The following is a 72,089-nucleotide window of genomic DNA, read 5'->3' as shown; positions in this document are numbered from 1 at the left end:
ACAGTTTTATAGAAAGGTTACATAGCTTATACAAACAAGTAAGGATACTTCTTTTCATCTCTTCCTCGGCCTCCCAAGTAGCCTCTTCAACCTGCTGGTTTTGCCATAGCACTTTCACGGAGGTAATTTCTGTATTTCTCAACTTTCGTACTTGCCGATCAATAATAGAAACTGAAATCTCTCCATACGTCAATTCCTCATTAACCTCAATAGTCTCAACTGAAACAATGAGTGTCGAATCTCCAACTACTTTCTTCAACATAGACACATGAAACACCGGGTGCACTAATGACATATCAGGTAGTAGCTCAAGCTTGAACGCCACCTCACCGATCCTTTGAATGATTTTGTACGACCCGAAGTACCTCGAACTCAATTTCCCTTTCCTTCCAAACCGCATTATACCCTTCATGGTGGAAACCTTTAAGAATACCCAATCATCTTCTTTGAACTCTAAGTCTCTGCGACGAATATCCGAATAGATTTTTGATGACTCTGAGCAGTTTTCAACCGCTCCTTAATGATCTTAATTTTATCCATAGCCTGATGCACGAGGTCTGGCCCTATCAACTCAGCTTCCTCAATTTCAAATCACCCAATGGGAGATCTATACCTCCTACCATATAATGCCTCAAATGGTGCCATCTGAATACTAGCATGAAAGATGTTGTTATAACCAAACTCTATGAGTGGCAAATGATCATCCCAGCTACCCTTGAAGGTAAGAACATAAGCACGCAGCATGTCCTCAAGTGTCTGAATAGTTCGCTCTGCCTGCCCGTCAGTCTGTGGATGGAAGCTGTACTAAGATTCACCTGAGTACCCAAACCTTGCTGAAATTGCTTCCTAAAATTTGCCGTGAACTGAGCCCCTCGATCGGAAATGATTGAAACTGGAGTGCCATGTAGCCTGACTATTTCCTTGATATATAATTAAGCATACTATTCCGCTGTGTCAGTAGCCTTAACTGGCAAAAAGTGTGCTGATTTCGTGAGCCGATACACAATCACCCAAATTGAATCAAACTTGCACGGAGTGCATGGTAATCCTACCACAAAGTCCACTAATCATTTCCCACTTCCACATTGTAATTTCTATGTTCTGTGCCAACCCACCAGGTCGTTGGTGTTCGGCCTTCACTTGCTGACAATTCGGACATCTTGCCACAAAGTTCGCTACATTTCTTTTCATATCATTCTACCAATAGACTTCCTTAAGATCATGATACATTTTCGTAGAGCTCGGGTGCACGGAATACCTAGAAGTGTGAGCCTCGGTCGCGATTCTCTCCTGGAGACCATCTACATTTGGAACATATAGTCGCCCTTGGTTCCTTAGTGTACCATCATCCATGCAAAGAGAAAAAGCCATGGTCTTATATTTATGAATCCCCTCTTTTAGTTGTGCCAACAATGGACCGTTGTACTGTTTCTCCTTGACTTCCACAACAAGTGATGATTCAGTCCTATTTTATACAATCACCCCTCCTTCACTAGAGTCCACTAGACGAACTCCCAAACTAGCCAATCGATGAACTTCCTTGGCCAATGGCCTTTGATATGCCTCCAAGTGAGCCAAACTACCCATGGATTTCCGGCTAAGAGCATTCGCCACAATATTGGCTTTCCCCGGGTAATACAGAATATCGATGTCGTAATCCTTGAGTAACTCAAGCAATCTTTTCTGCCTCAGATTCAGCTCCTTTTGTTTGAAAATATTTTGAAGACACTTGTGGTTTGTGAATACATCCAGATGGACCCCATACAAATAATGATGCCAAATTTTCATGCAAAAACCACCGCCACAAATTCCAAGTCATGTGTTGGATAGTTCTTCTCATGATTCTTGAGTTGCCTAGAAGCGTAAGCTATAACCTTGCCATGCTGCATTAATACACACCCAAGCCCGATCCTTGAAACATCACAATATACCACAAACTCATTTGTACTCTCTGGCAGGGTCAACACCGGTGCCATATTCAATCTTGATTTCAACTCCTGGAAGCTCCTTTCATAAGAATCAGACCATTGGAACTTAACCGCTTTCTGAGTCAATTTAGTCAAAGGAGAGGCAAGAGTAGAGAACCCCTCCACAGACTTCCTGTAATACCCTGCTAAGCCCAAGAAACTGTGAATCTTGGTTGGCATTGTAGGTCTATGCCAATTCTTCACCGCTATAATCTTTTGAGGGTCAACCTTAATTCCTTCTCTCGAGACAACATGACTCAAGAATGTGACAGACCCGAGCCAAAATTCACATTTTGAAAATTTTGCGTACAATTGGTGCTGATGAAGAGTCTACAAAACTGCCTGAGATAATCGGCATGGTCCTCTCGACCTCGTGAATACACAAGGATATCGTCAATGAATATTATCACAATGGAATCAAGAAAAGGCATGAAAACCCGATTCATAAGATCCATGAAAGCCGTCGGGCATTTGTTATCTCAAAAGGCATTACCAGAAATTCAAAGTGCCCATACCGGGTCCTAAAAGCTATTTTCAGAATATCTTGATCCCTGATCTTCAATTGGTAGTACCCAGACCGTAAATCAATTTTGGAGAAGTATCTAGCGCCCTGTAACTGATCAAACAAATCATCTATTCTTGGTAATGGGTATTTGTTTTTGATTGTGGCTTTGTTGAGTTGCCGGTAGTCAATACACATCCTCAGTGATCCATATTTCTTCCTCACAAAGAGAACTGGTGTGCCCCATTGGTGACACACTCGGTCGGACGAAACCCTTCTCTAACAAATCCTTCAATTATTTCTTTAGCTCCTTCAATTCTGCTGGTGCCATCATGTAGGGCGGAATAGATATAGATTGCGTGCCTGGCATCACATCAATTCCAAAATCAATCTCCCTATCTGGCGAATCCCAGGGATCTTATCAGGAAAAAACTCTAGAAATTCATTCACAACTGGCATAGACTCGAGTGTAGGCGCCTCAGCATCGGTGTTCGTAACCCGGACCAAATGAGAGATACACCCCTTATTAATTATCTTCGTGTCCTTATGGTAAGAAATAAACCTACCTTTTGGTATTATATTAACATCCTTCCACTCAACAACTGGCTCATTTGGAAATTCAAACCTCATAGTCCTAGTTCAGCAATCGAGCTTGGATAAACATGAATAAAGCCAATCCATTCCCATAATTACATTAAAATTGACCATCCCCAATTCAATGAGATCAGGCACGGTGTCCCGACCACGCACCGTGATAACACAACCCCTATAAAACCCGTGCGACCATAATAGACTCGCTAACCAGAGTAGATACAGAGAACGGCTCAGGAAGCTGTTCCGGTTCTATCCCAAATTCCATAGTAGCATAAGGGGTAACATAGGACAAGGTTGAACCAGGATCAATAAGATCATATACATCATGAGATTGGACAGTCAATATACCCATGACAACATCTGGAGAAGTCTCTGCACTCTGGAGATAACTCATAGCATAGAAACAGTTGGGTTCTCCTGAACTCTGTGCACCACCCCTAGCTGCACCACGCACTGCTGGCGCTGGAGTGCCTCGAGCTAGAGGGATGCTGAAGATGTAGCGGCTGCAGAACTGGATGGTTGTGCTATGCCCCTGCCCGCACCCTGGCGGGATGAACGACACTCCCTCTGAATATGGCTCCTCAATCCGCACCCATAACATATAGATAGGTCCATGTAGCAGATACCCAAGTTCATCTTCCCACACTTGGGATGGGGGCCTCCGCTGCTGCTGGAGTCTCCCTCTTGGTCGGCCCTGCTGGTGGGGTCCCCTGTTGTCCTGATTGGGCCTGAAATGACTCCCCTGTTGCTGACTGGGCCCTGCTGGTGGTGCACTGGCTGAAGACTGAGCATAAGAATAGGATGGCCCTGATGACCTTCCCCTAAAAGCTAATCTTCCCTTGCCAAATAACTACCCAAAGTTGCCCGCAGACCGGGCCTTGCTGCTACCCTCTCGCTCCATTCTGTTCTTTAACTTACGGTTCTCTGTAGCTTGAGAAAATGCGACCATCTTCCCATAGTTCATATCTAAATTCAAGGCATCTGTAGCAGCCTCATTGATAACCAAGGGGCTAAGGCCCTGCATAAACCGGCGCACTCTAGCCTCATAGTAGGTAACATGCGAATGACATATTTAGACAGGCGCACGAACTCCATGTGATACTCCCACACACTCTTTCTACCTTGCTTAAGGTTCTCAAACTCTGCGGGACGGGCTTCCCTAGTCTCGGCAGGTAATAAAAGGTCCATGAAAGCGTCAACAAACTCACTCCACCTCGCTGGAGGGCTCCCCTCCTCCCGAGAGTCCTCCCGTAGCTCAAACCAAGAATAGGCCACTCTTTCAGACGGTAGGCATCCAACTCCACTCCATCCGTCTCAGTAGCGCGCATAACCTGGAGTGTCTTATGCATCTCATCAATGAAGCTTTGTCGGTCCTCCTCAGTATTAGCACCTGTGAACACCGGAGGATCCAACTGAAGAAACATGTTCTCCCTGGAACCACTAGAATATCATTGTTGGCTAGAAGAAGTGGGTGAAACATTTGATCTCTCTGCTTGAGAAGCCACTATCTATGTTAGCATCTGGATAGCTCCCCTAAGATCCCCGTCAGAAATACCAGAACCGGAAGCTGGGGCTGGAGATGGAACCGTAATATCAGTTGGAGGAACCGGTGCACCCTCAGTAGGTGCAGGAATTGGTGTGGCCTGGTCAGGTGTAGTGGAATTAGGTAGTGTAGCAGTTGGGGGATTATCCTCACCCCTCGGGTATTCACTCGTATCACCAAATAAAGGTTCAACTGCCACACCTGAGGCGGCATTGGCTCCTTGGCCAGTTCTTGCTCTCTTCTTAGGTGCCATGTATAGAAAGTTAAAGAAATGCACGAGTTAAAGGAGGAACAGTTTCTCAATCAGTGTCATTGCATGATCCAGAATATCAAAGAAGGTAATTATTCCTAAATGTCCAAGTACCCTCTAACTTATAGATGTGGTCGACAACACACCGATAAGGAGGAATATACTAGACACGGCTCCGAGAGATCCTAGGACACTTTAAAACCTTAGGCTCTAATACTAAGTTTGTCATGCCCTAACCTCGGGAAGCGCGATCGACGCTCAACCAAGTGAATCCAGTCGAGCAAGCCTATTAAATACTTTCTACCCAACTCACCCATGATCAAGAGAAGACATGATTTCATTAATTAGACAGTAGAAAGATCATATATACAATACTAAATCGTCTCATTGGTTACATTATTTTTTTAGTTTCAAGATACACACATTCTTATGATGCGAGTGGGATAAGAGATCAAAACACAACATAATCTGTTTGACTTTTCTATCACCCATGTACAACCCACATAGTGTCTACGGAGTCTCTAAAAAGATACAAAAGAGTGTTATGATAGTGCCGGCAACAAGGCACCAGCTATACCTCGAGACGTGATAATAATATGAACAAAAGATACAATACGTGACCCCAGGATGAAGTGGGGCTCACCAAGTCTACTGGGAAGAGGATGTACCACTATCGCTGATCAATACTGCCTGCTATGGAACCACCTGTATCCATTTAAAGGTGCAGCGCCCCCGAAAAAAGGGACGTTAGTACTGTCGAATAGTACTAGTATGTAAAACTAAACACCATATTAATAGAATGAATAAAAATACACGGGGGAACAGTCAAAAATTCAATAAGAGCTTCAAATAATACTAAAACATCAAGTTAAGGATCACATAAGTTTTTAAGTCAATTTCCATGTTATTAGGTTGGGTGATCTTTAGTGCCGATATACCATAATTCACAATACCATCGTATTCTTACACGGAGTCCGATCATGACCCGATTGGCTAGGTCGTCTCATTTGAGACATCAACCATAACCACAATTTCATTATAATTTCCAGCACAGTCACCACCATGTGTGCGGCATGGCGTCCGATCACGGCCCGATCGGCTAGGCCGTCTCACCCAAGACATTACCTTTTTCAGTCAATCATCTCACATCATACTTCTTTCATATCCTTTCGATTCATTGGCACTAGTGGCCACAATTATAAAGTCATTCTTGGCACTTGGCCGCATTTCATAATTCCAATTCCCTTTTCCATATTCAAACATCATTATCATTATCAATAACAATAAGGCTTTCCATTCAAGACATTAAATTCACATATGAGCAATTTGGGAATCTTAGGCACATAGAGGCTTTTCATACAATTTGGCATAACAACTTTTATTTCGATCTTGACTTGAAGTCTTAACATTTTTAACACATATTCCATATTTTGAACACATCATCAATGATAAGGTGATATGATGAAGAATTTACAATACATATTAAGCATATATCCTCCAAAACAAGCACATTCGGAATAGTCAATTCTATTATGATCAATTTGGGACTTACACCAATTACATGAACACCGTGGGATTCGATTCTAAGAAGAAGGGGGTTTAGCCAACATACCTCAATTGAGCTTCCTTAAACTCTAAAATGATCCAGAATTCTTAGCAACTTAAGTCTATTTTAGAAATATAACAAACTAAACCAAAAATTAGGAGGATGATCATGGTTTTAGCTCATTAGAGCATTTTATCAAACACTAGGTGTGCATTAAGGTTTCAAGATCCTTTTATGGAGGATTCCATCATCCCACAGCCCACTCTTTACCATTTTTAGCTCACAACCTTCCCACATTCTTTGATAACACATGCATGCAATATAACAACCCCCCACACCCAATAATTGTCTTTCTAATTATCCCCATTTTTCGTAGATTTTCGAAATTAAGAGCTAGGGCATAGATTCTTACCTTTAGGAGGAAGACTTTCTCTGTTAATCCTCAATAATTGAGCAAGAATTGATGGATAATAGGTTGAAGGTTACTCCCCCACTCTAAGAACTCTTTCTCACTCTAAAAATATCAGAAATATGCTAAAAACTGGACTATGGTATATATTTTAACGAAATAAGATTGGATTTTAAAACCCCCAAAATGAAGCTCCGGAATAGGGTATGCGGTCGCATATACAACCGCATAATTCTTATGTGGTCCGCAGAATAGGTCGCATAATTGCCCTCCAGAACCGGGCAAATCTGACTCGGTTTGCGGTCATTATGCGGCCCGCAGACCTGTTCTACGGTCGCATAATGCGCCACAGAACCTCCCTCCAAAAAATCTCAAAGCTTGATATGCGATCAGAGTGCGGCCCGCGAAATGGTTTTGCGGTCGCATAATGGGCCGTGAAAATGACATCAAAAACGGCCCAAAAGACTGTCTCACTCTGCGACCATTATGCGGTCCGTAGAGTGATTTTGCGGCCGCAGAGTGGGCCGCAGAAGTGCATTTCTTCTGTCCCAAGTTTTTCTTTACTTTTCAGTGCATTGTTCAACATAAAACGTCCGAGCCACATACAATCCTCAAACACGTAAGCCCAGTTCAGCACCACGAAATATTATTTTTCCTTTGTGAAATCTTACGGGGCCTTACATGACTCTTGATTGGTTCTGTCGTTTCATTATTCGTGCTAATCATGGCCTGCATATTCGATTGAGGTGCCCTCAAGCCTTATAAATAGGGGTGCTTTGTTGATTTTTAAACCTTTTCCACATTCTTTCTACTTCATAAGTAGAGCTTCTTCTTTACCTTGGTAGAACCCTTTCACCTCTCTGTTGCTTTTTATACTTCTCTATCTATTTCCACAACAATGTCATACCTCTCATCAAATTTCTACATAGAAGATCATTCTATCCCTCTAGATGTTATTTCCCTGACAGGGGGAAGACGGTGAAGCTGCCGTTGAGGAAGAAACCCTTCCTAATGTAGAGGAGATCGTACATAAATAACCCGATGCTAAACCTGACTTCCACAAGGTTTCGGAAGTGGTGACGGAGAGGTTTAAATCTATGATGACGGTTGAGTGATTAGCCAAATTCAAGGCTAGGATCGGCCTGCCTGGTCACATGGATTTGGTCCCTGCAGGCGACGACGAAGTATGGGTTCATCATCCCGGCTTATGCGCCCTTTATGAATGTCCGTTCATAATTGGCTATTCATTCCCTTTGCCACCATTGATAGAAGAGTTATGCCTCTACTACAACGTATGTCTGACGTATCTTGCCTCTTATATCTTTAAGGTGGTCAAAATGTTGATGAAATTCGTTGAGTTGGTCGGCGTCGTCATAACAGTACGCCACCTGATTCATCTCTTCGCCCCTCATTTCTATCGAGGGATGTTGCTGAATCTTTGCTACCACAAGGGGAGAAAATTTTGGTAGTGAGGATGGACGATAAGGCTAGTCGGCATTTCTAGCTTGACTATTTCTTTGTCAGGACCTATGCCTAGTGTCTGCCGCCGCCGGATTCCCTGAGGCTTGGTACCCTACTCGTAAGTGCTCGTATTCATTTATATATCATTTTTTGTTTTTAGCATTTTCCTTACTATGGGTTGGTCAACCAGTTTTTGCTCTTCTGCAACTACTGTTCGACCTCTCCATATGGTGACCGACATTGCTGATTAGCGGGGATACGTGATTGGTCATGTTTTTCTTAGAGATTTAATCCATCTCTTCCCTCGGTAGGTAACCTCTTCCCTACCGTCAATGTCGTGGTTCTTTCGCCTATGTCTATTCCTTTTGTTGATTTCTTCCTTTCTCATTTTTCTTTAGGTTTGGTTAGAGGGTCAACGAATAGGTTGAGAGCCCCCATGCCCTTGTTCCGGAAGAGGATGACCACTATGCCTTCATTATCCACTCCTGCCTCGGCTACGACCGCTTCTACCTTTGTCACAATTCCACCCGTTGCCGCTTTCGGATCCATTTCTGCTCTGGCTGTTGAGACTTCTGCTCCTTTATATTTACTCATTGGCGAGGATGATGAGCATTCGTTCAGTGACAGGGATCTTCAACCTCAAAAAAGGAGGTCTGTGGATGTGGGTGACGGAGTCCCTCTGGCCATTGATGTGGCGGAAGGGGACTTCTCGTTGCATGAGACAGCGATAATATTTGTAAGTGATGATGTTGAACTGAGTCTCGAGGCTCCGAGGCCGGTGGAAGACGATATAGGCATGTCTTTGCATTCCGAGGGGATGGAGACTGAGGGGGCGACTGCTGGCAGCTATGAACTTTTGCTACAAAATGAGGCTTCAACCTCTCAGACAGCCGCAAATTCTTCTTTGCCTACTGACGATAGGGGAAAAGTGTTGCTGAAGAGGGAGACGAGTCAGGTTCTGATATCGTCATGGACGACCTGAGAATGATCGACGAGGGGCTTACCCAACTCGAGGTGAGGTTAAAGGGGGGTTCGAGGATTATCACGGTCCCAATAGATCGTGACTTATTGGTGGACACTAAGGAGGTAGTCCCTGCCCTTGGTCCTCTGTGTTTTGATGTTGAGGGTAAGACCCTTAAGGAGATAAATGATAGTGCCTTGTCAAGGAGCATTGATGTCCTCACTCTTAGAGTAAGTATTTGTTATATGAACTTTTCCTAACTTTTTAGAGCATTATAAGTTCTAACCCCAACTTTTGTTTGGTTGGCAGATTGTGATTCTAGAAACTGAGAGCGCCCGGAGGGAGAAAAGGCACAAAGAGATCTTTGTGAAGCTGAAAAATAAATACACTGAGTACCGCAACAAGTATTTGGATCTCCGATGTGAGATTCATGAGGGCGGCGATGTGCGGGCCCTGAGGGGAGATTTGAAGAAGAGGGACGAGGAGCTGGTGCAGGACACAGAGAAGTGCATCATCCTTGAGGGGACATTGAGAAGTAGGGAGGAGGAACTTGAGATTAGAAGGGGCGTAGAGGCCCAATGCATTGATATTCAAGCCCAAGTGGTTGAATTTCTAGGGCAACTTGAAGAGTGTCAGTTTTAGTTGGAAGATCTCAACGGCGAGATTGTTGAGAAACAGGAGGAACTTGAGAAGGCAGAGTCCCTCGTTTGGACACTCGGAAGAAAGAGGAGATCTTCGAGTTGGCAAATAAGACTCTTTAGACGAGCAGGAAAATGATCAATCATAGCGAGAGCTAAGGAGGACCAGCTCGATGAGAGGATCGGGAGCTGGAAAAAGAGAACTCCGGCCTTCATGACTGAGTGACCGCCCTATAGGCCGAGAATGCTCAATTACTTGCACAATCATCTTCTTCCAATGCTTTAGATTTTCCTAGTGTACCTCGGGAGTTACACGACAAGTGGATCCATGTTGAGGCCCGGTTAGATGTGTTTCAGGACTTGCTTGCAGCGGGCTCTGTTTCTGAGGCTGCCTTTGAGGATGCCCAGGTTAAGGCTCGTAAAGCTCGAGTCACTTGTGGATATGATCCCTCCATGCCTCAACCTAACGAGAAGGAAGGGGAAGAGGGCGTAGACCTGCTTCAGGAGGACGCCTGGTATGACACCGTTTATCCTTAGGGCAAAGATGGCGAGGATGCCGGGGACCGAGATGATGAGGTCGCAGGGGGCCGTGATGGCTAGGGCCAGTAGTCTTTCTTTTATACTTTTTTGTGTATTTTTGCCGGTGTCTTTAAGAGCCTTTGTAATGAACTCTTCATTCATATATGAATGTTTAATTTGTTTTCTGCGCCTTCTTCCGTACGTGTCACTTGTTTCTGCACATGTATACTTTCCTTTTGTTGTTTGCTTGTTATGATTTTTGCTCTTTTTATTGCCGTTGTATTCTAGTTGGTCGTGGCCTTGGGGGAGAATATTTATGGGTTGTATTTGCCCTTTATTTATATAGGTCGAGTGTGCCTCTTCATTTAGATTTGGCTGACAGGCGTTGTTTGAACTTGGTTGATTTTGAATTTTTGCCAAGTTGTGGCCGAGAGCCGGTAGGTGTTTGTTCGAAGTAGGTCAAACATAACATTTCCTTAAATCGTAGGCCAAGGGATGATAGGTTCTACAAGTGGGGCCGAGGGCCGACAAGTGTTGTTCGAGCTGGGTCAAACTTAACCTTTTGTTAATGTGAGGTCGATGGCCGATAGGTGTTATTGGAGCTCGGTCGAACTTAAATTTGTGTTAATATGAGGTCGAGGGACGATAGGTTTTGTCGGAGCTGGGTCGAATTTAACCTTGTGTTAATGTGAGGCCGAGGGACGATAGGTGTTGTTTGAGTTGGTTCGAACTTAACCTTATGTTAATGTGAGACCGAGGGCCGATAGGTATTGTTCGAGCTTGGTCGAACTTAACCTTGTGTTAATGTGAGGCCAAGGGCTGATAGGTGTTGTTCGAGCTGGGTCGAACTTAATCTTTTATTAAGGTGTTTTGATAAACGTAAGTTTTTTATTACTTTGACATTGTTGCTCTGATTACATGATTGGAGAAAGTTACAAACTTCGGGCATTGGCTGGTGTTCCAGTCCCACTCCCAGTCTATCTAGTCCTTTCATTGTTCGACTTGGAGAATATTGAGGAGTCAGGCACTGAAAGAGAAAAAGGTCCCTCTTTCGCATACTTCGACTCAAAGTGTCCCTTTCGTTGCCTTATTAAAAACCTCCTTGAAAACCCTAATGGGACAAAACTCAAGTGAGGGAAAAAGAGTACGACTTGGAGGCGCTTCTTCCTTTTAGAAGTTGAAGTATTTGGGGTGGCTGATGTTTCAATTGTTTGGTAATTGTTTTCCTTCCATTGTCTCTAGTTGGAACTGACCATTGTTTGCTTTGGAATAATTTTTTTATGGACCGTCCAGTTTGTTCCCAGTTTTCCTTCTCATGAATATCTACTTTCTTGGGTTTTGGCTTTGAGTACGTAATCCCCGACTTTGAGCGGTCGGACCTTTGCTTTTTTTTTTGTAGTATCATTCCGCTTGCTTCTTTTGGGCGACCATCCTTATGTATGCCATATCTCTTCATACGTCGAGCTCCTGCCTTCTACTCTTGTCATTTCTAGTGTCGCTTTCATGGGAGTACCTTAGGTTGCGTTCTCCGACTTTGACTATTATGACTGCTTCGGTTCCATAGACTAGAGAGTAGTGCGTCTCTCCTATGCTTGTCTTTGGGGTGGTTCTATATGCCCACAATACTTCTAGGAGTATTTCCGGCCACAGTCCCTTTGCGTCTTCGAGCTTTTTCTTCATGATGTTTAATATGGACTTGTTGGAGGATTCTGTCTGCCCGTTACCCGATGGGTGATACGGGATTGAAAGTATCCTCTTAATATGCCATTTCTTGAAGAATTCGGTAGTTTTCTTTCCCGGGAACTGGGGTCCGTTGTCGCAGCTGATCTCGTTGGGTAGGTCAAATCGACAGATGATGTTTCTCCATACGAAGGCGATTACCTCTTGTTCGCGTATTTGGGCAAAGGCTCATGCTTTAGAGAAATAGTCAGTTAAAACTAAAAGAAATCGTACATTACCTTGCCCTGCCGAGAGGTGGCCCATGATTTCCATTCCCCACTTGATGAACGACCACGAAGAGGTGACTATGTGGAGATGTTCGCCTTCTTTGTGAATTATTGGGGCGTATTTCTAGCATTGCTCGCATTTCTTCACAAACTCTGAGGCATCTTTTTTATAGTGGGCCAGTAGTATCCTGCCTGTATGAGACACCTAACGAGTGCTCGATCGCCAGAATGAGTGCCGCAATGGCCTTCATGGACTTCTTCGAGGACATGCTGGGTTTGGTTTTGGCCTAAACATTTCGCTAGAGGGCCGACGTATGTCCTTTTGTATAGGTCGCTATGTAGGAGGTTGTATCTGTCTGCCTGCATGCTTAGTTTTTTGGCTTCCTTCTTGTCGTTTGGGAGTGTGTCCTGCAAGTAGGCGATGACATGATTGCGCCAATCCCAGGTTAAACTTATAGATCTTACCTCGATTTGGTCTAGCGACGAGTTGAGGAGGTGGACTACACTTTTATCCCTGGTTGTGAGGCTTTTGGTGGCTGCGACCAATTTGGCGAGGCTGTCGTCTTCAACATTCTGCGCACGTGGGATCTGGTCGATCTGGAATTCGTCGAACTTGGAAAGCAACTTACAGATCTCGGTCTGATATTTTTGAAACCTTTGCTCTTTGATTTGGAAAGTCCCTGTGACTTCGTTGTCTACGAGATGGGAATCGCAATAGAGTTTTAACCGCTTCGTCCCATACTTGAGTGCTAGTCTCAATCTTGCAAATATGGCCTCATAATCAACCTCGTTGTTAGACATATCTAGGCATCTTATGGATTGGCGAATTAGTTCACTGGAAGAGACCTCGAGTACGAGTCCCAGTCCGGATCCGAAAGTGTTGGATGAGCCGTCGGTGTACAGAACCTAGAGTTCTTGTGTTTGGAGAGAAGCTTGGGCGGCTTCCTTCTCGACTTCAGGCATTATCTTTACGTTGAAGTCTACGACGAAGTCGTCGAGTACTTGCAACTTTATCGTTGTTCGCGTCTGATATGTGATATCGTGATTGCTTAACTCGATGGCCCACTTGGCCAGCCTTCTCGATAATTTGGGTTTATGTAAAATTCCTCTAAGAGGAAAGGTTGTAACGACCGAGATAGGGTGGCACTGGAAATAGGGTCTAAGCTTTCGTGAAGCTATGACGAGTGCCAGAACTAGTTTCTAGAGGTGTGGGTACCTCGTCTCGGCATCGATGAGTGTTTTGTTAATGTAATAGATGGGAGATTGCGTACCTTTACTTTCTAGGATCAGGACTGCACTTAATGTCACTTTGGAGACGGCGAGGCACACAAGGAGATGAATCTTGATAGGGTGATAATTCGACCAGTCAACCTCTAGACTTGCTTTTTTTGGTAGTCAGGAGTTCCGGTATCCCTTTGATAGGTTTGATTTGGTCTTGGTTGACTTCGATCCCCCGCTGCGACACTAAGAAGCCCAAGAATTTTCCCGAGGCTACACTAAATGCGCATTTCTCTAGGTTTAGTTTCATTGTGTACCGTCTTAGTATGTCGAAAGCTTCCTTCAAATGGTCGATATGGTCCTCCGCCTTTACAGATTTGACCAGCATGTCATCGATGTATACCTCCATGGTCTTGCCAAGATGATCTTTGAACATTTTTGTGACCAATCATTGGTAGGTAGCTCATGTGTTCTTCAGCCCAAATGACATTACCTTATAATAATTTGTACCTCGGTAGGTGATGAACGTGATTTTCTCATGGTCCTCTTCTTCGATAAGTATCTAGTTATAGCCTGAGTACGCAAACAAAAAACTCAATAGCTCATGCCCAGCCGTTGCATTGATGAGTTGGTCGATATGTGGTAACGGGAACGAATCCTTCGAGCATGCTTTGTTCAAGTCTAGGAAGTCGACACATATCCGCCATTTCCCATTTTTCTTTTGGACCATCACTTTGTTGGCGATCCACTTGGGATATTTTGACTCCCGATGGAGCCATTTTCTAATAGCTTCTCCAACTCCTCGTGGATGGCATCGTTGATGGCGGGGTTGAATTTTTGTCTGACCTGCCTTACTGGGGGGTAGAGGGGATCGACGTTTAGTTTGTGTGTGGCGATCTCCTTGGTGATGACCGGCATATCTGCATGGATGAAGGCAAACAAATCTGTATTAGCTATTAAGAGTTGACTAAATGTACCTGGTTCTTGGAGTATACAGCTGATGTAGGCCTTTTTGTTGTGGTCGCTTGGAACTAATTGAACATGGTCGAGGTCCTTTATAGTCGAGTATGCGGCTTCAACCGTTTCGGGATCCATGATGGCACCCCTGGTCTCTTCTTGTGTCCACCTCGGCCCTGTTGATTGTTATGCCTCTTTTTCCTTGTCTTTCTTCTGTTGGATTGCCGTGTTTTCTAAGGTGATGCGGTAGCATTCCCGGGACGTGCGTTATTTTCCATGTATGCTGAATATCTCCCATGTTGTTGGAAATTTGATTACTTGGTATAAGTCGGAGGGGACGACTCTCATAGGATGTATCCATAGTTGTCCTACTATGGTATTATATGCGGTGGCATGGTCCATGATGTGGAATATCGTCTCTAGCATTATCCCGTCGGCCAAGACGGTGAGTGTAATTTCTCGCGATGTCCATTCAACTGCATTAGTAAAACTGGTTAGTGTGATGCAGCGTGGCACTATCTTGTCCTCGAGTCTCATCTGGGCGAGGACTCGGGGATGGATAATGCACGCTCCTCTCCCATCGTCCACCATGATACGTTTGACATCAGTATCTAAAATACACAAAGTAATGACGAGAGAATCATTGTGAGGGAAAGTCAAACCATCTGCATCTGACTCGTCGAAGATGATACTTTCTTTGAGTCTGTCATACCATTCGTGGGTGATAGATCTTTTGAGCTTGTAAGAGGCAGTGAATTTAACGCCATTAATGGAGGCGTTGTTGCTGCCACCGATGAATATGTTGATGGTGCGAGCTGGTGATGGTGGCTTTGGGTGGGCCTTGGCATTCACGTCCCTTGGCAAAGTTGTTTCCCCCCCTTGTCGGTCAGCAACTCTTTGAGGTGTCCCTGCTGCAACATGTTCACAACCTTTTACTTGAGGGCAATGTAGTCTTTTATCTTGTATCCACGTTCCTGGTGGAACTTGTAGAGGGCATCGAGTTTTCTGGTGCTCGAATCGGACCTCATCTTATGGCCACTTCACATTCATTTCAAGTTTTTCTAGAGCATAGACTATTTCTGTAAGTGACTCACAAAAATTGTGAGCAGATAATAAGGGGAGCATACCTCTCTCGTTCCAGTGAGTCCTTGTTCTCGGCCTGGATGGGCCTTCATCATAGCGGAAAGAAGGCAGAGCAGGAGCCCTGACAAATGGATGATGTTGTTCCCGGTTGGGTCGTGAGACCGGGTGATCCCTCCTTATGTTATCTCTTCGTTCTTTCCTGAACTCGGCTTGTACCGAGACGAGCATTCGAGTTGGTCCGTTGAGGTCGTCATCGTCCGCTGAGACTTCGGCACAGTAAGCATTGTGGATTTCATCCCAAGTGGTTGGAGGGTATTTCATCAACCGGCTCAGAAGTTTTTTGGTCACTCTTGACCCATCTCTACTCAACCCGTTCTGAAAAGCTGCGACCGTCATCCCCTCGGACACGTTTGGTAGGGTCATCCTTACCTTGTTGAATCGGGTGTGGAAGTTCCCCAGCCCCTCCCCCAAGGGCTGCTTGATGACGAATATGTCATTTTCTGTTGTTTCGGCTTTCTTGGCCCCGACGTGCACCGTTACGAACTTATCGGCCATTTCATCGAAGGTTTCTATTGAGCGGGCTGGTAGTTGTGAGTACCATATTAATGCCCCCATCCCCCGTAAGGGTTCCGCCAAATTTCTTCAGCAAAATAGAGGACACTTGTTCCTTGGTGCGGTCGTTGCCCTTCACGGGGTTGATATAATGAGTCACGTGATTTTTGGGGTCAGTCGTTTCGTCGTATATCCTGAGATACGGCGACATTTTGAAGGTCTTTGGTATGGCATGCGGGGCTGCTTCCTCGTTGTACGACTACTCTACAAATCTACCTGCGTCCCTCTTTGGCAGTAGTTTCGGGGCGCCCGGTATCTTGTCGACTCGCTCTTGGTGTTCTTTCATTATATCTATGAGCACTTTATTTTCATTCTCCATTTTTTCCATCCTCTTTATAACAGCGGCGAGGACGCTATCACCTACAATGTAGTAATATTGTGAGTTATACCTGGTGTTGGAGGTTCTGGTTGGTCACCATGTTCGTCTGCTCGTTGCACTATATGGGCTCTTGCGGTCTCCGTAGCCGCTTGTTGAGCATGCTTACTAGCATATGGTTCAACCACACTTCGAGGAGATTTTTCATGGTCGGTGGCGTTCCTTCTCCTATGGACGTGGAGGCCCCTTTTCCATTTGGTTTTTTTATGCTACAATGGGGGGAGGCGACCTCTCACGCATGGGGGAGGCAGTGGGTGTCACGTCATCTCCTAATGTTTCACAGCTCTCGTTGATATCTCCTTGTTTACCTACCATGTAGGTTTCCGTACGTGCAAAGAAAGAGAAAGATCTTGGGATTTGTTGGGTTAGTGACTCACGTTAGCTGTAGATCTAAAGGAGACTAAACAATTAGCTAAGAAATCCTCAAAAATGACGCCAAACTGTTTGACCAAAAATATAGATCTTGGTTTAACCAATTAGATTTGAATAAAGAAGAGTCAATCTTAGCTAATGATAATATCCAAAAGATAAGGTTGCCGGTTTTATAAGAGATTATATCTATATTTGACCAAGTCGTAATGAATGTGGGCAATAATTATAGTACTCAATGGTCCAAAAAGATGGAAGATAACATTAAATAGTAATAAATAGCAATGAATGGCACCACTACAAAAAAACTGGAATTAGCTACGAACGTCGTCGCTAATCTGTCGCTAAAACGCTCGTAGCTAGCAGAATTTCTTGATAATCCATTGCTAATCCATCGCTAAATGAGATTAGCGGGATTTTTCTGTTTAGCTACAGAATTTGTCTGTCGCTAATGTTGCGACCAAACACACTCACGCAAGTATACGCGGTCGTAAAGTAATAAAGTGACTAAAAGTCGGATGTCGAACCCACGAGGACTTATGATTAACTATTAACTAAATTAGACTATCCCAATTATCTAAACAAGAATTAAATCTAAAAATATTTTATTCTAAACTAATTAAATAAGAAAAATATAAATAATAAACTTTGAACAGAGAAAGAGCAGATTTTAATGATATCAATGTAATGAAAACGATCTAGGGTTATGGGCTATCTAACAATCCTATTGTATTCTTCAATTGAATTGACCGACTAATTTATCTAGCTTATTGGTTGACAGGGTTAATGCTCATAAGAATCTGTTGAGTTCTTACTCGCCTATTCAAGCTAACCTAACGCCTATATCTATGGAGTTAGAATCAACAAGAACGCATTTATAATTCCTGTAAATCAACCAAGCAAGGCAATTAGGTATATGTCTATCCTAACTACGAATCCGTTCCCCGATGCCCGAGTTCAAGAACTTGCCCTACTCAATCCTATATGCAATATAGAATTCCCACTTTCGAGTTCAATTCTAGATTCGTAGATAGTATTCAATTGGTGATCAAGCAATTAAATAATTAAGCGCAAGATTGAATAAATAAACTAATATGATAAATCAAGAAGTCAAAATCAATATCCGAATAACAATAGTCATGAAAGAACCACAACCCTAGAACGTGAAGTTTAGCTCCATATAGACATGGTAGCCAAACAACAAATCATATAAAGAAACATAAAAATTACTAAATTTGGTGGGAGAAAGATGGAACTTGATGAATTCCGGCCTCCACAGCTTTGTGGCTTTTTTTCCTCTTCCCAATATGTTAGATAACCTAAAAGAGGCGTTTTTAGCTTATATATTACGTACAAAAGTCGTGGGCCAAAGTTCTCCTATTTCTAATCCAAATCAGCTTCAGGGATTGATGCTAGGGTGGATGCATCGCATCCACCTCGTCCTCCACTTCTCAGCTTCGCATGTGAGGGTAGACGCGACGCATCCAGCCTTCTCTTCTACTTCCCAGTTTCGCACGCGATGGCGAACGCTATGGCCCAACTTCACTGCTAAGGTTGCACGAAAGATGTAGTTTTTCTAGGTTGGATGCGACGCATCCAACCCTTCTTCCTCTGGCTAGACCACCTTTTCTTCATATTTTGCACTCCGAATACCTTAAATCGTCACACATAACTTAATTAGTCATCAAACCAATAATTACACCATGTTGGGAGTTTTAAAGATTAAATAACATCAAGAAGTGATTAAAACATGGGTAAAGTAACATCAACACATATCGAAATATGCCAAACATCACTACCCCACACTTAAACCTTTGTTCGTCCTCGAACAAACCATCACTATAGTAAACAAAATAAAATTAAGCTATTATCATTCAAAGCACACTACATCTATGACCATGGTTATTTGCTACAATTAGGCTCTAGACTATGCATCAACACACTTCCCTTTTCTTATGCCCTTCTTTAAACATATTCGAACAAAGACAACATGCTCACAACAATCCTAACCTCAAAAACCGACTCAATGTCACTATGCACTCATGGCTTGAACACCCAACATCATAGAGAAGTCTAATAACGTTACCTATCCCTCGTGAAACCATGTGCCCTCACAACAAGAACAAGAGAGCGAGTTCAGTCCACACATTCGAATCTCATGATCAAATATTTTAATGACTCACATATATCAAAGAAAATCGCTCACTCTCACAGAGAAGTCACATGCATGCAATTGGTACCATAGGCTTGCCCTTAATGTAAATCTCTACTAATGTAAGCTCGCTCGATCTAAAATCAATTAGGACTTTTTCATGGTTGTAATGTGGGCAAAGGGAAAGGTAGGATATATTTTAGGAATAGTGACTCAACCTCCTAAGCACTTTACACATCATCAAATAACTTAAGCGCAAATTCTTCAACACCACTTCAATTTCACAAATAATATCACCCCAACAATATTTCCTCTTTTTTTAAGTACTACTTTAATTCATACCCACTAGCAAGAACAAGACAACAATTTATTCATCTATATTTTTCCTTCTTTTTTTTTTTTCCAGATTTTTCTCTTTTTTTTTCCTTTCAATTTCCGCTAGTGGTGTATTATTTTACAAAATAAGTGCACCCTTCTTTCTTTCATTGGTTCCACTCAAAAGTCACCCCACACTTAGTCCCTTCTTACTTCTTTTAGCGCTCATCTAACAATTAAAGTGCTTTAAGAGGTAAAAGGATCAAAACAATGTCAATTAAGAATAAAAAGGGTATAGGCTTGTAATGTGGGTACCAAATAAAAGGTCTACAGGCTCAAAAGGGTTAACTAGGGATAGATTTTATTTGTGATAAGCAATAAGCTCAAAAAGATCAAAGAAAGCCTAAAATTATTTTTCAAACCGAGCATCACCTAAAATTTCGCTTCAACTCACATACCGGGCAAGTTCTAGACACAAGTACAATACATGGACAACACAAAAACCTCACCACACATGGCACATGACTCACTAAAGACGATCACATTCCGACTCTCAAGCAATGCAAGTATTCACGGAGCCACGAGATATTAAGTATTAAACACAAGGTGAACATAAGTCATGTAAACGAGATATAGGCGCCACAAAACATGCTATCCAATTTAACAAGGCATCATCAATAAATTCAAATCATACAGAAGATACTACACATGCCAAAGCATAAATATGTTACTATCAAACAAGTCAAGGGCGCCTAGGTTCATCATTCTTGCTCCTTTTATTCCCTAAATTCCTAATCTACTCAGAAAGAAAAACTACCCGGTTCAAACTACATCCCATGGAAAAGAACCGAGGCACAAAGAAAAATCAAAGGGAATTATTACTACCTAAAGAAAGCTAAAAGACATATTTTTGGATTTTTGTTTAGACTTTAATCCCTCAAGAAAACTGTCTAGGAGATCAATCGTCGGGAAAAGTCTAATTTTTTTAATTTTTCATTTTTTTTCCACAAAAGCTACTACACTTAAGAATGAGTACTACAAATAAGCTAAAATAGCACAGAAACTCATCCAAACGATCTCCTCACCCCCACACTTAAAATTTTGCAATGTCCTCAATGCACACTTTAAATAATAAGAGGGTAAACGAGACTCCCTGGTAGGCCAAAGGCCGAAGTAATAGCGGCTCACGAGATACTCAGACTTTCCCCAGGCATCGTCCTTTGTGTGGGCACCCCACACTTAGTCCTCACTATCTAGCTCACTTTTGCACTCTTCTAATGGCTTTTCTTCCTATGCTCATAATCCTACAAAACAAAAATAAATACTATAAAATAATAAAAATAAAATAAAATAAAATAGAAAGTAAACAAAAAAAAAAAAGCAGTAAAGCTGGGTTGCCTCCCAACAAGCGCCTGATTTAACGTAGCGGCACGACGTGAATCACTTTTTGCCTCCACCTCGAACTTATGAATTGAGCCCCTAACATGGAATCCAGTTTGCGGCTATGCTCCAGTGGTGGGGCTACAATGATAACCAGGCCAAGTAATAATTTTTTCACTCTACACTTCTCGGCCTTTAGATGAGGAATGTTTTTTTTGCTTTTTGGCATGACAAATTCAAGAATATAGGCATCATGTTCCTCTTCCATTGACTCCTCCAAAGGCTTAGATGACTCGATTTCCATGTCATCATCCAAATACAATGTCGAAAAATGTTTAGAATGAGGACCAACACGCCCCAACTTTAGAATTGTATTACTATTTATATCCTCATATGTGCACACATTAGAGTCTTCAAATATAACATTATCTGCTACCTCGCATGGCTCTAGTGTACTTTTCTCAACATGGGCATCATCAACAGAAATATGCTCGAATGATTGGCTCTCCACTTTTAGCTCCTCAATTTGGCGTATAAGCTCCTTTTCAGCTTCTGACAACTCATTACTATTTTGTTGGGCGATAGACGCAACAACCTTTGCATTTAATTTATCTTGCAAGTCGTGAATAGTAGTGACAAATTTATAGATCCCTTGTCCCAGTTTAGATCTTCCCTCTATAAAGTGTCTCATCCCATCAGTAAGTTCCTCATGTTGAGCTTCATATATTTCTAACTTTTCAGCCTGTTCTGCCAGCCAAGTTTGGCTCAAAATCTCCTCTTTTTCAAAAATTTTCTCTTGCTGGTACTCGCTCTCTTCATTCAATTCTTCCATATTGGCCTTCATTCTTGTGATTGCTGCCCTCATTCTTTTCATATCTTTTTTGAGTTCATCCTGTTGCTCTGCTACTTGCCTCAGAATATCCCTAATATATGCATCAGGCTCCATATCCTGCACTTCATTGCCCCTATCAAACTCAGAAATATCATTAGAAAGATCATAATAAGGGCTCAGAGAAGGATGAACAAAATTAGGACAACCATCCCAATGGCCATCTTGACCACCACACATATTACAAATATTCCACTCAAAGGATTGAGATTGTGCGCACAACTCGCTCCTGGGAACATTCTGACAATTTTTCCACCAGTGGGGTCCTCCACAATATGGACAAGGATCATCAAAATAAGAATAACCATCATTCGAATAATTTTCATTCCAAGATGCCATGCTAAAATAAATAAAAAATACTAACTAAAATAAAATAATAAAAAAAACATGAATAGATAAAAAAATGTCTAATCTAGAAAAATAGCAAATTTCTAAGTCCCCGGCAACGGCGCCAAAAACTTGTTGCGACCAAACACACTCACGCAAGTATACGCGGTCGTAAAGTAATAAAGTGACTAAAAGTCGGATGTCGAACCCACGAGGACTTATGATTAACTATTAACTAAAATTAGACTATCCCAATTATCTAAACAAGAATTAAATCTAAAAATATTTTATTCTAAACTAATTAAATAAGAAAAATATAAATAATAAACTTTGAACAGAGAAAGAGCAGATTTTAATGATATCAATGTAATGAAAACGATCTAGGGTTATGGGCTATCTAACAATCCTATTGTATTCTTCAATTGAATTGACCGACTAATTTATCTAGCTTATTGGTTGACAGGGTTAATGCTCATAAGAATCTGTCGAGTTCTTACTCGCCTATTCAAGCTAACCTAACGCCTATATGTCTATGGAGTTAGAATCAACAAGAACGCATTTATAATTCCTGTAAATCAACCAAGCAAGGCAATTAGGTATATGTCTATCCTAACTACGAATCCGTTCCCCGATGCCCGAGTTCAAGAACTTGCCCTACTCAATCCTATATGCAATATAGAATTCCCACTTTCGAGTTCAATTCTAGATTCGTAGATAGTATTCAATTGGTGATCAAGCAATTAAATAATTAAGCGCAAGATTGAATAAATAAACTAATATGATAAATCAAGAAGTCAAAATCAATATCCGAATAACAATAGTCATGAAAGAACCACAACCCTAGAACGTGAAGTTTAGCTCCATATAGACATGGTAGCCAAACAACAAATCATATAAAGAAACATAAAAATTACTAAGTTTGGTGGGAGAAAGATGGAACTTGATGAATTCCGGCCTCCACAGCTTTGTGGCTTTTTTTCCTCTTCCCAATATGTTAGATAACCTAAAAGAGGCGTTTTTAGCTTATATATTGCGTACAAAAGTCGTGGGCCAAAGTTCTCCTATTTCTAATCCAAATCAGCTTCAGGGATTGATGCTAGGGTGGATGCGTCGCATCCACCTCGTCCTCCACTTCTCAGCTTTGCATGTGAGGGTAGACGCGACGCATCCAGCCTTCTCTTCTACTTCCCAGTTTCGCACGCGATGGCGAACGCTATGGCCCAACTTCACTGCTAAGGTTGCACGCAGGATGATGTTTTCCTAGGTTGGATGCGACGCATCCAACCCTTCTTCCTCTGGCTAAACCACCTTTTCTTCATATTTTGCACTCCGAACACCTTAAATCGTCACACATAACTTAATTAGTCATCAAACCAATAATTACACCATGTTGGGAGTTTTAAAGATTAAATAACATCAAGAAGTGGTTAAAACATGGGTAAAGTAACATCAACACATATCGAAATATGCCAAACATCAGCTAAAATCTAATTTTTTTATTAGTGCACTTAAGTAAATAAAAACGTGTGAGTCATCCGAAAAAGGGTGGGATCTGTGGATATTCTTTCTGCCAATGATGAATGATTGATGATCCTTAAAACACTCAGGGCTGTTCTTGGGTCAAGTGAAAAAGCTTAGACAAAAATCTTAGTAAAAAGGTTGTTTTAATATGCTTGTATTGTGGTTAGATTTTCTATATAAAGTCAATATCTTTTCTTATAAGTGAATCTCTCCCCCTCCCCTATCATTATGTTTCTTTCTACTTATAGGGAACATGTTCCAACAAACCCTAATAGTACATGTGTAGAGAATATCCACTAAAATATTCTTTTTTGTGTCCTATCTTTAAAATAGCCGTTGTAACTCTGTCTAAGATGCTCGACCTCGACCTTGATCTACGATAACTTTACGACCTTGATCTTTGCTGACTTTTCGACCGCACCCTTCATCGCTCCGAGGCTAGTTCGACCTGGGGTAGATCTTTGTTGAGACCTTATTGATAGCACGTGGCGGCCGATGAAGGCTATCATGGTGCTGAGTGGCTTGCCTATATCAAAGATATTTTTTGGCCCATACGCTGAGATCGATTCCCCTCACCAGCAGCTTCCTCAGTCAGAGCTCGTCGCACCGGGCGTGCGTAGTGCGGTTTATATCTCTTGTGTGGTTTACGAGTTATTGCATAGTGAGCAGGTTATCCAATGCGTACCCGAAGGGTAGCGGCTGCGGGTTTCCCTGAGAATTTTCCCAAAAAAAAAAAATCTTATATATTTATTTACCTCCTTTCTTGCCGATTCCGTAAATCACAACCATTTCATTTTTGAAACCTTGTTATTCCCCAATTGAAAACGTCGCGCCGCACTTGGTTCATTATTTGTTTCCTTTTTATTTATTTTTTATTTTTTATTTTTTATTTTTGCGTAATGATAAGTTCAATTTCGAGCTTTCCACTACAGTCCGACTTAGCAAAATCAATCGTACTTTAAAAAGCACATGATTCATATTTTCTACTAGTAATTATTAGATCGCAGGTCATTTGCTGCTCAAAAGGCCGTTATCCAAATTAATTTCGGCGCTTTCCTCTTAGATATATATACCACTCGTCGTTTAAGGATAAGTCCTACCACGACAATACTCGTAATATGTCATCTACTGGGAATCTACCGTCCAATTTCAAGAGAAAATCCTGCTCAAATTACGATCGACTTGTCACGTATTATGCTATCATATTGATGGGATTTGTGCAAGTTTGTGATAAGCTTTAATTTGTCACGAGCTCATAGTTTTAAAATGATGCTTCTGTCGACGTACAACCCAATTGCCCAAGAAAGACGCTCGGTTAATTGTAGGCTAATTTCTCGATAGTTTTATTAGGATCGTAAAAAGCTTTATTTTGGTGACTTTCTGAACCTTCAATCTGATTTAATAAACGCATTATGAATTTAACTTATAGATAATGGCAGTATAAAACTTTTGCACTATCAATATATTTTAACATGTTGTAGTAGGGTAATATATTTTATTTTTTCAGTTACTAATTTCACTTTTTTATGGATAATTTCTTGTGGTTATTCTTTTGAATGATCGATCTGATAATTTAGAAAATTCTTTTAAACTGTCAATATATATTAATGAAACTCTTAGTGAATAAATCATGTGATGTATGAGCAATACATTACGTTTAATAACACAATGGCACCTCGAATTATTCAACTCAGAATCTGATCTATTCTGCAGACGAACAAAACGACCCTTAGCAATTTTCTAATATGAATTTAACTCTAATACATGGAATAAGATCATTAAATTGATTGGTCTAAAATATTGAAATTTGACTTTAATACATGAATGATTACAAAAATGGATGGTCAAAGGTATTGAAAATGTTACAGCATTATTAGAACTCCACAACTTGAACGCGAGCCTATATGGGTTTGCGTGGTCAAGTATTAACCAGACATCAATAACTAGGTTAGATAAATTGACGTTCGCACAGTTTGTTACTCCCATATGGTTAAAAGATAGAGTTAATTGAGGTATATATGTTGACTAGCACTGTTTAATTAAAATAGTTTTAGGGTATATATAAGCTTTGCACATGTACCTATATTGATGAGTATAAATCCTAAAATATTACAACAACAATAACAATCCAGTATAATCCCACTAGTGGGGTCTGGGGAGGGTAGTGTGTACGCAGACCTTACCCCTACCTTGGGGTAGAGAGGCTATTTCCGATAGACCCCCGGCTCCCTCCCTCCAAAAACTCCCCACCTTATTCCCTCATTTCACTTTATGTACTATAGTTTGAAGTATAAGTATTAAACTGACTAATTTTCGATATGAATTGGGCATAGAATATAAATTTTATATATTTAAAATTTATATATAGAATATATTTATAAATCAAAAAGGTAAAAAAATAAAAATATTAAAAAGTATATGCAAAAAACTTAGTAAGAAAAAATCATTTGACTCTCCAAATAATAAATGTGTCACAAAAGTGGAACAAAATACTAAATAATAAATAATTGACTGTGATGGGATTCATGGGGAAAATAAATTATACCAATACTCTTCACTCTGAACTAACTCCTCTAATGCAGGGACTAAAAAATGGCAATCTCGAACAACTTTATGCCTTTGGAGGTTACAATAGACTCAACTGAGGTAATACACAGTATCAACAAAGGCAACCTGATTTATGAGACTATTGTATGTGAATGCACGTCACTCCTAACAGCACTAGGGCATCCACCAGTAAATCACATCTACAGGGAAGCCAATAGGGTGGTGGATAAGCTGGCTGAGGAAGCAAGCAAGATAAATGAAGCAACAACAAACTTTTTGGTAGTTCCTCTGATGTTTGCCAATGAAGCAATATGGGCAGACATCTTAGGAACTATTTTGAAAAATAATATAAGGAATTGTAATATCTATAATATACCGATAGACTACAATCATTTTGTGGAGTCTGAGACCTCTCCGAATGCTTCTGTTGTAACAAACAGCCAAGTAGCAAGTAAATATAAATATATATATATATATATATATATATATATATATATATATATATATATATATATATATATATATATATATATATCAAGTCGAATTCGACGACTTGAAAGAGATGAAGTATTTACAAGCATGCTTGAATGAATCAATGACGCTTTATCCGCCAGTGGCTTGGGACTCAAAGCATGCAGCTAAAGATGACATTTTACCCGACGGTACAAGAGTTCGAAAAGGGAATAGAGTAACTTATTTTCAGTACGGAATGGGTAGAATGGAGGAGATATGGGGAAAAGACCGACTTGAATTTAAACCGGATCGTTGGTTGGATGAAAATGAAGTGTTGTTTACCCGAAAAACGGATAGAATTGAATTTGTACGTAGTTCTAAGGGTACGTGGTATAACTTGATACAAATCATACAAGTAAGTAGAGATATCGAATATTGACTGTAAAGAATGAAAAATAAATCACGTTGAATGGAGGATGATTTATGAATAAGCTAGATGAATTAATGTATAAGGCTCAAAAAGGATAATCTACAAGAATGGGGGTGTATCAATCGTGTCTGAGTTATCTTGTATAAATGCCTTAATAGTTTCATGCCTTACAGAAACAGTAGCTATCTCTTTTATAGTGGAGAGATCCTACTTTAAATATAATTAAAAATACATAGTGGGGATCCCATGATAGATTAGCTTTTCCCTAATTCTCGCCGAGATTCTCTCCCTTAGCGCGGCTGTAACAGCTCTTGTCTCTTGGCTCGAACTCGGTTGGATTTGGTATTGGTCGATTTTCAGACTTAGAGCTTGATATTGACTCGGGCCTTGGCATCGACTCGAGCTCGGTATAGACTCGAGCTCGATATCGAGTCGGGGCTCGTTATTGACTCGGATTCGATGTTGGTCGGTCTCTACCTCTTAAGTTCGACGACACCACTTTACGTTATAATTTTATTTGGACTGGAGCTCGATAATAACTTTGAGCTCGGTATTGGATCGGTCCTAGAAACTTAAGCTCGGTGACCTGTCTTCAGATCTTATATCGATATTTATGAAGATGACCTTCGGTCCATTATATTCCAATCTTAACTAATCATAAGAAGGTCGAAACCGGTTTTGACCGTATACAGATAGTCCCCTCATTTCTTGGGAAGAATGTGGCGAGAAATGACATGATTTTTCAATGGTATGACTAGATACACGCTGACATTTGCATCGAGCTTGACCAGGACATACGTGGTAGTTGTCCCATCGGTTCAGTTACCAATGCATTAAATGTGCGTCAGAAGATAGTCGGCCGCTGGTGATATTGAACCGTCATTGCCATGTCTATAAATAACCCCTCTTTTTATCATTTACCACTTTTACATCTCCAATTTCCAAATTTTCTAAGTTCATTCTCGCTTCTTCTGAGTTCCTCGTCTGTAAATCTGTGATTTTCATTGCAAAATCTCTCTTTAAAACACCAAATCTTTATCATCTCCTTCTATTTTCAATCTTTAAATTCAAATGGCGAAAACGTCAAAAACCGTTCCTCAAAAAGAAAAAGCTTCTTCTTCACGACCCGCCGGCGACAAAACATAGGTGAAACCACGAGTGTGTTCCCGAGGGGTGTGTTCTTACCTCCGATTTTAAGATCGACAAAGGCTCACCGGCTCCCAGTCGAAACGAGCCAGTGTCGAGGTATATGTGCTTGATAACCGTGGGGCATCTCGAACAGATAAGGAATGATTGCAACTGGGAGAACAAAGAAGGGATAAGCCCGACTCCTGAAGAAGATATTACTACTCATGTGAAAGGGTTTTTAAGTGTGTGCACTTACCCTTTCATGTTGGGCCCCCTCGACCCTGTTGTCATCGATTTTGCCGACAATACCAAATAACCCTAGGCCAAATTCATCCTTCTTTTTGGCGGATCGTTATTCTGATCCGCTTCTTCGTGAACAAAATCGAGGGGATGCCTTTCACCCTCGACCACCTCATTATATTGTACAGCCCCCGCCTCTATCGAGGTGGGTTAATAAAACTTCAGCATCAGGATATAAAAGTGTTGTTCTTGAGCATAGACAAGGATAAGGACCGAGGCTGGATGGGCAGGTTCGTTCAAGTGAAGACTTCCGACCTAATCCTGGTCGAGAAGATGCCATTTCCCGAAGAATGGAACATGAAGCGTAAGTATAATTAAACTGTTAGCTCTTATTGCTTTGCTCCTTTGTTTCTTTCTCACTGATACCCTTTTTTGTGATGTAGCGGTTGCTTGGATGCCCGGTGCAGTTCCTAACCTCAAAAGCTGGGTACAAGACCTGGCTTTGACCTCTACATATGCTGAGCGCTCGTGGCGCGATTTATCAAAGGGACGATGGGAGGCCAAAAATCATGGTAAACTTCTTTCCCATGCCTCTGACAATTCGAATAAGATGTTTCTCATATACTTAATAATTTTTTTTGTGTGTAGGCCTGGGCAAGGATGCGGTTATGAGGCCCCCGTCTGGCGAGGAAGAGACTCCGGCCCCGGTTCCGAAACCGACGAAGGACAATAAGAGAAAAAGTGTCTCTACTTCCGAGGATCCAATACCTAAGACAAGGACGGCTCGTAAGAGGAGGAAGAATACCATCCATTTGACCGAAGAATCAGTTCAGCATCTAAGGGATGAAGAAAAAGAAGAAGAAGAAGAAGAAGAAGAAGAAGAAGAAGAAGAAGAAGAAGAAGAAGAAGAAAATGACGGGTCCATACTGGTGGCTCGAGTGAAGAAAACCATTGATGCCTCAAAGGCAGTTGGATCGATGGTGGTTTACGTGTCTCCTCCTCGAACTGAGGGGATATCGGAGAAGGATTCGGGCAAAGTCCCCGAGTCGTTGGAGATCGAGGATACCTCCCACCGAAGTCAACAAACGGTGGGTATATCTGAAGAGGCCGGTCTTGAAGCTCTCCGAACCGAGGAGAATGCCCCAAGCGACTTGCTTGGGGCAATAGTAATCCGAGACTCGCCCACTCTCCCCGATTTTTCTGAAGGGGCGATTCAGGAAGCCCAAGCTTTAGGGACCCTCTAGGTAGGCCGGTCTCATGAAGGAGAGGATCCCTTCCGTGATTGTTTTACTGGTGTCGAGGATGTTGCTGGCCCTAGTGATGTGTCGGGCTTTTTTTATGAAGTGCAACAAGCTCTAAATCAGGTAAGCTTTAACTCCCTTTGTTGGTACCACCTTTATGTTTGTTTTTTCTTTTCTAACTTCTTTTCTTCTTTCTTCGTAGGCCTCAGTGGTTCATCGAGAAGCATGTTCTCGATCTCGAGCTGAGTTGAGTCGGTATGAGGCCGACTTCTGAAGGGTCGCTGAGGAGAGAAATGCCCTTAAACTCCTTTGCGGGCAAAGGGAAGAGGAAATCAGGGACCTCCAAGCCGAGTTAAGCCAAGGCTCATCAAGACCAGACCGACCTGACCGAGCAGGTAATGATAATCTTAAAAATTCATGGGCTCGATTCTGGAATGGTGGCTAATATTTTGATCTCACAGCTGCAACAGAAGCTTGAGGTGATTTGGCTGCTTCGTGAGGAGGTCGATACGATAAGGGTAGAGACCTTGGGGTGGAAAATGGCATGGACCGCCTTGCTGCAGAAAAAGAAACTGTTTGAGCCCAATTATTATTGGCCGAAAGTCAACTTCAAGGCATGAAGGAGAGGATCTCGATTTAAGCAAGAAAAATAGAGGAGCTCGAGGCTCGGTTGGCTTCCGAACTTGCCAAGGCCAAATCTGAAGCCGAAAAAGTAAAGGCTGATGCGGATGCATTCGTGGCCATCTATCGGGTCGATGCTGAAGCCGCTTAGGTTCAAGCGAGAGAGGCAGCCGAGACCGCTCAAACGCGAGCACACTGGGTTGCTAAACTCGCCCGATGCCAATCTCGGAGGGAAACCCCCGAGAAGATCCATGCTCTAGGTTTCGATCTTACCGAAAAGATAAAAAAGGCTAAATAGCTTGAAGCCGATGCTGAAGCCTTGGCTTTCGATAATTATAATGATGATGATGATAATGATGGAAGCAAGAGTGGGTCTGAGAGCGGGGAGGAGCCCGATGGAGAAGAGACCGCCCTCGGAGATAACCAAGAAACTTAGGGTTTTTCCCATTTTGGTTTTTTGTGTAGGGTCCTGATCGGACGTTGTAAACACTCTTGTATATATATAAAGATCTTTTCTTTTCCTGACTTGTCTCTGTTTATGCCTTATGAAGATTTTGTTTTATTAGTGCCTTATGAAAGTTTTCATAAGTTTGAGTCTTTAGGCAATTCGATCGAAGTCGGACCTTGTGGTCTCTACAACCGAGTGAGTGTTTGCTCGAACTCGAGGAAATGTAGCCCGTAGGCTTAGTAGTCGAGTGAATGTTTTCTCGAACTCGAAGTGAGAGTAGCCCTCAGGCTTAATAGTCAAGTGAGTGATTGCTCGAACTCGAAGTAATATAGCCCGTAGGCTTAGTGATCGAGTGAGTGATTGCTCGAACTCGAAGTAATGTAGCCCATAGTCTTAGTAGACGGGTGAGTGTTTGCTCGAACTCGAAGTAAGAGTAGCCCGTAGGCTTAAGAGTCGAGTGGGTGTTTGCTTGAGCTCAAGGAAATGTAGCCCGTAGGCTTAATAGTCAAGTGAGTGTTTGCTCGAGATCGAGGAAATATAGCCCGTAGGCTTAGTAGTCGAGTGAGTGTTTGCTCGAACTCGAAGTGAGAGTAGCCCTTAGGCTTAATAGTAGAGTGAGTGATTGCTCGAACTCAAAGTAATATAGCTCGTAGGCTTAGTGGTCGAGTGAGTGATTGCTCTAACTCGAAGTAATGTAGCATGTAGGCTTAGTAGACGAGTGCTTGCTTGCTCGAACTCGAAGTAAGAGTAGCCCGTAGGCTTAATAGTTGAGTGAGTGGTTGCTCGAACTCTAAGTAAGAGTAGCCCTTAGGCTTAATAGTCAAGTGAGTGATTGCTCGAACTCGAAGTAATATAGCCCGTAGGCTTAATGGTCGAGTGAGTGATTGCTCAAACTCGAAGTATTGTAGCTCGTAGGCTTATGTGTGGCTTGATCTCGTTGATTTTTCGGTTGGCAGTCCCCGATTTATGGGGTAATGGTCGGCCCTTAAGACTGTTTGCATAATTGATCGTGAAATAGAGGATGGATTTTGAGACATGAGATATAGGCAAAGAAGAAATTTCTCTTTATATCTTTATACATGTGTTCATGTTTTGTACCAGGGATCGAGCAAACTACACGAGCATGGTTCGTTTTGACCATTTGACTCTTACAATATTTCCTATCAAAACCCTGACATTATGAACTTCCTTACATCGAACTTGATATATATAATTGAGGGTAATGCACCCCAGTATTCTAGGTTGATTGTAAAGAGGCCTCGGATACTGTTGAATTGTTCTAAGTTAACACAATCAATGGTTGCCTCATTAAAAACCTTGCCGAAAAACCCATTTGGGACAAAACAGGTCCAAGGGAAAAAGAGTGCAACGCGTGCTTTCATGATTAAAGGCTTCGAGTTGAATAATCCATCTCTGTTTCTGATCTAACACCTGCAAAGATTAACTTCGACATATAAATGAACATATGAGAGTTGTACCTTAACATTAGTATCATTTTAGGTGCGAGACGTTCCAATTGCTTGGTAGTTGTTTGCCGTTTACTACACCGAGCTTGTAGGATCCTTTTTCGATGATTTCGAGGAACTAATACGGTCCTTCCCAAGTCGGACCCAATTTTCCTTCATTTGAATTTTGGGTGTTGAGGGTGACTTTCCTTAGCACTAAGTCCCCGATTTTAAAATATCGAAGATTGGTTCTTTGATTATAATATCTTTCTATCCGCTATTTTTGGGGGCTAATCGGACGAGGGCTGCTTCTCATTTTTCGTCCAATAATTCTAGGCTCGTGTTCATTGCCTGGTTATTCGACGCATTTGTCGCATATCGAAACCTGATGCTAGATTCTCCTACCTCAACCAGGATAAGAGCTTTGATGCTATAAACCAATGAGAATAGTGTCGCTCCGGTACTCAATTTTGATGTTATGCGGTATTCCCATAGTACTTCGGGTAGTATTTCTCTACAGTTTCCTTTAGCGTTGGTTAGTCTTTCCTTAAGATTTTGGATGATGGTTTTGTTGGTCAATTCGGCTTGTCTGTTCCATCTGGGATGATAAGGTATTGATAGGATCCTTTTGATTTTGTGGTCTTCGAGAAACTCGGTTACTTTGCTTCCAATGAATTATTTTCCATTATCACATACAATCTCAGATGGCATCCCGAACCGACATATGATGTGATCCCAAATGAAGTCTATCACCTCCTTTTCTCTGACTTTCTCGAAAGCATGTGCTTCAACCCATTTAGAGAAATAATCAGTCATAAACAAAATAAATTGAGCCTTACTTAGGGCCGATGGGAGGGGCCCGACAATGTCCATTCCCCATTTCATGAAAGGCCAAGGATATAGGACTGAGTGGAGAAGTTCCCCGGGTTGATGAATCATGGGTGCATGTCTTTGATATTTGTCGCATTTTCGAACGAACTCCCTTACATCTTTGTCTATATCGATCCAATAATATCTTGCTCTGATTATTTTGTGGACTAATGAATCAGCACCGGAATGATTCCCACAAGTGCCCTCGTGAATCTCACGTAGGATGTAGTTGGCATCTCTCGGTCCAGTGGACCATCGAACATCCTTCTGAAAAACGTTCCATCATCGGATAAGGTGAACCGTGCAGCTTTTGTGCGTAGAGCTCTCGATTCCTTTGGATCCGATGGAAGTTTCCCGTTCTTGAATTACTCTATATATTTGTTTCTCCAATCCCAGGTTAGACTTGTGGAGTTTATCTCGGCATAACCTTCTTCGCTTACCGATTTCATGAGTTGTACGACAGCCCCCGAGTTGAGTTCGTCATCCTCGACCGAAGAACCTAAGTTTGAAAGAGCGTCGGCCTCGCTGTTCTCGAAGCATATGTTGCAAAGTCCATTCCTTAAATCAATGTAAAGTCACATGTAATTTATCCAAGTACCTCTGCATTCGATCTTCTCGGACTTCGAAAGTCCTGTTGACTTGATTTACAATGAGGAGGGAATCACACTTAGCCTCTAAGACCTTGGCTCCCAAGCTTTTAGCTAATTTGAGACCTGCAATCATGGCCTCATATTCGGCCTCATTATTAGTCAATTTTGTAGTTTTAATAGATTGCCTAACTACATTACCTGTGGGTGATTTTAGTACGATGCCCAGTCCGGACCCTTTTGCGTTCAAGGCACCGTCCGTAAAGAGGGTCCAGATTCCCGAAGAGGTACCCGATTTCATCAGTAATTCCTTTTCAATTTCGGGTACCAAGACCGATGTGAAGTCAGCCACGAAGTCCGCTAAGATTTGAGATTTGATAGCGGTTAGAGGTCGATACTCGATGTCGTACATGCCGATCTCTATGGCCCATTTGGCCAATCGACCTGAAAGCTCAGGTTTGTGTAAAATATTTCGTAGAGGATAAGTTGTCACAACATGTATTGGATGGCACTGGAAATATGGTTTTAATTTCCTAGAGGCACTTATTAAAGCAAGCGCTAATTTTTCTAAGTGTGGATATCTAGTTTCGGCCTCACCTAAAGTTCGACTAACATAATAAATAGGGAATTGCGTACCTCGTTCTTCTCAAACTAAGACTCCACTTACCGCTATCTCCGAAACAGCTAGATACATGTAGAGTTGTTCGTCTGTCTTCGGGGTATGAAGTAATGGAGGGCTCGATAAATACCGTTTTAGCTTTCCCAAAGCATGCTGACATTCCGGAGTCCGTGCAAAATTACTTTTCTTTTTAAGTAGAGAGAAAAATCGATGGCTCCTATCCGAGGATCTCGAAATGAATCGTCCCAGGGTGGCTATCCATCTCGTTAGCCTTTGTACGACCTTTACATTATCTACTATTGTGATGTCCTCAATTGCTTTGATTTTATCGGGATTAATCTCGATACCTCGATTGGACACCATAAAACCGAGAAACTTGCCCGAGCCAACCCCGAAAGCACACTTTTTGGGATTGAGCTTCATATTGTACTCCCTTAGTATGTCGAAAGTTTCCTGCAAATGCTTTAAAGGGTCCTCTGCTCGCAGGGATTTAACTAACATATCATCAATATAAACCTCCATTGTTTTTCCTATTTGTTTTTCGAACATTCTGTTTATTAGGCGTTGATAAGTTGCACCCGCATTATTTAAGCTGAATGGCATTACATTATAACAGTAAGTCCCGTACTTAGTGATAAATGAGGTCTTTTCTAGATCCTCCGGGCTCATCTGTATTTGGTTGTATCCGGAATAGGCATCGAGAAAATTGAGAGTCGCGTGGCCGGCCGTGGCATTGATCTTAAGATCGATATTAGGTAAAGGAAAAGAATCCTTCAGGCATGCTTTATTCAGGTCTTTATAATCTATACACATTCTAAGCATGTTCCCCTTTTTAGGGACTACTACCACATTTGCTAGCCATTCGGGGTACTTTACTTCCCGAATGGACCCTATTTTGAGAAGTTTGGTTACCTCATCTTTGATGAAGGTATGTTTGACCTCGGACTGGAGCTTTCTTTTTTGTTTTACCAGGTGGAACTTTGGGTCCAAGCTTAGCTTATGAATGGTGATTCTCGTTGGGATCCCTTTCTTTCGGGCAGATATTCGATTAGTATGACTTGCTCCAGCTCTTCGACCATTGATTGGGTGGCGTCGAAATCATCGGGGACCACGAAGGATCGAGGGACCCCATGTTCATCATCTCCGTTAGTCTTCCGATCCTCTAATTGGGTCGAAGCTCATGTTTGTGATTGCTATTTGGTATCTCGTTCCTCCTTTGAACCCGATCCTTTTGCAGATGATAATGATGATATCAGAATCACTTCATCGACTCCAAATATTTCTTTTGCGGTCGGTTGCTCCCCGTAGACCGTTTTGATTCCCTCCAATGTTGGGAACTTCAAAACCTGGTGGAGGGTCGAGGGTACAACCCTCATATTGTGGATCCATGGTCTTCCGAACAGAGCATTGTATCTCATATCGCCTTCGATCACGTGGAATTTTGTTTCCCGGATGGTCTCGGCCACGTTTACTGGCAGAATTATTTCTCCCTTAGTAGTTTCACATACCATATTGAATCGATTTAGTACCAAGGTTGCGGGTACGACCTGGTCTTGTAGACCGAGTTGCTCTATGACCCTCGATCGAATGATGTTATCCGAACTACCTGGATCAATTAACACATGTTTAACTTGAGTTTATTCATAAGTACAGATATTACCAGTGCATCGTTATGTGGTTGCATGATTCCCTTTGCATCTTCATCATTAAAGGACAAGGTTCCTATGGGCGCGTAATCCTGAGTTCGAGATCGTTTTTCTCTTATAACTGACATCTTAATGCGTTTAAGCAGCGGCCCCTGAGGGGTATCGATCCCACCGATGATCATGTGGATGATGTGTTGCGGCTCTTCTTATTCGTTTTGTCTGTTGAAATCCTCGTTTTTGAAATGATTTTTGGCCTGGTCACTTAAATATTCTCGAAGGTGCCCTTTATTGAATAACCGGGCTACCTCCTCTCTTAGTTGCCTGAAATCTTCCGTTCTGTGGCCATGAGTGCCATGATATTCGCACATTTGATTGGGATTCCTCTGGGCAGGATCGGTCTGCATAGGTCGAGGCCATTTAGTATCTTTGATGCGTCCGATAGCCGAAACGATGGCGGATGCATCGATGCTGAAGTTATACTCCGATAACTGTGGTTCTTCCTTAGGTTTGGCATGCCTGTCGAACCCATTTCTGTTCATCAGCCCTCGAGACCCTTGGCCTCGATCACTTTTTTTATTGCCTTGTACAGGGTTATGCCTTGGTTCGTTCCCCCTATGATCTCCACTATATGGTCGGTCTCGATCCCTGATCAACCTTTGTTCTTGATTGATATCCCTTTTAACACCGGGCCCAGAACCCAACTGGTCATCCTCGACTCTTATTTTGGATTGATACCGATTATGCACATCGTCCTTAGTAATAGTTAGGTACTCGATCAGGTTATGCTTCAGCCGCCGTGAAGCCATCGAGCTTCGTTTGTTTAAACCTTGAGTGAAAGCTTGAATAGCCCAATCGTCTGTGACTGGTGGTAGATCCGTTTGTTCCATTTGGAAACGAGATACGAATTCTCTTAGGATCTCGTTATCCTATTGTCTTACTTTGAACAGGTCCGACTTCCTAGTCTCAACCTTTATGGCCCCCGCATATGCTTTTATGAAAGAATCTGCAAGCATAGCAAAAAATCGATATAGTTAGATGGAAAATTATGATACCATATCATTGCTCCCTTTGATAGGGTTTCACTGAATGTTTTCAATATTACTGATTCGATCTCATCATCCTCTAGATCGTTCCCTTTAATGGCACATGTGTAAGAGGTGACATGCTCGTTGGGGTCGGTCGTTCCATTATATTTAGGAATTTTGGGCATGCGAAACTTCTTCGGGATCGATTTAGGAGTCGCGCTCGGAGGAAAAGGATTTTGTACAATTTTTTTGGAATCTAAGCCCTTCAATATCAGTGGTGCCCCCGGGATCTGATCAAGCCGGGAGTTATACGTTTCCACTTTTTTGTCATTTGCTTCGATCCTCCTTTCTCCTGATTCTATTCATTTTGTTAGTTTTTCGAACATCTTAACAATTTCGGGATTTGTCCCCGATTCTTGCTCATTTGACCTCACTATAGATGGCTCCGTTCTATGGGTAGCTTCTCGGGGTGGACTGGGCTCCGGCCTGCTCGGTACCTGGGATTGACTCTGCAACTGAGCTATTGCTACCTGTTGAGCTTGCAGCATTTTGAAAATCATACGCAGGTTGATTCCGTTTTCCTCAACGTTTTGGGTGTTTCGAGCTGCAAATCGAGTTCCACCATGAATGTTATTTTCAGGGTCAGAATGTTGGCTTGTCTCAATGGCTACATGCGAATTAACGTCTATAGGCACTTCGACCTGAGCTCTAACGACATCGATGAGCGGCCTTTCGCCCCTGGGCGCCAAGTTATTGTTCTCGTCTTGAAGGCTAGTTTCGTTATCAATATGTAATGCCATTAATTGAGAGTTCATCGTTGCTAATCTGAAATCAAAGATACTTCCGAAAACAACCATAAAATGGTGTGCTTTGCATAGATTCGTACCAAATAACCACTGTTATCCTAACTCCACGGTGGGCGCCAAACTGTTTACCCGAAAAACGGATAGAGTTGAATTTGTACGTAGTTCTAAGGGTACGTGGTATAACTTGACACAAATCGTACAAGTAAGTAGAGATATCGAATATTGACTGTAAAGAATGAAAAATAAATCTTGTTGAATGGAGGCCGATTTATGAATAAGTTAGATGAATCAATGTATAAGGCTAAAAAATGATAATCTCCAAGAATGGGAGTGTATCAATCGTGTCTGAGTTATCTTGTATAAATGCCTTAAAAGTTTCATGCCTTACATAAACAGTAGCTATCTATCTTATAGTGGAGAGATCCTACTTTAAATATAATTTAAAATACATAGTGGGGATCCCATGATAGATTAGTTTTTCCCTAATTCCCGCCGAGATTCTCTCCCTTAGTGCGGTTGTAACGGCTCTTGTCTCTTGGCTCGATCTCGGTTGAATTTGGTATTGGTCGATTTCCAGACTTAGAGCTCGATATTGGCTCGAGCTCGGTATTGACTCGGGGCTTGACATCGATTCGAGCTCGATATAGACTCGAGCTCGATATCGACTCGGGGCTCGGTATTAACTCGGATTCGATGTTGGTCGGTCTCTGGCTCTTAAGTTCGACGGCACCACTTTACGTCATAATTTGATTTGGAGTTGGATCGATCCTAGAAACTTAAGCTCGATGACCTGTCTTCAGATCTTATCTCAATATTTACGAAGATGACCTTCGGTCCATTATGTTCCAATCTAGACTAATCATATGAAGGTCGAAATCGATTTTGACCGTATACAAGTGTCTAAAAGTGTTTGTCCATATAAGTTTCTAGTGTTTCAAGCAGGTCCAAGGGTGTGTTTGGGAAAAGAAATGGCATTCACCCATATGAAGTATGTGTTGGCTTCAGTATTAAGGCGGTTCGAGATTAAACCGGTTAATGTAGATAAGCCGGTTTTTGTGCCTCTTTTAACTGCACATATGGCAGGTGGTTTTAATGTGCGAATTTATCACCGTGCAGCGAATGAAATGTAAAACATTTAAAGCGATCAATTAGAATTTGATGCATGTTATTTGGCAATGAAAAACATAAACGGTACATATGATATATAGCTTGATGCTTAGTGTGTGTTATGAATATTTTTTCCAAGGTAACTAGGATTAACGGGTAAAATCTTATCAGCAAACAGGACACATGTCTTATATAAACTCGTATTATTATACCATAATTAATTAATACACATTTCCAAATTAATTTATAATTATATCATGATAAATTGGTATGATATGAAGTAAACAGTACTGGATTGGAGAAGTTTTTACTATTAGGAACTAACAACTTTTAGGAGACATAAATGCCGCATTCTGATGACTCGTATGTTGAATTAGTCGAACAAGAAGAGAAGTTCATTTTTATTGTTGGGGTAGGTAGTACTGTTGGCTTTTAAAATCTGAACGTCAACGTATTCAAATTCGGCGTGTACTTGAACCTCGATTTCTTCATACTTTTTGGAAGAAAGAAAAAAGTGAATGCCAGAATTCAAAAGTGGCTTCTGATTAATAGCTGGTCCAGCACTGTCGTAGCAATGATAAGAATAGACACGTGACATATTTTAGAGCATGTTCTTGGGTTTGTTTCCAAACAAAGAGAAAGGATTAAAGATGTCTACAAACACTTACTTGCATCAGGTGTGTAAGTTTATAACTAAGGGGTTGTTTGACAGGAAGTGTAAGTGTTGGGATTTTAAGCTTGTGTAGGTTAAAGAGGGTGAATGAGAAATGGAGGGAAAAATAAAATATTTGAGTTTTCTTTGGCAAAGGGATATTGTCCCATATCGGAGGAAGAAAAAGCTTTTGATGGGTATATATATAACTGCTCTTCTTCTAGCTCTTAAAGAGTTAAGAAAAAGGCAAGCCTCGCGCCGTCGTCGTCGCTCGGCTCGGATTCAGATTCGGATTCGGATTCGGTCAAAATGTGATTGATTAATCTTTTTGGACAAAATTTCTTTCAATTATTTAATTAATTAATTAAATAATTAACGAAAAATTCAATCCGGAATAACCCATGGCCCGCGACCCGGTTCGGTCAGGCCCGTTTTCTTTCCCGGATTATTTTAAACACATTTTTCCCGCAATATTTCAAACAATCCTTAGGTTGCAAACCTTTTCAGAAACAATGCCAGCAACTCTATAAATAGGGTTTGAATCCCAGAATCTTTCCTTACGAAATTTTCTGAGCTGCTGCTTCTTCTTCTTCTTCTTCTTCTTCTTCTTCTTCTTCTTCTTCTGCACAATAAATTCCAATGTGTTTTACAGCCTTCGAGTGACTCGCTGTTCACCGACGTTTTGGTACCAACACTCCGGTGAGTTAAATCGTTATATCTTGGGAGGACATATTCCAGTACCTCGGGTACTTGAGGGAAATAATTTCCTTAAGGACACACTGTGTATTCAGTGGGCTCGATTTATTCCTATACTGTTTTATGTTTTTCAGAATCTATTTCGTTAAACAAGTATTACTAACTTTCTGTTTTGTTTTTTCAGAAAGTTTAATTGTTTATTACAGCAATACATAATTATAACATTCTTAAGGAAATTATTTTATTATATTCTGTATTTTGTTTGTGGAGATTAAAACCTGTGTGATTTTCTACTCCTTCTGAATTTTACTATTCTGATTTGAAGATATAAAAAACTTCATCAGAGTATTGAAATTCATAAAACGATTTGAAAAACATAAAAATTTCATCGTTTTTCTGTGAAACAGTATATAAAAACTTCGGTTTTATTTATTATACATACTGTTTTTTGTTAATAACAGTACTGTTTACTGTTCTGATTTTGCCATTAATTGAACTCTTCTGTTGTTTACAGTGAGAAATGGCAATTGATAACGGAAATTCTTCTGCGACTATTGCGGCAACGACGATAGCCTCGTCAAGCCGGACTGCTGTTCCACCGACAGAGAAACCGGAAAAATTTTTCGGAGCCAACTTCAAAGGATGGCAGCAAAGGGTGTTCTTCTGGCTTACCATACTTGGTATGCAAAAATTCACTAGTGAATAACCTCCAGTGCCTGCTGCGGACATGCCGGACAACGAGAAATTCATGATTGTTGAGGCGTGGAAGCAGGCAGATTTTCTTTGCAAAGGCTATATCTTAAGCGCTTTAGATGATGACTTGTACAATGTGTACAGTACGATGAATACTTCGAAGGAATTATAGGACGCGCTTGAGAAGAAGTACAAGACTGAAGATGCATGTTTGAAGAAGTTCGTGGTTGCCAAGTTTCTAGACTATAAAATGATAGACAGTAAAACTGTTGGAATCCAAGTTCAGGAGCTTCAACTTATTTTTCATGACCTAATTGCTGAAGGTATGGTCGTGTATGAAGCATTTAAAGTGGCTGCAATGATTGAAAAATTGCCTCCTTCGTGGAGAGATTTCAAGAACTATCTTAAGTACAAGCACAAAGAAATGAAGTTGAAAAATCTTGTGATTCGTCTCAAGATTGAGGAAGATAACAAAACAGCCGAGAAGAAGTCTCGTGGAAATTCAACGATCATGGGAGCTAATATCGTTGAGGAGATTGCTCCAAAAAGTAAGAAGAGAAAGAGGTCTTCTGGACAGACTAAGGAGCAGAACAAAAAGAAATTCAAGGGCAGCTGCTACAATTGTGGAAAAACCGGTCACAAAGCCCCTGATTGTCGTCTCCCAAAAAAGTATACGAAGAAGGGACATGCCAACATAGTGGAGAAGAATGATGACATTGATGATCTGTGTGCAATGCTTTCGGAATGCAACCTAGTTGGAAATCCGAAGGAGTGGTGGATTGACTCTGGAGCCACTCGACATGTTTGTGCTGTCAAGGAAGCATTAGCGACTTACTCTACTGCTGATCCCGAAGAAGAGCTTTCCATGGGAAATACTGCAACAGCCAAGATTGAAGGTTATGGGAAGATATTTCTGAAGATGACTTCCGGCAAGGTGTTAATGCTCAACAACGTTCTTCATGTTCCTACTATTAGGAAGAATTTAGTTTCTACTTCTTTGCTTGTTAAGAATGGATTCAAATGTGTATTTATTTCTGATAAAGTTGTTGTAAGCAAGAACGAAATGTATGTTGGAAAGGGCTACCTCACAGAGAAGAAGTACAAGACTGAAGATGCATGCTTGAAGAAGTTCGTGGTTGCCAAGTTTCGAGACTATAAAATGATAGACAGTAAAACTGTTGGAATCCAAGTTAGGAGCTTCAACTTATTTTTCATGACCTTATTGTTGAAGGTTTGGTCGTGAATGAAGCATTTAAAGTGGCTACAATGATTGAAAAATTGCCTCCTTCGTGGAGAGATTTCAAGAACTATCTTAAGCACAAGCGCAAAGAAATAAAGTTGGAAGATCTTGTGATTCGTCTCAAGATTGAGGAAGATAACAAAACATCCGAGAAGAATTCTCGTGGAAATTCAACGATCATGGGAGCTAATATCATTGAGGATATTGCTCCAAAAAGTAAAAAGAGAAAGAGGTCTTCTGGACAGACTAAGGAGCAGAACAAAAAGAAATTCAAGGGCAGCTGCTAAAATTATGGAAAAATCGGTCACAAAACCCCTGATTGTCGTCTCCCGAAAAAGTATAAGAAGAAGGGACATGCCAACATAGTTGACAAGAATGATGACATTGATGATCTATGTGCAATGCTTTCGGAATTCAACCTAGTTGGAAATCCGAAGGAGTGGTGGATTGACTCTAGAGCCACTCGACATGTTTGTGCTATCAAGGAAGCATTTGCGACTTACTCTACTGCCGGTCCCGAAGAAGATCTTTCCATGGGAAATACTGCAACAGCCAAGACTGAAGGTTTTGGGAAGATATTCCTGAAGATGACTTCCGGCAAGGTGTTAACGCTTAACAACATTCTTCATGTTCCTACTATTAGGAAGAATTTAGTTTCTACTTCTTTTCTTGTTAAGAATGGATTCAAATGTGTATTTGTTTCTGATAAAGTTGTTGTAAGCAAGAACGAAATGTATGTTGGAAAGGGCTACCTCACAGAGAAGAAGTACAAGACTGAAGATGCATGCCTGAAGAAGTTCGTGGTTGCCAAGTTTCTAGACTATAAAATGATAGACAGTAAAACTGCTGGAATCCAAGTTCAGGAGCTTCAACTTATTTTTCATGACCTTATTGTTGAAGGTATGGTCGTGAATGAAGCATTTAAAGTGGCTGCAATGATTGAAAAATTGCCTCCTTCGTGGAGAGATTTCAAGAACTATCTTAAGCACAAGCGCAAAGAAATGAAGTTGGAAGATCTTGTGATTCGTCTCAAGATTGAGGAAGATAACAAAACAGCCGAGAAGAAGTCTCGTGGAAATTCAACGATCATGGGAGCTAATATCGTTGAGGAGATTGATCCAAAAAGTAAGAAGAGAAAGAAGACTTCTGGACAGACTAAGGAGCAGAACAAAAAGAAATTCAAGGGCAGCTGCTACAATTGTGGAAAAACCGGTCACAAAGCCCCTGATTGTCATCTTCCAAAAAAGTATAAGAAGAAGGGACAGGCCAACATAGTGGAGAAGAATGATGACATTGATGATCTGTGTGCAATGCTTTCGGAATGCAACCTAGTTTGAAATCCGAAGGAGTGGTGGATTAACTCTGGAGCCACTCAACATGTTTGTGCTGTCAAGGAAGCATTTGTGACTTACTCTACTGCTGGTACCAAATAAGAGCTTTCCATGGTAAATACTGCAACAGCCAAGATTGAAGGTTATGGGAAGATATTCCTGAAGATGACTTCCGGCAAGGTGTTAACGCTCAACAACGTTCTTCATGTTCCTACTATTAGGAAGAATTTAGTTTCTACTTCTTTGCTTGTTAAGAATGGATTCAAATGTGTATTTGTTTCTGATAAAGTTGTTGTAAGCAAGAACGAAATGTATGTTGGAAAGGGCTACCTCACAGAGAAGAAGTACAAGACTGAAGATGCATGCTTGAAGAAGTTCGTGGTTGCCAAGTTTGTAGACTATAAAATGATAGACAGTAAAACTGTTGGAATCCAAGTTCAGGAGCTTCAACTTATTTTTCATGACCTTATTGCTGAAGGTATGGTCGTGAATGAAGAATTTCAAGTGGCTGCAATGATTGAAAAATTGCCTCCTTCGTGGAGTGATTTCAAGAACTATCTTTAGCGCAAGCGCGAAGAAATAAAGTTGGAAGATCTTGTGATTCGTCTCAAGATTGAGAAAGATAACAAAATAGCCGAGAAGAAGTCTCGTGGAAATTCAACGATCATGGGAGCTAATATCGTTGAGGAGATTGCTCCAAAAAGTAAGAAGAGAAAGAGGTCTTCTGGACAGACTAAGGAGCAGAACAAAAAGAAATTCAAGGGCAGCTGCTACAATTGTGGAAAAACCGGTCACAAAGCCCCTGATTGTTGTCTCCCGAAAATGTATAAGAAGAAGGGACAGGCCAACATAGTGGAGAAGAATGATGACATTCATGATCTATGTGCAATGCTTTCGGAATTCAACCTAGTTGGAAATCCGAAGTAGTGGTGGATTGACTCTAGAGCCACTCGACATGTTTGTGCTATCAAGGAAGCATTTGTGACTTACTCTACTGCTGGTCCCGAAGAAGTTCTTTCCATGGGAAATACTGCAACAGCCAAGATTGAAGGTTATGGGAAGATATTCCTGAAGATGACTTCCGGCAAGGTGTTAACGCTCAACAACGTCCTTCATGTCCCTACTATTAGGAAGAATTTAGTTTCTACTTCTTTGCTTGTTAAGAATGGATTCAAATGTGTATTTGTTTCTGATAAAGTTATTGTAAGCAAGAACGAAATGTATGTTGGAAAGGGCTACCTCACAGAGAAGAAGTACAAGACTGAAGATGCATGCTTGAAGAAGTTCATGGTTGCCAAGTTTCTGGACTATAAAATGATAGACAGTAAAACTGTTGGAATCCAAGTTCAGGAGCTTCAACTTATTTTTCATGACCTTATTGCTGAAGGTATGGTCGTGAATGAAGCACTTAAAGTTGCTGCAATGATTGAAAAATTGCCTCCTTCGTGGAGAGATTTCAAGAACTATCTTAAGCACAAGCGCAAAGAAATGAAGTTGAAAGATCTTGTGATTCGTCTCAAGATTGAGGAAGATAACGAAACAGCCGAGAAGAAGTATCATGGAAATTCAACGATCATGGGAGCTAATATCGTTGAGGAGATTGCTCAAAAAAGTAAGAAGAGAAAGAGGTCTTCTGGAAGAAGTATCGTGGAAATTCAACGATCATGGGAGCTAATATCGTTGAGGAGATTGCTCCAAAAAGTAAGAAGAGAAAGAGGTCTTCTGGACAGACTAAGGAGCAGAACAAAAAGAAATTCAAGGGCAGCTGCTACAATTGTGGAAAAACCGGTCACAAAGCCCCTGATTGTCATCTCCCGAAAAAGTATAAGAAGAAGGGACAGGCCATCATAGTGGAGAAGAATGATGACATTGATGATCTGTGTGCAATGTTTTCGGAATGCAACCTAGTTGGAAATCCGATGGAGTGGTGGATTGGCTCTGGAGCCACTGGACAAGTTTGTGCTGTCAAGGAAGCATTTGCGACTTACTCTACTGCTGGTCCCGAAGAAGAGCTTTCCATGGGAAATACTGCAAAAGCCAAGATTGAAGGTTATGGGAAGATATTCCTGAAGATGACTTCCGGCAAGGTGTTAACGCTCAACAACGTTCTTCATGTTCCTACTATTAGGAAGAATTTAGTTTCTACTTCTTTGCTTGTTAAGAATGGATTCAAATGTGTATTTGTTTCTGATAAAGTTGTTGTAAGCAAGAACGAAATGTATGTTGGAAAGGGCTACCTCACAGAGAAGAAGTACAAGACTGAAGATGCATGCTTGAAGAAGTTCGTGGTTGCCAAGTTTCTAGACTATAAAATGATAGACAGTAAAACTGTTGGAATCCAAGTTCAGGAGCTTCAACTTATTTTTCATGACCTTATTGTTGAAGGTATGGTCGTGAATGAAGAATTTAAAGTGGCTACAATGGTTGAAAAATTGCCTCCTTCATGGAGAGATTTCAAGAACTATCTTAAGCACAAGCGCAAAGAAATAAAGTTGGAAGATCATGTGATTCGTCTCAAGATTGAGGAAGATAACAAAACAGCCGAGAAGAAGTCTCATGGAAATTCAACGATCATGGGAGCTAATATCGTTGAGGATATTGCTCCAAAAAGTAAGAAGAGAAAGAGGTCTTCTGGACAGACTAAGGAGCAGAACAAAAAGAAATTCAAGGGCATCTGCTACAATTGTGGAAAAACCGGTCACAAAATTCCTGATTGTCGTTTCCCGAAAAAGTATAAGAAGAAGGGACATGCTAACATAGTGGACAAGAATGATGACATTGATGATCTATGTGCAATGCTTTCGGAATTCAACCTAGTTGGAAATCCGAAGGAGTGGTGGATTGACTCTGGAGCCACTCAACATGTTTGTGCTGTCAGGGAAGCATTTGCGACTTACTCTACTGCTGGTCCCAAAGAAGAGCTTTCCACGGGAAATACTGCAACAGCCAAGATTGAAGGTTATGGTAAGATATTCCTGAAGATGACTTCCGGCAAGGTGTTAACGCTCAACAACGTTCTTCATGTTCCTACTATTAGGAAGAATTTAGTTTCTACTTCTTTGCTTGTTAAGAATGGATTCAAATGTGTATTTATTTCTGATAAAGTTGTTGTAAGCAAGAACGAAATGTATGTTGGAAAGGGCTACCTCACAGAGAAGAAGTACAAGACTGAAGATGCATGATTGAAGAAGTTCGTGGTTGCCAAGTTTCTAGACTATAAAATGATAGACAGTAAAACTGTTGGAATCCAAGTTCAGGAGCTTCAACTTATTTTTCATGACCTTATTGTTGAAGGTATGGTCGTGAATGAAGCATTTAAAGTGGCTACAATGATTGAAAAATTGCCTCCTTCGTGGAGAGATTTCAAGAACTATCTTAAGCACAAGCGCAAAGAAATAAAGTTGGAAGATCTTGTGATTCGTCTCAAGATTGAGGAAGATAACAAAACATCCGAGAAGAAGTCTCGTGGAAATTCAACGATCATGGGAGCTAATATCATTGAGGATATTGCTCCAAAAAGTAAAAAGAGAAAGAGGTCTTCTGGACAGACTAAGGAGCAGAACAAAAAGAAATTCAAGGGCAGCTGCTAAAATTATGGAAAAATCGGTCACAAAACCCCTGATTGTCGTCTCCCGAAAAAGTATAAGAAGAAGGGACATGCCAACATAGTGGACAAGAATGATGACATTGATGATCTATGTGCAATGCTTTCGGAATTCAACCTAGTTGGAAATCCGAAGGAGTGGTGGATTGACTCTAGAGCCACTCGACATGTTTGTGCTATCAAGGAAGCATTTGCGACTTACTCTACTGCCGGTCCCGAAGAAGATCTTTCCATGGGAAATACTGCAACAGCCAAGACTGAAGGTTTTGGGAAGATATTCCTGAAGATGACTTCCGGCAAGGTGTTAACGCTCAACAACATTCTTCATGTTCCTACTATTAGGAAGAATTTAGTTTCTACTTCTTTTCTTGTTAAGAATGGATTCAAATGTGTATTTGTTTCTGATAAAGTTGTTGTAAGCAAGAACGAAATGTATGTTGGAAAGGGCTACCTCACAGAGAAGAAGTACAAGACTGAAGATGCATGCCTGAAGAAGTTCGTGGTTGCCAAGTTTCTAGACTATAAAATGATAGACAGTAAAACTGCTGGAATCCAAGTTCAGGAGCTTCAACTTATTTTTCATGACCTTATTGTTGAAGGTATGGTCGTGAATGAAGCATTTAAAGTGGCTGCAATGATTGAAAAATTGCCTCCTTCGTGGAGAGATTTCAAGAACTATCTTAAGCACAAGCGCAAAGAAATGAAGTTGGAAGATCTTGTGATTCGTCTCAAGATTGAGGAAGATAACAAAACAGCCGAGAAGAAGTCTCGTGGAAATTCAACGATCATGGGAGCTAATATCGTTGAGGAGATTGATCCAAAAAGTAAGAAGAGAAAGAAGACTTCTGGACAGACTAAGGAGCAGAACAAAAAGAAATTCAAGGGCAGCTGCTACAATTGTGGAAAAACCGGTCACAAAGCCCCTGATTGTCATCTTCCAAAAAAGTATAAGAAGAAGGGACAGGCCAACATAGTGGAGAAGAATGATGACATTGATGATCTGTGTGCAATGCTTTCGGAATGCAACCTAGTTTGAAATCCGAAGGAGTGGTGGATTAACTCTGGAGCCACTCAACATGTTTGTGCTGTCAAGGAAGCATTTGCGACTTACTCTACTGCTGGTACCAAATAAGAGCTTTCCATGGTAAATACTGCAACAGCCAAGATTGAAGGTTATGGGAAGATATTCCTGAAGATGACTTCCGGCAAGGTGTTAACGCTCAACAACGTTCTTCATGTTCCTACTATTAGGAAGAATTTAGTTTCTACTTCTTTGCTTGTTAAGAATGGATTCAAATGTGTATTTGTTTCTGATAAAGTTGTTGTAAGCAAGAACGAAATGTATGTTGGAAAGGGCTACCTCACAGAGAAGAAGTACAAGACTGAAGATGCATGCTTGAAGAAGTTCGTGGTTGCCAAGTTTGTAGACTATAAAATGATAGACAGTAAAACTGTTGGAATCCAAGTTCAGGAGCTTCAACTTATTTTTCATGACCTTATTGCTGAAGGTATGGTCGTGAATGAAGAATTTCAAGTGGCTGCAATGATTGAAAAATTGCCTCCTTCGTGGAGTGATTTCAAGAACTATCTTTAGCGCAAGCGCGAAGAAATAAAGTTGGAAGATCTTGTGATTCGTCTCAAGATTGAGGAAGATAACAAAACAGCCGAGAAGAAGTCTCGTGGAAATTCAACGATCATGGGAGCTAATATCGTTGAGGAGATTGCTCCAAAAAGTAAGAAGAGAAAGAGGTCTTCTGGACAGACTAAGGAGCAGAACAAAAAGAAATTCAAGGGCAGCTGCTACAATTGTGGAAAAACCGGTCACAAAGCCCCTGATTGTTGTCTCCCGAAAAAGTATAAGAAGAAGGGACAGGCCAACTTAGTGGAGAAGAATGATGACATTCATGATCTATGTGCAATGCTTTCGGAATTCAACCTAGTTGGAAATCCGAAGTAGTGGTGGATTGACTCTAGAGCCACTCGACATGTTTGTGCTATCAAGGAAGCATTTGTGACTTACTCTACTGCTGGTCCCGAAGAAGTTCTTTCCATGGGAAATACTGCAACAGCCAAGATTGAAGGTTATGGGAAGATATTCCTGAAGATGACTTCCGGCAAGGTGTTAACGCTCAACAACGTCCTTCATGTCCCTACTATTAGGAAGAATTTAGTTTCTACTTCTTTGCTTGTTAAGAATGGATTCAAATGTGTATTTGTTTCTGATAAAGTTATTGTAAGCAAGAACGAAATGTATGTTGGAAAGGGCTACCTCACAGAGAAGAAGTACAAGACTGAAGATGCATGCTTGAAGAAGTTCATGGTTGCCAAGTTTCTAGACTATAAAATGATAGACAGTAAAACTGTTGGAATCCAAGTTCAGGAGCTTCAACTTATTTTTCATGACCTTATTGCTGAAGGTATGGTCGTGAATGAAGCACTTAAAGTTGCTGCAATGATTGAAAAATTGCCTCCTTCGTGGAGAGATTTCAAGAACTATCTTAAGCACAAGCGCAAAGAAATGAAGTTGAAAGATCTTGTGATTCGTCTCAAGATTGAGGAAGATAACGAAACAGCCGAGAAGAAGTATCATGGAAATTCAACGATCATGGGAGCTAATATCGTTGAGGAGATTGCTCAAAAAAGTAAGAAGAGAAAGAGGTCTTCTGGAAGAAGTATCGTGGAAATTCAACGATCATGGGAGCTAATATCGTTGAGGAGATTGCTCCAAAAAGTAAGAAGAGAAAGAGGTCTTCTGGACAGACTAAGGAGCAGAACAAAAAGAAATTCAAGGGCAGCTGCTACAATTGTGGAAAAACCGGTCACAAAGCCCCTGATTGTCATCTCCCGAAAAAGTATAAGAAGAAGGGACAGGCCATCATAGTGGAGAAGAATGATGACATTGATGATCTGTGTGCAATGTTTTCGGAATGCAACCTAGTTGGAAATCCGATGGAGTGGTGGATTGGCTCTGGAGCCACTGGACAAGTTTGTGCTGTCAAGGAAGCATTTGCGACTTACTCTACTGCTGGTCCCGAAGAAGTGCTTTCCATGGGAAATACTGCAAAAGCCAAGATTGAAGGTTATGGGAAGATATTCCTGAAGATGACTTCCGGCAAGGTGTTAACGCTCAACAACGTTCTTCATGTTCCTACTATTAGGAAGAATTTAGTTTCTACTTCTTTGCTTGTTAAGAATGGATTCAAATGTGTATTTGTTTCTGATAAAGTTGTTGTAAGCAAGAATGAAATTTATGTTGGAAAGGGCTACCTCACAGAGAAGAAGTACAAGACTGAAGATGCATGCTTGAAGAAGTTCGTGGTTGCCAAGTTTCTAGACTATAAAATGATAGACAGTAAAACTGTTGGAATCCAAGTTCAGGAGCTTCAACTTATTTTTCATGACCTTATTGTTGAAGGTATGGTCGTGAATGAAGAATTTAAAGTGGCTACAATGGTTGAAAAATTGCCTCCTTCATGGAGAGATTTCAAGAACTATCTTAAGCACAAGCGCAAAGAAATAAAGTTGGAAGATCATGTGATTCGTCTCAAGATTGAGGAAGATAACAAAACAGCCGAGAAGAAGTCTCGTGGAAATTCAACGATCATGGGAGCTAATATCGTTGAGGATATTGCTCCAAAAAGTAAGAAGAGAAAGAGGTCTTCTGGACAGACTAAGGAGCAGAACAAAAAGAAATTCAAGGGCATCTGCTACAATTGTGGAAAAACCGGTCACAAAATCCCTGATTGTCGTTTCCCGAAAAAGTATAAGAAGAAGGGACATGCTAACATAGTGGACAAGAATGATGACATTGATGATCTATGTGCAATGCTTTCGGAATTCAACCTAGTTGGAAATCCGAAGGAGTGGTGGATTGACTCTGGAGCCACTCAACATGTTTGTGCTGTCAGGGAAGCATTTGCGACTTACTCTACTGCTGGTCCCAAAGAAGAGCTTTCCATGGGAAATACTGCAACAGCCAAGATTGAAGGTTATGGGAAGATATTCCTGAAGATGACTTCCGGCAAGGTGTTAACGCTCAACAACGTTCTTCATGTTCCTACTATTAGGAAGAATTTAGTTTCTACTTCTTTGCTTGTTAAGAATGGATTCAAATGTGTATTTATTTCTGATAAAGTTGTTGTAAGCAAGAACGAAATGTATGTTGGAAAGGGCTACCTCACAGAGAAGAAGTACAAGACTGAAGATGCATGATTGAAGAAGTTCGTGGTTGCCAAGTTTCTAGACTATAAAATGATAGACAGTAAAACTGTTGGAATCCAAGTTCAGGAGCTTCAACTTATTTTTCATGACCTTATTGTTGAAGGTATGGTCGTGAATGAAGCATTTAAAGTGGCTGCAATGATTGAAAAATTGCCTCCTTCGTGGAGAGATTTCAAGAACTATCTTAAGCACAAGCGAAAAGAAATGAAGTTGAAAGATCTTGTGATTCGTCTCAAGATTGAGGAAGATAACAAAACAGCCGAGAAGAAGTCTCGTGGAAATTCAACGATCATGGGAGCTAATATCATTGAGGAGATTGCTCCAAAAAGTAAGAAGAGAAAGAGTCTTCTAGACAGACTAAGGATCAGAACAAAAAGAAATTCAAGGGCAGCTGCTACAATTGTGGAAAAATCGGTCACAAAGCCCCTGATTGTCGTCTCCCGAAAAAGTATAAGAAGAAGGGACATGCCAACATAGTGGAGAAGAATGATGACATTGATGATCTATGTGCAATGCTTTCGGAATTCAACCTAGTTGGAAATTCGAAGGAGTGGTGGATTGACTCTAGAGCCACTCGACATGTTTGTGCTATCAAGGAAGCATTTGCGACTTACTCTACTGCTGGTCCCGAAGAAGTTCTTTCCATGGGAAATACTGCAACAGCCAAGATTGAAGGTTTTGGGAAGATATTCCTGAAGATGACTTCCGGCAAGGTGTTAACGCTCAACAACGTTCTTCATGTTCCTACTATTAGGAAGAATTTAGTTTCTACTTCTTTTCTTGTTAAGAATGGATTCAAATGTGTATTTGTTTCTGATAAAGTTGTTGTAAGCAAGAACGAAATGTATGTTGGAAAGGGCTACCTCACAGAGAAGAAGTACAAGACTGAAGATGCATGCTTGAAGAAGTTCGTGGTTGCCAAGTTTCTAGACTATAAAATGATAGACAGTAAAACTGTTGGAATCCAAGTTCAGGAGCTTCAACTTATTTTTCATGACCTTATTGTTGAAGGTATGGTCGTGAATGAAGCATTTAAAGTGGCTGCAATGATTGAAAAATTGCCTCCTTCGTGGAGAGATTTCAAGAACTATCTTAAGCACAAGCGAAAAGAAATGAAGTTGAAAGATCTTGTGATTCGTCTGAAGATTGAGGAAGATAACAAAACAGCCGAGAAGAAGTCTCGTGGAAATTCAACGATCATGGGAGCTAATATCGTTGAGGAGATTGCTCCAAAAAGTAAGAAGAGAAAGAGTCTTCTAGACAGACTAAGGATCAGAACAAAAAGAAATTCAAGGGCAGCTGCTACAATTGTGGAAAAACCGGTCACAAAGCCCCTGATTGTCGTCTCCCGAAAAAGTATAAGAAGAAGGGACAGGCCAACATAGTGCAGAAGAATGATGACATTGATGATCTGTGTGCAATGATTTCGGAATGCAACCTAGTTGGAAATCCGAAGGAGTGGTGGATTGACTCTGGAGCTACTCAACATGTTTGTGCTGTCAGGGAAGCATTTGCGACTTACTCTACTGCTGGTCCCAAAGAAGAGCTTTCCATGGGAAATACTGCAACAGCCAAGATTGAAGGTTATGGGAAGATATTCCTGAAGATGACTTCCGGCAAGGTGTTAACGCTCAACAACGTTCTTCATGTTCCTACTATTAGGAAGAATTTAGTTTCTAATTCTTTGCTTGTTAAGAATGGATTCAAATGTGTATTTGTTTCTGATAAAGTTGTAGTAAGCAAGAACGAAATGTATGTTGGAAAGGGCTACCTCACAGAGAAGAAGTACAAGACTGAAGATGCATGCTTGAAGAAGTTGGTGGTTGCCAAGTTTCTAGATTATAAAATAATAGACAGTAAAACTATTGGAATCCAAGTTCAGGAGCTTCAACTTATTTTTCATGAACTTATTGTTGAAGGTATGGTCGTTAATGAAGCATTTAAAGTGGCTGCAATGATTAAAAAATTGCCTCCTTCGTGGAGAGATTTCAAGAACTATCTTAAGCACAAGCGCAAAGAAATAAAGTTGGAAGATCTTGTGATTCGTCTCAAGATTGAGGAAGATAACAAAACAGCCGAGAAGAAGTCTCGTGGAAATTCAACAATCATGGGAGCTAATATCGTTGAGGATATTTCTCCAAAATGTAAGAAGAGAAAGAGGTCTTCTGGACAGACTAAGGAGCAGAACAAAAAGAAATTCAAGGGCAGCTGCTACAATTGTGAAAAAATCGGTCACAAAGCCCCTGATTGTCGTCTCCCGAAAAAGTATAAGAAGAAGGGACATGCCAACATAGTGGAGAAGAATGATGACATTGATGATCTATGTGCAATGCTTTCGGAATTCAACCTAGTTGGAAATCCGAAGGAGTGGTGGATTGACTCTAGAGCCACTCAACATGTTTGTGCTATCAAGGAAGCATTTGCGACTTACTCTACTGCTGGTCCCGAAGAAGTTCTTTCCATGGGAAATACTGCAACAGCCAAGATTGAAGGTTTTGGGAAGATATTCCTGAAGATGACTTCCGGCAAGGTGTTAACGCTCAACAACGTTCTTCATGTTCCTACTATTAGGAAGAATTTAGTTTCTACTTCTTTTCTTGTTAAGAATGGATTCAAATGTGTATTTGTTTCTGATAAAGTTGTTGTAAGCAAGAACGAAATGTATGTTGGAAAGGGCTACCTCACAGAGAAGAAGTACAAGACTGAAGATGCATGCTTGAAGAAGTTCGTGGTTGCCAAGTTTCTAGACTATAAAATGATAGACAGTAAAACTGTTGGAATCCAAGTTCAGGAGCTTCAACTTATTTTTCATGACCTTATTGTTGAAGGTATGGTCGTGAATGAAGCATTTAAAGTGGCTGCAATGATTGAAAAATTGCCTCCTTCGTGGAGAGATTTCAAGAACTATCTTAAGCACAAGCGAAAAGAAATGAAGTTGGAAGATCTTGTGATTCGTCTCAAGATTGAGGAAGATAACAAAACAGCCGAGAAGAAGTCTCGTGGAAATTCAACGATCATGGGAGCTAATATCGTTGAGGAGATTGCTCCAAAAAGTAAGAAGAGAAAGAGGTCTTCAAGACAGACTAAGGAGCAGAACAAAAAGAAATTCAAGGGCAGCTGCTACAATTGTGGAAAAACCGGTCACAAAGCCCCTGATTGTCGTCTCCAGAAAAAGTATAAGAAGAAGGGACAGGACAAAATAGTGCAGAAGAATGATGACATTGATGATCTGTGTGCAATGCTTTCGGAATGCAACCTAGTTGGAAATCCGAAGGAGTGGTGGATTGACTCTGGAGCCACTCAACATGTTTGTGCTGTCAGGGAAGCATTTGCGACTTACTCTACTGCTGGTCCCAAAGAAGAGCTTTCCATGGGAAATACTGCAACAGCCAAGATTGAAGGTTATGGGAAGATATTCCTGAAGATGACTTCCGGCAAGGTGTTAACGCTCAACAACGTTCTTCATGTTCCTACTATTAGGAAGAATTTACTTTCTACTTCTTTGCTTGTTAAGAATGGATTCAAATGTGTATTTATTTCTGATAAAGTTGTTGTAAGCAAGAACGAAATGTATGTTGGAAAGGGCTACCTCACAGAGAAGAAGTACAAAACTGAAGATGCATGATTGAAGAAGTTCGTGGTTGCCAAGTTTCTAGACTATAAAATGATAGACAGTAAAACTGTTGGAATCCAAGTTCAGGAGCTTCAACTTATTTTTCATGACCTTATTGTTGAAGGTATGGTCGTGAATGAAGCATTTAAAGTGGCTGCAATGATTGAAAAATTGCCTCCTTCGTGGAGAGATTTCAAGAACTATCTTAAGCACAAGCGCAAAGAAATGAAGTTGGAAGATCTTGTGATTCGTCTCAAGATTTAGGAAGATAACAAAACAGCCGAGAAGAAGTCTCGTGGAAATTCAACGATCATGGGAGCTAATATCGTTGAGGAGATTGCTCCAAAAAGTAAGAAGAGAAAGAGGTCTTCTGGACAGACTAAGGAGCAGAAAAAAAAGAAATTCAAGGGCAGCTGCTACAATTGTGGAAAAACCGGTAACAAAGCCCCTGATTGTCGTCTCCCGAAAAAGTATAAGAAGAAGGGACAGGCCAACATAGTGGAGAAGAATGATGACATTGATGATCTATGTGCAATGCTTTCGGAATTCAACCTAGTTGGAAATCCGAAGGAGTGGTGGATTGACTCTAAAGCCACTCGACATGTTTGTGCTATCAAGGAAGCATTTGCGACTTGCTCTACTGCTGGTCCCGAAGAAGATCTTTCCATGGGAAATACTGCAACCGCCAAGATTGAAGGTTATGGGAAGATATTCCTGAAGATGACTTCCGGCAAGGTGTTAACGCTCAACAACGTTCTTCATGTTCCTACTATTAGGAAGAATTTAGTTTCTACTTCTTTTCTTGTTAAGAATGGATTCAAATGTGTATTTGTTTCTGATAAAGTTGTTGTAAGCAAGAACGAAATGTATGTTGGAAAGGGCTACCTCACAGAGAAGAAGTACAAGACTGAAGATGCATGCTTGAAGAAGTTCGTGGTTGCCAAGTTTCTAGACTATAAAATGATAGACAGTAAAACTGTTGGAATCCAAGTTCAGGAGCTTCAACTTATTTTTCATGACCTTATTGTTGAAGGTATGGTCGTGAATGAAGCATTTAAAGGGGCTGCAACGATTGAAAAATTGCCTCCTTCGTGGAGAGATTTCAAGAACTATCTTATGCACAAGCGAAAAGAAATGAAGTTGGAAGATCTTGTGATTCGTCTCAAGATTGAGGAAGATAACAAAACAGCCGAGAAGAAGTCTCGTGGAAATTCAACGATCATGGGAGCTAATATCGTTGAGGAGATTGCTCCAAAAAGTAAGAAGAGAAAGAGGTCTTCAAGACAGACTAAGGAGCAGAACAAAAAGAAATTCAAGGGCAGCTGCTACAATTGTGGAAAAACCGGTCACAAAGCCCCTGATTGTCGTCTCCCGAAAAAGTATAAGAAGAAGGGACAGGCCAACATAGTGCAGAAGAATGATGACATTGATGATCTGTGTGCAATGCTTTCGGAATGCAACCTAGTTGGAAATCCGAAGGAGTGGTGGATTAACTCTGGAGCTACTCAACATGTTTGTGCTGTCAGGGAAGCATTTGCGACTTACTCTACTGCTGGTCCCAAAGAAGAGCTTTCCATGGGAAATACTGCAACAGCCAAGATTGAAGGTTATGGGAAGATATTCCTGAAAATGACTTCCGGCAAGGTGTTAACGCTCAACAACGTTCTTCATGTTCCTACTATTAGGAAGAATTTAGTTTCTACTTCTTTGCTTGTTAAGAATGGATTCAAATGTGTATTTGTTTCTGATAAAGTTGTTGTAAGCAAGAACGAAATGTATGTTGGAAAGGGCTACCTCACAGAGAAGAAGTACAAGACTGAAGATGCATGCTTGAAGAAGTTGGTGGTTGCCAAGTTTCTAGATTATAAAATAATAGACAGTAAAACTATTGGAATCCAAGTTCAGGAGCTTCAACTTATTTTTCATGACCTTATTGTTGAAGGTATGGTCGTTAATGAAGCATTTAAAGTGGCTGCAATGATTGAAAAATTGCCTCCTTCGTGGAGAGATTTCAAGAACTATTTTAAGCACAAGCGCAAAGAAATAAAGTTGGAAGATCTTGTGATTCGTCTCAAGATTGAGGAAGATAACAAAACAGCCGAGAAGAAGTCTCGTGGAAATTCAACAATCATGGGAGCTAATATCGTTGAGGATATTTCTCCAAAATGTAAGAAGAGAAAGAGGTCTTCTGGACAGACTAAGGAGCAGAACAAAAAGAAATTCAAGGGCAGCTGCTACAATTGTGGAAAAACCGGTCACAAAGCCCCTGATTGTCGTCTCCCGAAAAAGTATAAGAAGAAGGGACATGCCAACATAGTGGAGAAGAATGATGACATTGATGATCTATGTGCAATGCTTTCGGAATTCAACCTAGTTGGAAATCCGAAGGAGTGGTGGATTGACTCTAGAGCCACTCGACATGTTTGTGCTATCAAGGAAGCATTTGCGACTTGCTCTACTGCTGGTCCCGAAGAAGATCTTTCCATGGGAAATACTGCAACCGCCAAGATTGAAGGTTATGGGAAGATATTCCTGAAGATGACTTCCGGCAAGGTGTTAACGCTCAACAACGTTCTTCATGTTCCTACTATTAGGAAGAATTTAGTTTCTACTTCTTTGCTTGTTAAGAATGGATTCAAATGTGTATTTATTTCTGATAAAGTTGTTGTAAGCAAGAACGAAATGTATGTTGGAAAGGGCTACCTCACAGAGAAGAAGTACAAGACTGAAGATGCATGATTGAAGAAGTTCGTGGTTGCCAAGTTTCTAGACTATAAAATGATAGACAGTAAAACTGTTGGAATCCAAGTTCAGGAGCTTCAACTTATTTTTCATGACCTTATTGTTGAAGGTATGGTCGTGAATGAAGCATTTAAAGTGGCTGCAATGATTGAAAAATTGCCTCCTTCGTGGAGAGATTTCAAGAACTATCTTAAGCACAAGCGAAAAGAAATGAAGTTGGAAGATCTTGTGATTCGTCTCAAGATTGAGGAAGATAACAAAACAGCCGAGAAGAAGTCTCGTGGAAATTCAACGATCATGGGAGCTAATATCGTTGAGGAGATTGCTCCAAAAAGTAAGAAGAGAAAGAGGTCTTCAAGACAGACTAAGGAGCAGAACAAAAAGAAATTCAAGGGCAGCTGCTACAATTGTGGAAAAACCGGTCACAAAGCCCCTGATTGTCGTCTCCCGAAAAAGTATAAGAAGAAGGGACAGGCCAACATAGTGCAGAAGAATGATGACATTGATGATCTGTGTGCAATGCTTTCGGAATGCAACCTAGTTGGAAATCCGAAGGAGTGGTGGATTGACTCTGGAGCCACTCAACATGTTTGTGCTGTCAGGGAAGCATTTGCGACTTACTCTACTGCTGGTCCCAAAGAAGAGCTTTCCATGGGAAATACTGCAACAGCCAAGATTGAAGGTTATGGGAAGATATTCCTGAAGATGACTTCCGGCAAGGTGTTAACGCTCAACAACGTTCTTCATGTTCCTACTATTAGGAAGAATTTAGTTTCTACTTCTTTGCTTGTTAAGAATGGATTCAAATGTGTATTTATTTCTGATAAAGTTGTTGTAAGCAAGAACGAAATGTATGTTGGAAAGGGCTACCTCACAGAGAAGAAGTACAAGACTGAAGATGCATGATTGAAGAAGTTCGTGGTTGCCAAGTTTCTAGACTATAAAATGATAGACAGTAAAACTGTTGGAATCCAAGTTCAGGAGCTTCAACTTATTTTTCATGACCTTATTGTTGAAGGTATGGTCGTGAATGAAGCATTTAAAGTGGCCGCAATGATTGAAAGTTTGCCTCCTTCGTGGAGAGATTTCAAGAACTATCTTAAGCACAAGCGCAAAGAAATGAAGTTGGAAGATCTTGTGATTCGTCTCAAGATTGAGGAAGATAACAAAACAGCCGAGAAGAAGTCACGTGGAAATTCAACGATCATGGGAGCTAATATAGTTGAGGAGATTGCTCCAAAAAGTAAGAAGAGAAAGAGGTCTTCTGGACAGACTAAGGAGCAGAACAAAAAGAAATTCAAGGGCAGCTGCTACAATTGTGGAAAAATCGGTCACAAAGCCCCTGATTGTCGTCTCCCGAAAAAGTATAAGAAGAAGGGGCATGCCAACATAGTGGAGAAGAATTATGACATTGATGATCTATGTGCAATGCTTTCGGAATTCAACCTAGTTGGAAATTCGAAGGAGTGGTGGATTGATTCTAGAGCCACTCGACATGTTTGTGCTATCAAGGAAGCATTTGCGACTTACTCTACTGCTGGTCCCGAAGAAGTTCTTTCCATGGGAAATACTGCAACAGCCAAGATTGAAGGTTTTGGGAAGATATTCCTGAAGATGACTTCCGGCAAGGTGTTAACGCTCAACAACGTTCTTCATGTTCCTACTATTAGGAAGAATTTAGTTTCTACTTCTTTTCTTGTTAAGAATGGATTCAAATGTGTATTTGTTTCTGATAAAGTTGTTGTAAGCAAGAACAAAATGTATGTTGGAAAGGGCTACCTCACAGAGAAGAAGTACAAGACTGAAGATGCATGCTTGAAGAAGTTCGTGGTTGCCAAGTTTCTAGACTATAAAATGATAGACAGTAAAACTGTTGGAATCCAAGTTCAGGAGCTTCAACTTATTTTTCATGACCTTATTGTTGAAGGTATGGTCGTGAATAAAGCATTTAAAGTGGCTGCAATGATTGAAAAATTGCCTCCTTCGTGGAGAGATTTCAAGAACTATCTTAAGCACAAGCGAAAAGAAATGAAGTTGGAAGATCTTGTGATTCGTCTCAAGATTGAGGAAGATAACAAAACAGCCGAGAAGAAGTCTCGTGGAAATTCAACGATCATGGGAGCTAATATCGTTGAGGAGATTGCTCCAAAAAGTAAGAAGAGAAAGAGGTCTTCAAGACAGACTAAGGAGCAGAACAAAAAGAAATTCAAGGGCAGCTGCTACAATTGTGGAAAAATCGGTCACAAAGCCCCTGATTGTCGTCTCCCGAAAAAGTATAAGAAGAAGGGACAGGCCAACATAGTGCAGAAGAATGATGACATTGATGATCTGTGTGCAATGCTTTCGGAATGCAACCTAGTTGGAAATCCGAAGGAGTGGTGGATTGACTCTGGAGCCACTCAACATGTTTGTGCTGTCAGGGAAGCATTTGCGACTTACTCTACTGCTGGTCCCAAAGAAGAGCTTTCCATGGGAAATACTGCAACAGCCAAGATTGAAGGTTATGGGAAGATATTCCTGAAGATGACTTCCGGCAAGGTGTTAACGCTCAACAACGTTCTTCATGTTCCTACTATTAGGAAGAATTTAGTTTCTAATTCTTTGCTTGTTAAGAATGGATTCAAATGTGTATTTATTTCTGATAAAGTTGTTGTAAGCAAGAACGAAATGTATGTTGGAAAGGGCTACCTCACAGAGAAGAAGTACAAGACTGAAGATGCATGATTGAAGAAGTTCGTGGTTGCCAAGTTTCTAGACTATAAAATGATAGACAGTAAAACTGTTGGAATCCAAGTTCAGGAGCTTCAACTTATTTTTCATGACCTTATTGTTTAAGGTATGGTCGTGAATGAAGCATTTAAAGTGGCTGCAATGATTGAAAAATTGCCTCCTTCGTGGAGAGATTTCAAGAACTATCTTAAGCACAAGCGCAAAGAAATGAAGTTGGAAGATCTTGTGATTCGTCTCAAGATTTAGGAAGATAACAAAACAGCCGAGAAGAAGTCTCGTGGAAATTCAACAATTATGGGAGCTAATATCGTTGAGGAGATTGCTCCAAAAAGTAAGAAGAGAAAGAGGTCTTCTGGACAGACTAAGGAGCAGAACAAAAAGAAATTCAAGGGCAGCTGCTACAATTGTGGAAAAACCGGTCACAAAGCCCCTGATTGTCGTCTCCCGAAAAGGTATAAGAAGAAGGGACAGGCCAACATAGTGGAGAAGAATGATGACATTGATGATCTATGTGCAATGCTTTCGGAATTCAACCTAGTTGGAAATCCGAAGGAGTGGTGGATTGACTCTAGAGCCACTCGACATGTTTGTGCTATCAAGGAAGCATTTGCGACTTGCTCTACTGCTGGTCCCGAAGAAGATCTTTCCATGGGAAATACTGCAACCGCCAAGATTGAAGGTTATGGGAAGATATTCCTGAAGATGACTTCCGGCAAGGTGTTAACGCTCAACAACGTTCTTCATGTTCCTACTATTAGGAAGAATTTGGTTTCTACTTCTTTTCTTGTTAAGAATGGATTCAAATGTGTATTTGTTTCTGATAAAGTTGTTGTAAGCAAGAACGAAATGTATGTTGGAAAGGGCTACCTCACAGAGAAGAAGTACAAGACTGAAGATGCATGCTTGAAGAAGTTCGTGGTTGCCAAGTTTCTAGACTATAAAATGATAGACAGTAAAACTGTTGGAATCCAAGTTCAGGAGCTTCAACTTATTTTTCATGACCTTATTGTTGAAGGTATGGTCGTGAATGAAGCATTTAAAGTGGCTGCAATGATTGAAAAATTGCCTCCTTCGTGGAGAGATTTCAAGAACTATCTTAAGCACATTCGAAAAGAAATGAAGTTGGAAGATCTTGTGATTCGTCTAAAGATTGAGGAAGATAACAAAACAGCCGAGAAGAAGTCTCGTGGAAATTCAACGATCATGGGAGCTAATATCGTTGAGGAGATTGCTCCAAAAAGTAAGAAGAGAAAGAGGTCTTCTAGACAGACTAAGGAGCAGAACAAAAAGAAATTCAAGGGCAGCTGCTACAATTGTGGAAAAACCGGTCACAAAGCCCCTGATTGTCGTCTCCCGAAAAAGTATAAGAAGAAGGGACAGGCCAACATAGTGCAGAAGAATGATGACATTGATGATCTGTGTGCAATGCTTTCGGAATGCAACCTAGTTGGAAATCCGAAGGAGTGGTGGATTGACTCTGGAGCCACTCAACATGTTTGTGCTGTCAGGGAAGCATTTGCGACTTACTCTACTGCTGGTCCCAAAGAAGAGCTTTCCATGGGAAATACTGCAACAGCCAAGATTGAAGGTTATGGGAAGATATTCCTGAAAATGACTTCCGGCAAGGTGTTAACGCTCAACAACGTTCTTCATGTTCCTACTATTAGGAAGAATTTAGTTTCTACTTCTTTGCTTGTTAAGAATGGATTCAAATGTGTATTTGTTTCTGATAAAGTTGTTGTAAGCAAGAACGAAATGTATGTTGGAAAGGGCTACCTCACAGAGAAGAAGTACAAGACTGAAGATGCATGCTTGAAGAAGTTGGTGGTTGCCAAGTTTCTAGATTATAAAATAATAGACAGTAAAACTATTGGAATCCAAGTTCAGGAGCTTCAACTTATTTTTCATGACCTTATTGTTGAAGGTATGGTCGTTAATGAAGCATTTAAAGTGGCTGCAATGATTGAAAAATTGCCTCCTTCGTGGAGAGATTTCAAGAACTATTTTAAGCACAAGCGCAAAGAAATAAAGTTGGAAGATCTTGTGATTCGTCTCAAGATTGAGGAAGATAACAAAACAGCCGAGAAGAAGTCTCGTGGAAATTCAACAATCATGGGAGCTAATATCGTTGAGGATATTTCTCCAAAATGTAAGAAGAGAAAGAGGTCTTCTGGACAGACTAAGGAGCAGAACAAAAAGAAATTCAAGGGCAGCTGCTACAATTGTGGAAAAACCGGTCACAAAGCCCCTGATTGTCGTCTCCCGAAAAAGTATAAGCAGAAGGGACAGGCCAACATAGTGGAGAAGAATGATGACATTGATGATCTATGTGCAATGCTTTCGGAATTCAACCTAGTTGGAAATCCGAAGGAGTGGTGGATTGACTCTAGAGCCACTCGACATGTTTGTGCTATCAAGGAAGCATTTGCGACTTGCTCTACTGCTGGTCCCGAAGAAGATCTTTCCATGGGAAATACTGCAACCGCCAAGATTGAAGGTTATGGGAAGATATTCCTGAAGATGACTTCCGGCAAGGTGTTAACGCTCAACAACGTTCTTCATGTTCCTACTATTAGGAAGAATTTAGTTTCTACTTCTTTGCTTGTTAAGAATGGATTCAAATGTGTATTTATTTCTGATAAAGTTGTTGTAAGCAAGAACGAAATGTATGTTGGAAAGGGCTACCTCACAGAGAAGAAGTACAAGACTGAAGATGCATGATTGAAGAAGTTCGTGGTTGCCAAGTTTCTAGACTATAAAATGATAGACAGTAAAACTGTTGGAATCCAAGTTCAGGAGCTTCAACTTATTTTTCATGACCTTATTGTTGAAGGTATGGTCGTGAATGAAGCATTTAAAGTGGCTGCAATGATTGAAAAATTGCCTCCTTCGTGGAGAGATTTCAAGAACTATCTTAAGCACAAGCGCAAAGAAATGAAGTTGGAAGATCTTGTGATTCGTCTCAAGATTGAGGAAGATAACAAAACAGCCGAGAAGAAGTCTCGTGGAAATTCAACGATCATGGGAGCTAATATCGTTGAGGAGATTGCTCCAAAAAGTAAGAAGACAAAGAGGTCTTCTGGACAGACTAAGGAGCAGAACAAAAAGAAATTCAAGGGCAGCTGCTACAATTGTGGAAAAACGGGTCACAAAGCCCCTGATTGTTGTCTCCCGAAAAAGTATAAGAAGAAGGGACAGGCCAACATAGTGGAGAAGAATGATGACATTCATGATCTATGTGCAATGCTTTCGGAATTCAACCTAGTTGGAAATCCGAAGTAGTGGTGGATTGACTCTAGAGCCACTCGACATGTTTGTGCTATCAAGGAAGCATTTGTGACTTACTCTACTGCTGGTCCCGAAGAAGCTCTTTCCATGGGAAATACTGCAACAGCCAAGATTGAAGGTTTTGTGAAGATATTCCTGAAGATGACTTCCGGTAAGGTGTTAACGCTCAACAACGTTCTTCATGTTCCTACTATTAGGAAGAATTTAGTTTCTACTTCTTTTCTTGTTAAGAATGGATTCAAATGTGTATTTGTTTCTGATAAAGTTGTTGTAAGCAAGAACGAAATGTATGTTGGAAAGGGCTACCTCACAGAGAATAAGTACAAGACTGAAGATGCATGCTTGAAGAAGTTCGTGGTTGCCAAGTTTCTAGACTATAAAATGATAGACAGTAAAACTGTTGGAATCCAAGTTCAGGAGCTTCAACTTATTTTTCATGACCTTATTGTTGAAGGTATGGTCGTGAATGAAGCATTTAAAGTGGCTGCAATGATTGAAAAATTGCCTCCTTCGTGGAGAGATTTCAAGAACTATCTTAAGCACAAGCGAAAAGAAATGAAGTTGAAAGATCTTGTGATTCGTCTCAAGATTGAGGAAGATAACAAAACAGCCGAGAAGAAATCTCGTGGAAATTCAACGATCATGGGAGCTAATATCGTTGAGGAGATTGCTCCAAAAAGTAAGAAGAGAAAGAGTCTTCTAGACAGACTAAGGATCAGAACAAAAAGAAATTCAAGGGCAGCTGCTACAATTGTGGAAAAACCGGTCACAAAGCCCCTGATTGTCGTCTCCCGAAAAAGTATAAGAAGAAGGGACAGGCCAACATAGTGCAGAAGAATGATGACATTGATGATCTGTGTGCAATGCTTTCGGAATGCAACCTAGTTGGAAATCCGAAGGAGTGGTGGATTGACTCTGGAGCCACTCAACATGTTTGTGCTGTCAGGGAAGCATTTGCGACTTACTCTATTGCTGGTCCCAAAGAAGAGCTTTCCATGGGAAATACTGCAACAGCCAAGATTGAAGGTTTTGGGAAGATATTCCTGAAGATGACTTCCGGCAAGGTGTTAACGCTCAACAACGTTCTTCATGTTCCTACTATTAGGAAGAATTTAGTTTCTACTTCTTTGCTTGTTAAGAATGGATTCAAATGTGTATTTGTTTCTGATAAAGTTGTTGTAAGCAAGAACGAAATGTATGTTGGAAAGGGCTACCTCACAGAGAAGAAGTACAAGACTGAAGATGCATGCTTGAAGAAGTTGGTGGTTGCCAAGTTTCTAGATTATAAAATAATAGACAGTAAAACTATTGGAATCCAAGTTCAGGAGCTTCAACTTATTTTTCATGACCTTATTGTTGAAGGTATGGTCGTTAATGAAGCATTTAAAGTGGCTGCAATGATTAAAAAATTGCCTCCTTCGTGGAGAGATTTCAAGAACTATTTTAAGCACAAGCGCAAAGAAATAAAGTTGGAAGATCTTGTGATTCGTCTCAAGATTGAGGAAGATAACAAAACAGCCGAGAAGAAGTCTCGTGGAAATTCAACAATCATGGGAGCTAATATCGTTGAGGATATTTCTCCAAAATGTAAGAAGAGAAAGAGGTCTTCTGGACAGACTAAGGAGCAGAACAAAAAGAAATTCAAGGGCAGCTGCTACAATTGTGGAAAAACCGGTCATAAAGCCCCTGATTGTCGTCTCCCGAAAAAGTATAAGAAGAAAGGACAGGCCAACATAGTGGAGAAGAATGATGACATTGATGATCTATGTGCAATGCTTTCGGAATTCAACCTAGTTGGAAATCCGAAGTAGTGGTGGATTGACTCTAGAGCCACTCGACATGTTTGTGCTATCAAGGAAGCATTTGCGACTTGCTCTACTGCTGGTCCCGAAGAAGATCTTTCCATGGGAAATACTGCAACCGCCAAGATTGAAGGTTATGGGAAGATATTCCTGAAGATGACTTCCGGCAAGGTGTTAACGCTCAACAACGTTCTTCATGTTCCTACTATTAGGAAGAATTTAGTTTCTACTTCTTTGCTTGTTAAGAATGGATTCAAATGTGTATTTGTTTCTGATAAAGTTGTTGTAAGCAAGAACGAAATGTATGTTGGAAAGGGCTACCTCACAGAGAAGAAGTACAAGACTGAAGATGCATGCTTGAAGAAGTTCGTGGTTGCCAAGTTTCTAGACTATAAAATGATAGACAGTAAAACTGTTGGAATCCAAGTTCAGGCGCTTCAACTTATTTTTCATGACCTTATTGTTGAAGGTATGGTTGTTAATGAAGCATTTAAAGTGGCTGCAATGATTGAAAAATTGCCTCCTTCGTGGAGAAATTTCAAGAACTATCTTAAGCACAAGCGCAAAGAAATGAAGTTTGAAGATCTTATGATTCGTCTCAAGATTGAGGAAGATAACAAAATAACCGAGAAGAAGTCTCGTGGAAATTCAACGATCATGGGAGCTAATATCGTTGAGGATATTTCTCCAAAATGTAAGAAGAGAAAGAGGTCTTCTGGACAGACTAAGGAGCAGAACAAAAAGAAATTCAAGGGTAGCTGCTACAATTGTGGAAAAACCGGTCACAAAGCCCCTGATTGTCGTCTCCCGAAAAAGTATAAGAAGAAGGGACAGGCCAACATAGTGGAGAAGAATGATGACATTGATGATCTGTGTGCAATGCTTTCGGAATTCAACCTAGTTGGAAATCCGAAGTAGTGGTGGATTGACTCTGGAGCCACTCGATATGTTTGTGCTGTCAAGGAAGCATTTGCGACTTGCTCTACTGCTGGTCCCGAAGAAGATCTTTCCATGGGAAATACTGCAACCGCCAAGATTGAAGGTTATGGGAAGATATTCCTGAAGATGACTTCCGGCAAGGTGTTAACGCTCAACAACGTTCTTCATGTTCCTACTATTAGGAAGAATTTAGTTTCTACTTCTTTGCTTGTTAAGAATGGATTCAAATGTGTATTTGTTTCTGATAAAGTTGTTGTAAGCAAGAACGAAATGTATGTTGGAAAGGGCTACCTCACAGAGAAGAAGTACAAGACTGAAGATGCATGCTTGAAGAAGTTCGTGGTTGCCAAGTTTCTAGACTATAAAATGATAGACAGTAAAACTGTTGGAATCCAAGTTCAGGCGCTTCAACTTATTTTTCATGACCTTATTGTTGAAGGTATGGTTGTTAATGAAGCATTTAAAGTGGCTGCAATGATTGAAAAATTGCCTCCTTCGTGGAGAAATTTCAAGAACTATCTTAAGCACAAGCGCAAAGAAATGAAGTTTGAAGATCTTATGATTCGTCTCAAGATTGAGGAAGATAACAAAATAACCGAGAAGAAGTCTCGTGGAAATTCAACGATCATGGGAGCTAATATCGTTGAGGATATTTCTCCAAAATGTAAGAAGAGAAAGAGGTCTTCTGGACAGACTAAGGAGCAGAACAAAAAGAAATTCAAGGGTAGCTGCTACAATTGTGGAAAAACCGGTCACAAAGCCCCTGATTGTCGTCTCCCGAAAAAGTATAAGAAGAAGGGACAGGCCAACATAGTGGAGAAGAATGATGACATTGATGATCTGTGTGCAATGCTTTCGGAATGCAACCTAGTTGGAAATCCGAAGGAGTGGTGGATTGACTCTGGAGCCACTCGACATGTTTGTGCTGTCAAGGAAGCATTTGCGACTTACTCTACTGCTGGTCCCGAAGAAGAGCTTTCCATGGGAAATACTGCAACAACCAAGATTGAAGGTTATGGGAAGATATTCCTGAAGATGACTTCCGGCAAGGTGTTAACGCTTAACAACGTTCTTCATGTTCCTACTATTAGGAAGAATTTAGTTTCTACTTCTTTGCTTGTTAAGAATGGATTCAAATGTGTATTTGTTTCTGATAAAGTTGTTGTAAGCAAGAACGAAATGTATGTTGGAAAGGGCTACCTCACAGAGGGCCTCTTCAAACTAAATATAATGGTTGTTGACAGTATGAATAAAATTGCAGTTTCTTCTTATTTATTGGAGTCAAATGATATATGGCATATTCGTTTAGGAGATGTCAATTACAAAACCTTGCGGAAGTTAATTAATTTAGAAGTGTTGCCTAAATTCGAGTGTAATAAATCAAAATGTCAAATATGTTTTGAGTCTAAGTTTGTAAAATATCCTTATAAGTCTATTGAAAGGAATTCAAATACTTTAGAATTAATTCATACTGACATTTGTGATATGAAGTCGACACCATCTCGAGGTGAGAAAAAGCATTTTATTACTTTTATTGACTTCTGCACTCGATATTGTTATGTTTATTTGCTTAATAGTTAGGATGAAGCAATTGAAGCATTTAAGCAATACAAGAATGAAGTGGAGAATCAATTGAATAAAAAGATCAAAATGATTAGAAGTGATAGGGGTGGAGAATATGAATTTCCATTTGCAGAAATGTGTTCGAAATATGGAATTATTCATCAAACTACTGCACCTTACACACCTCAATCCAATGAAATTGCGGAAAGGAAAAATCAGACATTAAAGGAAATGATGAATTCTTTATTAATAAGTTCCGGATTACCGCAGAGTTTGTGGGGTGAAGCTATCCTTACAGCTAACCGAATACTCAACAGAGTACCCCACAGCAAAACGCAATCTATTCCATATGAAAAATGGAAAGGAAGAAAACCCAACTTGAAATATTTCAAAGTGTGGGGGTGTCTAGCAAAGGTACAAGTTCCTTTACCTAAAAGGGTTAAAATCGGACCAAAAACTATTGATTGCGTTTTCATTGGATATGCTACAAACAGTAAAGCATGTCGGTTTTTGGTTCATAAATCCGATAATCCCGAAATTCACATTAATACAGTAATGAAAACAGATAATGCTGAATTCTTTGAAAGCTTCTATCCGTATAAAACTGAATGTGAGTCGTTAAGTGAAAGACCTAAACGACCTCGGGAAGAACCAAAGGAAAATACTCCAAGTATAGAAGATCCAAGGCGTAGCAAACGTCAAAGAACATCTACTTCCTTTGGACCAGATTTTGTGACATTCTTGCTTGAAAATGAGCCTCTAACTTTTAAAGCAGCTATGTCATCTTCTGATTCAGCGTTTTGGAAAGAGGCAGTCAATAGTGAGAATCAATCAATTTTGGATAACCATACATGGGAATTGGTAGATCTTCCTCCGGGAAATAAGCCTTTAGGTTCGAAATGGATCTTTAAACGGAAAGTGAAAGTTGATGGCACTATTGACAAATATAAGGCAAGACTTGTTGTCATAGGTTATAGACAAAAGGAAGTCCTTGATTACTTTAACACTTACTCGCCAGTAACGAGGATAACATCTATTAGGGTGTTAGTGGCACTAGCGGCCGTGTATGGTCTTGAAATCCATCAAATGGATATTAAAACAGCTTTCTTAAATAGAGAATTAGAGGATGAGATTTACATGGAACAACCTGAGAGTTTTGTGGTAACTGGTAAAGAAAAGAAAGTGTGCAAACTTGTTAAGTCACTTTATGGACTTAAACAAGCACCCAAACAATGGCATGCCAAATTTGACCAAACAATGTTGGCAAGTGGGTTTAAAATTAACGAGTGCGACAAATGTGTTTATATTAAAAACACTCCAGGTCATGAAGTTATTGTTTGTTTATATGTTGATGACATGTTGATAGTGAGAAAAAACATGGAAGATATAAATGCTACTAAGCGCATGTTGGCTAGAAAATTCGATATGAAAGACTTAGGAGTTGCTGATGTGATCTTAGGAATCAGAATTCACAAGACTCCACAAGGTCTAGCATTATCACAGTCTCATTACATTGAAAAGGTACTTGACAAGTTCAAGTATTTGGATTTCAAAATTGCCAAGACTCCAATTGACGTGAGTTATGCACTTCAAAAGAATGAAGGTGAAAGTGACTCACAACTGGATTATGCAAGAGTATTGGGAAGTTTGATATATATCATGAATTGTACACGACCAGATATAGCATGTGCTATTAGTAAACTGAGTCGGTTTACAAGTAATCCCAATCACATACATTGGATGGCAATGAAACGAGTTTTGCGGTATCTCAAACATACCCAAAATTACGCTTTGCATTATAACAAATATCCCTCCGTAGTCGAGGGATATAGTGATGCAAATTGGATCATTGGATCATCTGAAGTTAAATCCACGAGTGGATATGTTTTCATAGTTGGGAGTGGAGCAGTGTCATGGAAATCATCCAAACAAACGTGCATCGCCCGTTCTACAATGGAATCTGAATTCATAGCTTTAGATAAGGCCGGTGAAGAAGCTGAATGGCTCCGAAATTTCTTGGAAGATATTCCATTTTGGCCCAAACCTTTGGCACCTATTTGTATACATTGTAATAGTCAAGCAGCAATAGGCAGGGCAGGGAGCGTTATGTATAACGGAAAATCTCGTCATATACGACGGAGACACAATACCGTTAGACAACTACTCTCTAGTGGTGTTATCACAATTGACTACATAAAGTCAAGAGATAACGTGTCGGATCCACTTATAAAAGGCCTATCTAGAGAGGCAGTTGAAAGATCATCAAAGGGAATGGGGTTAAGGTCTAGGACAAGTCGTCATGATGGTAACTCTACCTAGCAGACTGGAGATCCCACGGGCTAGGTTCAAAGAGATCAAACAAAGTTATGAATGATGGTTCAACATTGTCAAATAACTCAACCCATTCTCGTGATGAAGAAAATGTTCAGAAATCGAGGTAAAGCAGTAAGGCTTTTTGATGAGTCAACAAAGCTTAAAGGTTTTTTAATGATTTGCTAAGTCTGGCAGGATATGACCAGATAGTGTGTCTACAGGATTACACGTTTAGAAATCACCTATGTGAGTGTGAAGTGTAAGCCGCTTCAAGGGGAATGAAAGTAAAGGCACATTCTCTAAGTACTCATAAAACCAGGCGGTGTTTATGGCTGAAACGAACACAACCGTGAGAACCATAGATGGTTAAGGATTTATTGTGTGACTTATATTGTCTAGGTATACAACAAAGCTCGACGGTTCAAAGATATCAAATCTACCGATTGACCGAGTATATCCGATATAAGTTCACTACGAAAAGTTCAAAGGGAAATCTACTTATCTAGATGCAATTAATTCTTGCATGTAAAACACACACGCGTCCGTGCATTCCTTTATTTTATAACCATTCCCCATTCATGTGGGGGATTGTTGGGATTTTAAGCTTGTGTAGCTTAAAGAGGAAGAATGAGAAATGGAGGAAAAATGAAATATTTGAGTTTTTCTTGGCAAAGGGACATTGTCCCATATCGTAGGAAGAAAAGGCTTTTGATGGGTATATATATAATTGCTCTTCTTCTAGCTCTTAAAGAGTTCAGAAAAAGGCAAGCCTCGCGCCGTCGTCGCTCGCTCGCTCGGCTCGGCTTCGACTTCGGATTTGGATTTGGATTTGGATTTGGATTTGGATTTGGTCAAAGATCGATGGATTGATTAATCTTTTTGGACAAAATTCCATTCAGTTATTTAATTAATTGACCCATGACCCGCGACTCAGTTCGGTCAGGCCCGTTTTCTTTCTCGGATTATTTTTCTCGCAATATTTCAAACAACCCTTTTTCAACGGCCATGGCTGTTTCTGAAAGGTTGCAAGCCTTTTCAGAAACAATGCCAGCAACTCTATAAATAGAGTTTGAATCCCAGAATCTTTCCTTACGAAATTTTCTGAGCTTCTTCTTCTTCTTCTTCTTCTACACAATAAATTCAAATGTATTTTACAGCCTTCGAGTGGCTCGCTGTTCACCGGAGTTTTGGTACCAACACTCCAGTGAGTTAAATCGTTCTATCCTGGGAGGATATATTCCAGCACCTCAAGTATTTGAGGGAAATAATTTTCTTAAGGACACACTGTGTATTCAGTGGGCTCGATTTATTCCTATACTGTTTTTTATTTTTCAGAATCTATTTCGTTAAACAAGTATTACTAACTTTCTGTTTTATTTTTTTCAGAAAGTTTAATTGTTTATTACAGCAATACAGAATTATAATAGTAAGAAAGATGCTTGATTGGGTGTATTAGTAAGACTGAATATCAGTAATGTTGGGATTAGCTATAATGATATTAGTTATGCTGAGATTATTTCTTATCCACTGTTTGATTGGTGTATTAAATCATTGCGTAATTTCTAAAATATTGGTGTTTTATAGGAATACCCTCCAAAATATAACGGAAAGTATTTGGAATAGGTTTTGAGCAATCATGTCTTTAACCATATTTATGCAAGTATTAAAAACCATCGAATTGCTAATACCATAGTTTGCTGTATATTATTTATACATAGGATAATACCAAATAGAATGTATAACTAATACAAGTATTAATTATACATATGTCGAAAAAATATACGAAATAATGAATTAGTAATGCACAAAGCTAATGCTTGCATTATTTTTCCTAATACCTCCTTGGAGGTATTTTTACTAATACCTACCAAACGAGCCCTAAATGTTTAAGTGAGAGGATGAATTTTTTTATTT

General features: G+C 40.6%; 1 protein-coding gene across 1 annotated transcript; it reads left to right on the top strand.

Moving 5' to 3' along the window:
• The first annotated feature begins 42,562 nt into the window (after nt 1-42,562).
• Nucleotides 42,563-71,570, top strand: LOC138908304 (uncharacterized). Its single transcript, XM_070198962.1, has 13 exons — nt 42,563-42,721; nt 43,925-44,063; nt 44,400-44,580; nt 52,848-53,104; nt 55,832-55,997; nt 61,029-61,118; nt 64,505-64,584; nt 64,780-64,920; nt 65,830-66,114; nt 66,739-67,023; nt 68,833-69,030; nt 69,184-69,311; nt 71,562-71,570. Exons 1-13 carry the CDS (start codon nt 42,563-42,565, stop codon nt 71,568-71,570), a joined length of 2,118 nt encoding a protein of 705 aa, XP_070055063.1.
• Nucleotides 71,571-72,089: the final 519 nt, after the last annotated feature.

Source organism: Nicotiana tomentosiformis, chromosome 3 (genome assembly GCF_000390325.3).
Source record: "Nicotiana tomentosiformis chromosome 3, ASM39032v3, whole genome shotgun sequence".
In the NCBI taxonomy this organism is placed as follows: Eukaryota; Viridiplantae; Streptophyta; class Magnoliopsida; order Solanales; family Solanaceae; genus Nicotiana; species Nicotiana tomentosiformis.
This window is presented reverse-complemented; position numbering and strand designations above follow the sequence as displayed.

Excerpts from the sequence above, each read along its gene's own strand:
- LOC138908304 (XM_070198962.1), top strand. The coding sequence starts at position 42,563 with ATGGGAAATACTGCAACAGCCAAGACTGAAGGTTTTGGGAAGATATTC. Across the intron at positions 44,064-44,399 it reads TGAGGAGATTGCTCCAAAAA|CCAAGATTGAAGGTTATGGG; the intron begins GTAAGAAGAGAA and ends ATACTGCAACAG. Across the intron at positions 66,115-66,738 it reads GAACAAAAAGAAATTCAAGG|GTATGGTTGTTAATGAAGCA; the intron begins GTAGCTGCTACA and ends TTATTGTTGAAG.